Genomic DNA, 72,089 nt, shown 5'->3' on the forward strand with positions numbered 1-72,089 from the left:
ATATAACTATTTAAATCAAGGCACTGTTAGAAAAGACAACATAGTTCAGTACAGTCATGAACATAAATACTGCAGAATTTAGAGACCACTTAGTACTGTAAATTCAGTTAGCAACAAGACAGAGAAATTGCACTTAGATTTCAAAGAAAAATGTGACTACTCCACACTGTAAATCATCAACATTGACACTGTAATAACTGTATACTCCACACTGTAAATAGACAGAACATTTTTTTTCCACAACTTGAATCTGCAGATTATCACGAGGAGTGAAGCAATTTTGATTTACAAACATAGTTACTCCAACTACTTATCTGCGGTTGCCCAGATCATAATTGCATCATGCTTGCTTATCTGAGACTAATACAAAAAGAGAAGAGCAGTTTTAAACAGAGCAGAAGAAGTACTAGTGCAGGAACGAATGTAAGGTTCAGAAAATCCATCACAGGAGCAAGAAGAAGAACAACAGTTTTACTAGCTTGCATGAACAAGTGGAGCAAATTGCTCAGAGGTGCTGCTGGAGATGCTGTCGGGGCTACGGGCGCTGGACAAGAAGGAGGAAGGAGGAAGGAGGAGAGGTACCTGGGCGGGCGCGGCCGGTCGCCGGAGGGGTCGGGGTCGGGGTTGGGGTCGGGGTCGGCGGCGGCGGCGGCGTCGAAGGGATGGCTCGAGGGCGTCCGAGCTTGTCCGGGTCCTCGTAGTCGAAGAGGAAGACGGCGGCGGTCTCCTGGGCGCCTCGGTTGGTCGTGGGGAGGCCGGCGGCCACGTGCTTCGCGGGGCGGCGCGGGGGAGCTGCAGTGGTGGAGGGCGCGGGGGCGGCGGCGCGGGGGAGCTGCAGTGGTGGGGGCACGGGGACGCGGGGGCGACGGGGGTGGAGTCCGGCGGGGGTTGGGGCGGCGGCGTCGTGGGTCAGGTGAGCGCGCGGGTGGACTGGCGAGGGAGAGGGAGGAATTAGCTAAGGGGGGAAACTTACTAATGGCGCACCCCGAAGCGGTGCGCCATTAGAATGTTTTTTTACATAGCAATGGCGCACCGACGACGGGTGCGCCATTAGTAAAAAAAATTATGTAGCAATGGCGCACCAGCCATAGGTGCGCCATAAGTAATTTTTATTATTATTTTTTGTTGCATCTAATAATTTTTTAGAAAATGAATATGAATATGAAATAGTAACAATTTTTTACAAAAACAGTAATAATTTGTGACGGTGGAGCGGGCGGGGGAGGGTGCGGGGGGTCGTCGGCGGCGGTGGAGCGGGCCGGGGAGGGTGCGGTGGGTCGTCGGCGGCGGTGGAGCAGGGGAGCTAGGGTGCGGGGGGTCGTCGGCGGCGGTCGAGCGGGCCGGGGAGGGTGCGGGGGTCGTCTGCGGCGGTGGAGTGGGCCGGGGAGGGTGCGGCGGGTCGTCGGCGGCTGTGGAGCAGGGGAGCTAGGGTGCGGTGGGTCGTCGGCGGCGGTGGAGCGGGGGAGGGTGCGGGGGGTCGGCGGCGGCGGTGGAGCGGGCCGGGGAGGGTGCGGTGGGTCGGCGGCGGCGGTGGAGCGGGGGAGAGGGTGCGGTGGGTCGTCGGCGGCGTGGAGCAGGGAAGGATGCGGTGGGTCATCGGTGGCGGTGGAGCGGGGGAGGGTGCGGGGGTCGGCGGCGGCGCCCGGTGGAGCGGGGTAGAGGGTGCGGGGGGTGCTCGGCGGCGAGGGGGACCGGATCTGGCGAGGTGGGATAGCGATCGAGATGGAGGGGGATCGAGATCAAGTGTCGATGAAATATACACTAATGACGCACCGAGGAATAGTGCGCCATTACTAGTTTAAACTAGTAATGGCGCACTGTTCCTTGGTGCGCCATTAGTAGTTTTGCAAAAAAATAAAAAGTAAAAAAATATAGTAGTGGCGCACTATGTGGCTACTAGTAATGGCGCACTGTGCCCTGGTGCGCCATTAGTATGTTAGGAAAAATAAAAGTAAAAAAATTTTGTTACTAATGGCGCACCGTGTGTCTGGTGCGCCATTAGTGTCTTTCATACTAATGGCGCACCAGCACATGGTGCGCCACTGCTATATAGCAATGGCGCACCACATGTCTGGTGCGCCATTAGTGGCCATTCCATCTATAGCCCTTTTCCTAGTAGTGTGCTATGCTATGCTCGTAGACATGGATTGGGTTTGAGTGTATTCCATGACAGATGTGGGATTGTTAATTAATGGTTCAACTTAAGGTCGCTACTTAAATACACATCTGGGTGGATTGAGGCACCTGGGGTATCCAGAGATTGCCTGTTTTTTTTTGGAAATCCCGGGGTTCCGTGTGTGATTCTCCTATGGACCGCCACCCAGGCTCAAAGGGATCCTAAGATTATTCATGCTAGAAACTTCCGTGTGCAGCCACAAGCTATTATGGGCTCTAGCATAGTTGAGTATGTTGCATGACCTCTTCCAGTGGTAGGCTAGCAGATGTAGGGGGTGTAGGTTGGTACTGTCTACCCGAGGTTAGAGTTAATGCTTCTGAAAGACTGTGTCTCGGTCATCCGTTTCTCAAACACCATGTAGTGCGAGAATCCCAATGGAGGAGATCGAGTCTTGTGGGGAAAAATGCACAAACCTCTGCAGAGTGTACAAACTAATCATGGTTAGCCGTGTCCCCGGTTATGGACAATTTTGAGTCTCTGGTCTTTGGATATTCATATTGATCTCATCATGTTACTTTAATTAATCTTGTTGGGTTAATGATGATACTTAATTGGGATTGAGATGCTGTCAACCATCTCAATGTTTAACAACTACCATGATAGTCAAATAAAATTTATTCCTTTGCAGTAGGGAAAAATTGGCTTTTCGCAAAAACATTATAACCATAGAGCTCTTCCACAAGCCATATATGCATGTAGTGATAGCCTTTGTTCATCATTTCTCTATGGTATGAATTTGCCAGCATATTCCATGTGCTGACCCGTTTTCGGGCTACAACGTTTCATGTTGCAGGATATCTACGACGAGTAAGTGATACGTTAGGGTTATAATTTCTACACTCAACTTTGCCGTTGGTGTTGATGGGAATCCACAACCTTGTTACTTCCGCTATTTGGATTGAGGTAATAGTATTTACGTTACTTTATACATGTGATTTACCTCTGTTATAAATCCTCGAGTACTGTGCGTGTCAGTATACCGATCCAGGGATGACACTTAAGCGCAGAGACTTGATCCTTTCGGGTCGGGTCGCTACACCTCAACTGGGTGACCTAAGGTTTATCACTCCGTGGGAGGTGTAGGATGAAGATGGTCTCTCTCAAACAACCCTGCAACCAAATAACAAAGAGTCTCTTGTGTCCCCAACACACCCAATACAATGGTAAATTGTATGGGTGCACTAGTTCGGCGAAGAGATGGTGATACAAGTGCAATATGGATGGTAGAATCTGAAAATATAAACAGCAAGGTAGCAAGTGGTAAAAGTGAGCGTAAACGGTATTGAAATGCTAGGAAACAAGGCCTAGGGTTCATACTTTCACTAGTGCAAGTTCTCTCAACAATAATAACATTACTGGATCATATAGCTATCCCTCAACATGCAACAAAGAGTCACTCCAAAGTCACTAATAGCGGAGAACAAACGAAGAGATTATTGTAGGGTATGAAACCACCTCAAAGTTATTCTTTCTGATCGGTCTATTCAAGAGTCTGTAGTAAAATAACACAAAGCTATTCTTTCCGTTCGATCTATCATAGAGTTCGTACTAGAATAACACCTTAAGACACAAATCAACCAAAACCCTAATGTTACCTAGATACTCCAATGTCACCTCAAGTATCCGTGGGTATGATTATATGATATGCATCACACAATCTCAGATTCATCTATTCATCCAACACAAAGAACTTCAAAGAGTGCCCCAAAGTTTCTACCGGAGAGTCAAGACTAAAAAGTGTGCCAACCCCTATGCATAAGTTCACAAGGTCACTGAACCCGCAAGTTGATCACCAAAACATACATCAAGTGAATCACGTGAATATCCCATTGTCACCACAGATAAGCACATACAAGACATACATCAAGTGTTCTCAAATCCTTAAAGACTCAATCCAATAAGATAACTTCAAAGGGAAAACTCAATCCATTACAAGAGAGTAGAGGGGGAGAAACATCATAAGATCCAACAATAATAGCAAAGCTCGCGGTACATCAAGATCGTGCCAAATCAAGAACACGAGAGAGAGAGAGAGATCAAACACATAGCTACTAGTACATACCCTCAGCCCCGAGGGTGAACTAATCCCTCCTCGTCATGGAGAGCGTCGGGATGATGAAGATGGCCACCGGTGATGGACCCCCCCTCCGGCAGGGTGCCGAAACAGGGTCCCGATTGGTTTTCGGTGGCTACAGAGGCTTGCGGCGGCAGAACTCCCGATCTATTCTGCTCCCCGATGTTTTTAGGGTATATGGACATATATAGGCGAAAGAAGTCGGTCAAGGGAGCCACGAGGGGCCCACGAGGGTGGGGGCGCGCCTCCCTGCCTTGTGGCTTCCTCGAATCTTCCCTGACGTCTACTCCAAGTCTCCTGGATTGCTTCCGTTCCAAAAATAACTCTCCCAGAGGTTTCATTCCGTTTGATATTCCTTTTCTTCGAAACACTGAAATAGGCAAGAAAACAACAATTTGGGCTGGGCCTCCGGTTAATAGGTTAGTCCCAAAAAATAATATAAAAGTGTTTAGTAAATCCCATAAACATCCAAAACAGATAATATAATAGCATGAATATTTCATAAATTATAGATATGTTGGAGACGTATCAACCTTTCATGAGTTTACTAGAGAGAACCCTACTCTCATAGATTGCGACGTTTAACAATCAGACTCAAATAGGTGCGTTCTTCAAAAGATGTTCTGCAGGACGACATCTCTGCTTCAATGAGCCACTTAGAACACATTAAGATATACATCAACCTGCCATGAAGATTAGGAGAGTATTGCTAGAGGTATATATGATTACTATGATGTGGAACGAATAGAAGAATTTGTTGCTTTTATGGGTGCTTATGAAATTGAATCTATGATTAAAGAGTTTGAAGATTTTGATGATTCAGTTTATAGACCTGAAAATTTAGCTATCCTTAAATATTGTTATGAGAATTATGAATACAATTATGATATTAATGCACTTATTGAGAAAGTCTCCGCTGTCTAAGAAGAGACTAATATTTTGCAGGAATCTATGGAAGAAGAAGTTGATGAAACTGTGAGCTCATTGGATGAAAAATATGAGGAGGAGAGCGAAGAACAAAAGGAGGAAGAGCAGAAATATCACCCGTGCCCACCTTCTAATGAGAGTAACTCTTCAACTCATAAATTGTGTAATTCCCCTTCGTGCTTACCGAAGGATGATTGCTATGATGACTGTTATGATCCCTTTGATTCTTTTGAAATATCCCTTTTTGATGATGCTTGCTATGCTTGTGGCCAAGATGCCAATATAAATTATTCTTATGGAGATGAACTTGATATAGTTCCTTATGTTAAACATGAAATTGTTGCTATTGCACCCACGCATGATAGTCCTATTATCTTTTTGAATTCTCCCAACTACACTATATCGGAGAAGTTTGTGCTTATTAAGGATTATATTGATGGGTTGCGTTTTACTATCACACATGATGATTTTGATAGATATAATATGCATGTGCTTGCTGCTCCTACTTGCAATTATTATGAGAGAGGAACTACATCTCCGCCTCTTTACGTTTCCAACACGATAGAATTGCAAGAAACTGCTTATACTACGCATTGGCCTTTACTTTGCGTGCATGAATTGTTCTTTTATGACATGCCGATGCATAGGAAGAGAGTTAGACTACGTCATTACATGATATATGTTACTTTGTGCTCACTACTAAATTACAAATCATTGTTAATTAAAATTGGCTTTGATATACCTTGGGATCCGGGTGGATTCACTACTTGAGCACTATATGCCTAGCTTAATGGCTTTAAAGAAAGCGCTGCCAGGGAGACAACCCGGAAGTTTTAGAGAGTCATTTATTTATGTTGAGTGCTTTCATATAGTTTAAAAACAACAAAAATAAAGAGGGGAACCCAAAACTTTTTCAAAAAGAAAAGTGAAAGTGAGAGAGACGAGCATTGTGAAAGTGGGGGACGTCCTTGAACTTTGTTCATGCCCATGGGAACTTTGTGAATCTTAATTACAGAAACTTTTCAACAAAAATAATTATCCCCTTGTACAATTCCATTGTATTATAAAAATAATGTGCCAAGGTTTGCCTTTAGGATGTTTACAATGCTTGTTGGTTTGTACGGTGCAGGACAGAAACTTTGGCTGTAGTGCGCGATTTTACATTTTTTACTGGAATGTCAAATGGTTCTTATTCTTTTTTCACTGTCTTTCTATACAAATTTTGTATTTTTCCTAATTTTGGCAGAATTTTTCAAGTATCAGAAGTACGGTGAATGTTCAGATTGTTACAGACTGTTCTGTTTTAGACAGATTCTGTTTTTGATGCATAGTTTGCTTGTTTTGATGAAACTATCAATTTATATCAGTGGATTAAGCCATGGAAAAGTTATATTAAAGTAGACATAATGCAAAAACAAAATATTAATTGGTTTGCAACAGTACGTAGAGTAGTGATTTGCTTTATTGTACTAACGGATCTTACCGAGTTTTCTGTTGAAGTTTTGTGTGGATGAAGTGTTCGATGATCGAGAAGGTCTCGATATGAGGAAAAGGAGGAGAGGCAAGAGCTCAAGCTTGGGGATGCCCAAGGCACCCCAAGTAAATATTTAAGGAGACTCAAGCGTCTAAGCTTGGGGATGCCCCGGAAGGCATCCCCTCTTTCTTCAACAAGTATCGGTATGTTTTCGGATTCGTTTCGTTCATGCGATATGTGCAAGTCTTGGAGCGTCTTTTGCATTTAGTTTTCACTTTTCTTTTATGCACCATTCTGGTATGAGATAGTCCTTGGTTGATTTATAGAATGCTCTTTCCACCTCACTTATATCTTTTGAGTATGGCTTTATAGAATGCTTCATGTGCTTCACTTATATCATTTGAAGTTTGGATTGCCTGTTTCTCTTCACATAGACAACCGCCATTTGTAGAATGCTCTTTTGCTTCACTTATATTTGTTAGAGCGTGGGCATATCTTTTGTAGAAAGAATTAAACTCTCTTGCTTCACTTATATCTATTTAGAGAGATGACAGGAATTGGTCATTCACATGGTTAGTCATAAAATCCTACATAAACTTGTAGATCGCTAAATATGATATGTTTGATTCCTTGCAATAGTTTTGCGATATAAAGGTGGTGATATTAAAGTGTGCTAGTGGGTAGTTGTGGATTACTAGAAATACTTGTGTTGAGGTTTGTGATTCTCGTAGCATGCACGTATGGTGAACCGTTATGTAACGAAGTTGGAGCATGAGGTATTTATTGATTGTCTTCCCTTGTGCGGAGGTCGGGGGCACGCGATGGTTAACTCCTACCAACCTCCCCCCTAGGGGCATGCGTAGTAGTACTTTGCTTCGAGGGCTAATAAACTTTTGCAATAAGTATATGAGTTCTTTATGACTAATGTTGAGTCCATGGATTATACGCACTCTCACCCTTCCACCATTGCTAGCCTCTCTAGTACCGCGCAACTTTCGCCGGTGCATTACACCCACCATATACCTTCCTCAAAACAGCCACCATACCTACCTATTATGGCATTTCCATAGCCATTCCGAGATATATTGCCATGCAACTTCCATCATCATCATATACATGACTTGAGCATCATTGTCATATTGCTTTGCATGATCGTAAGATAGCTAGCATGATGTTTTCATGGCTTGTCCATTTTTTGACGTCGTTGCTACGCTAGATCATTGCACATCCCGGTACACCGCCAGAGGCATTCATATAGAGTCATATCTTTGTTCTAGCATCGAGTTGTAATATTGAGTTGTAAGTAAATAGAAGTGTGATGATCATCATTATTAGAGCATTGTCCCAAAAAAAGGAGAGGCCAAAGAAGCCTAAATAAAAAAAGGGGGGGCCAAAGAAGCCCGCAAAAAAAGAAGAAGAAAAAGAGGCAATGTTACTATCCTTTTACCACACTTGTGCTTCAAAGTAGCACCATGTTCTTCATATAGAGAGTGTCTTGAGTTATCACTTTCATATACTAGTGGGAATCTCCATTATAGAACTTGGCTTGTATATTCCGATGATGGGCTTCCTCAAATGCCCGAGGTCTTCATGAGCAAGCAAGTTGGATGCACACCCACTTAGTTTTCAGTTTGAGCTTTCATACACTTATAGCTCTAGTGCATCCGTTGCATGGCAATCCCTGCTCACTCACATTGATATCTATTGATGGGCATCACCATAGCCCGTTGATACGCCTAGTTGATGTGAGACTATCTTCCTCCTTTTTTGTCTTCTCCATAACCACCATATTCTATTCCACCTATAGTGCTATATCCATGGCTTGCGCTCATTTATTGCGTGAGGGTTGAAAAGGCTGAAGCGCGTTAAAAAGTATGAAACAATTGCTTGGCTGAAACCGGGGTTGTGCATGATCTGAATATTTTGTGTGATGAAGATGGAGCATAGCCAGACTATATGATTTTGTAGGGATAACTTTCTTTGGCCATGTTGTTTTGAAAAGACATGATTGCTTTATTAGTATGCTTGAAGTATTATTGTTTTTATGTCAAATGATAGACTATTGCTTTGAATCACTCGTGTCTTAATATTCATGCAATGGTTAGATACATGATCAAGGTTATGCTAGGTAGCATTCCACATCAAAAATTATCTTTTTTTATCATTTACCTACTCGAGGACGAGCAGGAATTAAGCTTGGGGATGCTGATACGTCTCCGTCGTATCTATAATTTTTGACTGTTCCATGCCAATATTATACAACTTTCATATACTTTTTGGCAACTTTTTATACTATTCTTGGGACTAACATATTGATCCAGTGCCCAGTGCCAGTTCCTGTTTGTTGCATGTTTTTGTTTCGTAGAATATCCATATCAAACGGAATCCAAACCGGATAAAAACGGACGGAGAGTATTTTTGGAATATTTGGAGAATTCCGGAAGAAAAATCCACGCGAGACGGTACCCGAGGGAGGCATGAGGTAGGGGGCGCGCCCCACCCCCTGGGCACGCCCCTGACCCTCGTGGGCCCCCCGTAAGGCGGTTGATGCCCTTCTTCGGCCGCAAGAAAGCTAATTTTTGGTAAAAAAATCACGGTGAAGGTTTCAGTCCAATCGGAGTTACGGATCTCCATATATATACGAAACGGTGAAAGGGCAGCCAGGAAAAAACGCAGAAACAGATAGAGACAGAGAGACAGATCCAATCTCGGAGGGGCTCACGCCCCTCCCAAGCCATGGAGGCCAAGAACCAGAGGGGAAACCCTTCCTCCATCTAGGGAGAAGGTCAAGGAAGAAGGAGGAGGGGGGCTCTCTCCCCCTGGCTTCCGGTGGCGCCGGAGTGCCACCGGGGCCATCATCATCACCGCCATCTTCATCAACAACTTCACCGCCATCATCACCAACTCTTCCCCCCTCTATGCAGCGGTGTAACCTCTCTCTTACCCGCTGTAATCTCTACTTAAACATGGTGCTCAACGCTATATGTTATTTCCCAATGATGTATGGCTATTTTATGATGTTTGAGTAGATCCGTTTTGTCCTAATGGCTATTTGATGATCAAGATTGGTTTGAGTTGCATGTTTTATTATTGGTGTTGTCCTATGGTGCTCTCCGTGTCGCGCCAGCGTGAGGGATCCCCGCTGTAGGGTGTTGCAATATGTTTATGATTTGCTTATGGTGGGTGGCGTGAGTGACAGAAGCACAGACCCGAGTAAGTAGGTTGTTTGCGTATGGGATAAAGGGGACGTGATACTTTAATGCTATGGTTGGGTTTTACCTTAATAATCTTTAGTAGTTGCGGATGCCTGCTAGAGTTCCAATCATAAGTGCATATGATCCAAGTAGAGAAAGTATGATAGCTTATGCCGCTCCCTCAAATGAAATTGCAATAGTGATTACCGGTCCAGTTATCGATTGCCTAGGGACAAATAACTTTCTCGTAACAAAAAGCTCTCTACTAAAATTAATTTAGTTGTGTCTTTATCTAAACAGCCCCTAGCTTTTATTTACGCGCTCTTTATTATCTTGCAGACCTATCCAAAACACCTACAAAGTACTTCTAGTTTCATACTTGTTCTAGGTAAAGTAAATGTTAAGCGTGCGTAGAGTTGTATCGGTGGTCGATAGAACTTGAGGGAATATTTATTCTACCTTTAGCTCCTCGTTGGGTTCGACACTCTTACTTATCGAAAACTGTTGCGATCCTCTATACTTGTGGGTTATCACCCACGGGTGTCGCTTTTCGGCACTGCCATGGCCTCCAGCTATGCCCCTCTTCGAGCTCAAGGCAAACCCTAGGGCCGATTTCTTTGGACATGATGGCAACGGTGTCTGGTCATCGTCTTCCTTCTTGAAGGTGTTGTCTTGTTGGGTTTGGCGATTTTGGACTTCTTGCTGATTTGACATGCTGCTTTTGGTTCGGGCGTGGGAAGTTTAGCTGTTTTGTATCCTCTGTTCGGCCAAAGCATCCCTTGTCTCTCTGCTCTAGGCACCATGTTACGCATTCCTGCAACTGTTTCACGCGTATGTCCCTCATTTTACTCATTCTATTTTCTTGTATCAATGAAAAAAGATACGCAATCTTTGCGTATTCGCAAAAAAGAGAGTCGACCACAACGTCCTAGTTGTTGGCCGGCCGGCCTGGCATCCAAGTGCCCGCCCGGTGGCAAGGGGCCCCGAAAATCCTACATCTTCGAAGAGCTTGGAAAACTTTTACGTAAACCTCCAATCTAAACTCTTCCCCCCCCCCCCCCCCGATTTTTTGGGGTGGGCCCGTCCGCCCCTTATCTCCAATCATACTTCTCCACCTGCCTCATTACGTTAATCCCGTACAATTATTTAAATAGCTCTAGCATTGCTCAAGGGGGGCCCGTGGTGAGCGTCTGGAACTCATCCTCTAGTCACGCCAACCACCGGCTGAGTAGCTTGTCCACGTGGTTGCTCGTCGGAGCTTTCGTTCAGTCGATATACCAAGATGATACAACTGTACCGAGCAAAATGTCTAGTCTCTACGTAGCACGATGCACACAACCAACACGCTCAACATACCAAAAAGGTAAAAAATTGATTTTACACCCCAAAAAAAAAGCTCGCCAGAGCTGATGTGGCATGTCAATGCGGACAATCACTACTAGCCACAAGAAGATTAACTAAGCAGGCCGCTTGTGTGTAAATAAATACTAGGGCAATATATTTATGGCTGTTGTTGATTGGTTTTAGATAGCTAACCGCTCATGCCCAGCAGTGATATATTATGGTTAGTTGACTTGTCGAGATCGATAGTGGAATCTTCACTTTGATATGATTGTATATTTCAATCGAATCGTGAATTGGTCGATGAAACCCAACTAACGGCAGCTAGCGAATAATCAAGGGGAACAATGGGTAGATAAAAGTAGGAGTACGTACGTTGGCTGATTATTAGAGCATCTGCATGCCAAAGCATCAAGTGCTCGACTTATTAAGACTAATTAACAAGATAAAACTGAAATTTTGTCTTCTTAGCATGCATGGGTTTGCCGCAGTTTATCATGTTTGTAACCATTGCATGAAGCACACATGAAGCACTTGATAGAAAATATTACGGCCAGGAAGGTTTTGTTCTATCATGATGGTGGTGCAATCTTCCGATAAGATCTCACCTATCTTGATAGAAAATACTAAAAACTAGTGGTATTATATTAATATATGACAGGCTACCAGCCTACCACCGGAATTGGTTGCTACAAGTTTGATGTACAAGGCTTGATTCTCAACTTAACTTGATCCTCGAGATTTCAAGAAAATGATAGAAAATCCACCGGAAAGAAGAATAAGAAGATATTAGGAGATTACAAACAAAATTATATTATCAGATCTCAACCATGCATGTTGTTGCATACCCAACCTGGCATGCTACAGATAGTACCAGCTCGTGTTGGATGTCCTGGTTGAGAAATCAAGAAAAGGAGAGAGAAGACGTTGCTGTCGAATTCAAGACTTTTTCTAGCTTATCACTGATCCAAGACATGTGAGCTTCTGTTCTGAGATCGAGATCGAGATTGAGATGGGAAGGCGGGGGTGAAGATGGAGATGGGGCATGTGCTTAGTCAAACCAGGTGGCATGCACATATTGCTTGCACGCATGGGCTTAATAGCAAGCAGTATGGCAGATGGCAGATGCAAGCAAGAAATAATTATCGAGGTGCATGGTAGCTAGATAGCACAAGAAATAATACCACTGCTTGCTATGAAGCTCACCCTTGTTGGAAATATGAGCAATTTACCAAATGATTTTATTAACAAAAATACTAGATAAAGCATGACTAATATAGTAGAGATAAAACAAGTCATGCGTTCTGACAGAGAGAAGGTAAATAGCATCTGTATATATGAACTGTAGCTTAGCATATCTATAGCAGACAGTAGAGCTAGTCGCATATATGAAGTAGAACCTAACATGTCTAGGGCAAGTACTATTACGAGAAACTGTGGCAGGACATCCAACAGAAAGAAGAACGCATACGGAACAGCAGCAGCACTGGACTTGGGGCGGTGTCCTCGCCAGTCATGTTGTCGAGGAGGTTGTCGACGTCGGGGAAGAAGTCGTCGGAGTCCGGGGCGTCCGTGACGAAGGAGTCAAGTCAGTAGTCGCGCACAGCGCTCCCCAAAAACCTTATCACCCTTCTCCCGTACAGAACTCAAAGAGGTGCGGTTTCGGAGGCCTACTGTCCCGACCTGCGGTGCACGCCGCAAGCCGGGATGGGGAAGAACGTAGCAGCAGCGCAGTGCTCAGGAACTTGTGGCGAGAGGAAGAAGAGGTTCTGGTGCGTCTCTCTGAGAGGAGCGAGGCTGCGCAGGGAGCTGAAGAGAACGAGCGAGACGAAATGAACAGGCAGCAGGCGAAGAGGTGCGCCGTTCGTATTCAATCTCGGCTCATTCCTACAACCCGCGGCGCGGCGCGGCGGGCGGCGAAGGAGGAGCGCGCGTGGATGTCCCTCTTGTTCTCATCCTCATACATGTGGAGAAAGAGCCTCCCTTATAAAGAGGTCCAACTCCCTCTAAACCAGCAATGTGGGACTAAACTTTAGTTCCACCTCTTGCCTTGCACGAATGGGCTGCGTGGGCCTCTAGGATTTATCAGGAATTTCTGAAACTGCTATTGGGCTAGGCCCAAAATAGACAAAATTCCAGCAATCCCCCACCAAATCCCAGAGGCACACAAAATTTGCCTTTGGTTCCAAAACACTGTTTTATTTACCGGTACTACGGTGGAGACTGTTAAGTAGAACTTCCACCTAGAACTCTATGCTACACTAGTAAGCAACTTGGACAGTGGACTGGGCCTTGAACTGCAAGTTTTCTGCGAATCTATCTTCACATAAAGCCTTGACCGATATGTGGCTACCGTGGGTCTTCCCCACGGGTGGAGCTTATGCGTCATACTCCGAGACCTTTGATGTCTACTACGCAACCTTCTCCTTGTAGACGTTGTTGGGCCTCCAAGTGCAGAGGTTTGTAGGACAGTAGCAAATTTCCCTCAACTGGGTGACCTAAGGTTTATCAATCCGTGGGAGGTGTAGGATGAAGATGGTCTCTCTCAAACAACCCTGCAACCAAATAACAAAGAGTCTCTTGTGTCCCCAACACACCCAATACAATGGTAAATTGTATAGGTGCACTAGTTCGGCGAAGAGATGGTGATACAAGTGCAATATGGATGGTAGATATAGGTTTTTGTAATCTGAAAATATAAAAACAGCAAGGTAGCAAGTGGTAAAAGGGAGCGTAAACGGTATTGAAATGCTAGGAAACAAGGTCTAGGGTTCATACTTTCACTAGTGCAAGTTCTCTCAACAATAATAACATAACTGGATCATATAACTATCCCGCAACATGCAACAAAGAGTCACTCCAAAGTCACTAATAGCGGAGAACAAACGAAGAGATTATTGTATGGTACGAAACCACCTCAAAGTTGTTCTTTCAGATCGATCTATTCAAGAGTCCATAGTAAAATAACACGAAGCTATTCTTTCCATTCGATCTATCATAGAGTTCGTACTAGAATAACACCTTAAGACACAAATCAACCAAAACCCTAATGTCACCTAGATACTCCAATGTCACCTCAAGTATCCGTGGGTATGATTATATGATATGCATCACACAATCTCATATTCATCTATTCAACCAACACAAAGAACTTCAAAGAGTGCCCCAAAGTTTCTACCGGAGAGTCAAGTCGAAAACGTGTGCCAACCCCTATGCATAAGTTCACAAGGTCACTGAACCCGCAAGTTGATCACCAAAACATACATCAAGTGAATCACGTGAATATCCCATTGTCACCACAGATAAGCACATGCAAGACATACATCAAGTGTTCTCAAATCCTTAAAGACTCAATCCAATAAGATAACTTCAAAGGGAAAACTCAATCCATTACAAGAGAGAAGAGGGGAGAAACATCATAAGATCCAACTATAATAGCAAAGCTCGCGGTACATCAAGATCGTGCCAAATCAAGAACACGAGAGAGAGAGAGAGAGGGATCAAACACATAGCTACTGGTACATACCCTCAGCCCCGAGGGTGAACTACTCCTTCCTCGTCATGGAGAGCATCGGGATGATGAAGATGGCCACCGGTGATGGATTCCCCCTCCGGCAGGGTGCCGAAACAGGGTCCCGATTGGTTTTCGATGGCTACAGAGGCTTGCGGCGGCGGAACTCCCGATCTATTCTGCTCCCCGGTGTTTTTAGGGTATATGGACATATATAGGCGAAAGAAGTCGGTCAGGGGAGCCATGAGGAGCCCACGAGGGTGGGGGCGCGCCCAGGGGGGTAGGGTGCGCCTCCCTGCCTCGTGGCTTCCTCGAAGCTTCCCTGATGTCTACTCCAAGTCTCCTAGATTGCTTCCGTTTCAAAAATAACTCTCCCGAAGGTTTCATTCCGTTTGGACTCCGTTCGATATTCCTTTTCTTCGAAACACTGAAATAGGCAAGAAAACAACAATTTGGGTTGGGCCTCCGGTTAATACGTTAGTCCCAAAAAATAATATAAAAGTGTTTAGTAAAGGCCATAAACTTCCAAAACAGATAATATAATAGCATGAATACTTCATAAATTATAGATACGTTGGAGACGTATCAGCATCCCCATGCTTAATTCCTGCTCGTCCTCGAGTAGGTAAATGATAAAAAGAAATAATTTATGAAGTGTGAATGCTAGAAGGTGCACAAGTTTGATCAATGATAATTTCAATCACCTTTTCTAGCATCATCATATGTCATACCAGTATATCATCTCATAAAACTTCTGATGATCAAGTAACAAGCTATTCACATGTTAAAGCATAGACCATAAACTTTCTTGAAAACTAGCAAACTATGTTCTCAGTCATCAAACAATTGCAATTCATCTTATTTTCAGGAAGAGTCTATGTAAGAGCTTTGATTTAGCAAATCCCACATACTCAACTATCATATAGTCTTCCATGATTGCTACCACTCAAAGCATATTTTTAGAACAAATAGCATCCATCGAACACAGAGAAAGATAGGGGCTTAATGTTTTGCCTCCCAACTTATTTATCATATAGATAATTGTCAACAATAATAATTCATCATCAAATATATTTGAATGGCCATATATGCTTAAATCTTCCATCACATGATGCTTGCCAACTAAATAGTAGGTTGGAATGAGAAGGAATACTACTGACTCTTGCATAAAAGTAAAAAATAGGTCCTTCGCAGAGGGAAGCAGGGATTTGCAGAGGTGCCAGAGCTCGAAGCTTTAAAACGGAGATGAAAATAATTTTGAGAGGTATGCTTTCATTGTCAACATAACGACCAAGAGTTCCCAATATCTTCCATACTACATACATTATAGGTGTTTCCCAAACAGAAAGGTAAAGTTTTTACTCCCCCTCCACCAACAATCACACTCCACGGCTTGTCTGAAATAACGGGTGTCGTCCAACTATCAACAATCCTGGGGGAGTTTTGTTTAAATTATTTGCGATTTTGTTTTTGATCTTTTGATCATAGGACTGGGCATCCCAGTTACCAGCCATTTTCTCGTGAATGATGAGCGGAGTCCACTCATCGTGAGAATAACCCACCTAGCATGGAAGATACTGACAGCCCCTAGTTGCTACATGAGCGATTCGGGCATACAAAACAGATTATTATTTGAAGGTTTAGAGTTTGGCACATGCAAATTTACTTGGAACGGCAGGTAAATACCGCATATAGGTAGATATGGTGGACACTCATGGAATAAACTTGGTTCAAGGAATTTGGATGCACAAGCAGTATTCCCGCTTAGTACAGAAATTTTGGGTAGCAATGGATTCTAAATAGCAAGCACCACAAGTTGGAGGATCTATAACAATATAACTTCTATACAAATATACCCAAGCATAACTCATTATGTTGTCTTCCTTGTCCAACTTCAACTAATTTGCTCAGGTTTGAAAATAATTAATGGGGATCACAATCATAGAAGATGTCCAAGATAGTATATTTGTATGTGAAATCTCTCTTCCTTCAATATTCTTTCATGAATTGTTCAAGTGACCAATACAATGTTTGCTAACTTTCAATAAATTTACCAACTCTAATTCTTATATGTGAAGTCATTACTCCCCATGGGATAAGCATACGAAACATATATAATTTCAGATTTATGATATTCAAAACTTTCAACCATTTACTCATAGGATATAAGTGAAGCACACGAGTAAATGACAAACTACTCCAAAAAGATATAAGTGAAGATCAATGAGTACTTAAATAATTATGTAGCTATGTGAAGACTCTCTCTCATTTAAGAATTTCAGATCTAATGTATTTTATTCAAGCAGCAAGCAAAGCAAAACAAAATGACATTGCAAGGATAGCACACATCATGTGAAGAAGCAAAAACTTTGGTTCAACCGATACTAACCGATAATTGTTGAGGAAGAAAGGTGGGATGCCTACCGGGGCATCCCCAAGCTTAGATGCTTGAGACTTCTTGAAATATTATCTTGGGATGCCTTGGGCATCCCCAAGCTTGAGCTTTTGTGTCTCCTTAATTCCTTTTATATCTCGGTTTCCCTAAATCTCAAATACTTCATCCACACAAAACTCAACAAGAACTCGTGAGATAAGTTAGTATAAACCAATGCAAAAACCTTATCATTTTCTACTGTAACAAATCACTAAAATTATTATTCAACACTGCACACTAAATGCCTCTGCGTATTTAATACTCCTATCCTCAAATAGAATCATTAAAACAAGCAAACATATGCAAACATAACAGCAATCTGCCAAAATAGTACAGTCTGTAAAGAATGCAAGAGTATCAATACTTCCCTAACTCCAAACATTATGAAATTCTACCACACTGTAGAAAATTTATCATAGCTTAATATGCAAAAAGTTTCAACATTTTATCATATTCTGACTTTTCTAGGGAATTTTTGCAACAGCAGTAAACTTTCTATTTTGAAACAGCAACATGTATACTTGCGAAATAGGCATGGTAAAGGCTATCCTTGACATTTTTATTGAAAATAGAGATGCAAAACATTAATCTAAATAACATAAAGCAAATTCTAACAAAAGAAAATGACACACCAAGCAAAATACATATCATGTGGTGAATAAAAATATAGCTCCAAGTAAAGTTACCGATGAACGAAGACGAAAGAGGGGATGCCATCCGGGGCATCCCCAAGCTTAGGCTCTGGGTTGTCCTTTAATATTACCTTGGGGTGCCATGGGCATCCCCAAGCTTAGGCTCTTGCCACTCCTTATTCCATAGTCCATCGAATCTTTACCCAAAACTTGAAAACTTCACAACACAAAACTCAACAGAAAATCTTATGAGCTCCGTTAGTATAAGAAATTAAATCACCACTTTTTGTACTGTTGTGAACTCATTATAAATTCATAATGGTGTAATATCTACTGTATTCCAACTTCTCTATGGTTCATACCCTCCGATACTACTCATAGATTCATCAAAATAAGCAAACAACACATGAAAACAGAATCTGTCAAAAACAGAACAGTCTGTAGCAATCTGTAACTTTCGAATACTTCTGGAACTCCAAAAAATCTACCAAATTAGGAAGTCCTAAGTAATTTTTTATTTATTCTTATACAAAAAGAATCAACTGAAAAGAACGTTCCTGTGATTTATGAAAACTAATCTTGTGCGCGCAAAAGTTTCTGTTTTTCAGCAAGATCAAATTAACTATCACCGTAGGTTATCCTAAAGGTCTTACTTGGCACTTTATTGAAACAAAAAGCTATAAAACATGATTACTACAGTAGCATAATCATGTGAACACACAAAAACAGTAAAGGTAAATATTGGGTTGTCTCCCAACAAGCGCTTTTCTTTATTGCCTTTTTAGCTAGGCATGATGATGACAATGATGCTCACATAAAAGATAAGAATTGAAACATAACAGGAGCATCATGAAGCATATGACTAGCACATTTAAGACTAACCCACTTCCTATGCATAGGGTTTTTGTGAGCAAACAATTTATGGAAACAAGAATCAACTAGCATAGGAAGGTAAAACAAGCATAGCTTCAAGATTTTCAACACATAGAGAGGAAACTTGATATTATTGCAATTCCTACAAGCATATGTTCCTCCATAATAATAATTTTCAGTAGCATCATGAATGAATTCAACAATATAACCAGCACATAAAGCATTTTTTTCATGATCTACTTGCATAGAAATTTTACTACTCTCCACATAAGCAAATTTATTCTCATCAATAGTAGTGGGAGCAAACTCAACAAAATAACTATCATGTGAAGCATAATTCAATTGAAAATTAAAATCATGATGACAAGTTTCATGGTTATCTTTATTCTTTATAGCATACGTGTCATCACAATAATCATCATAAATAGGAGGCATTCTTTCATCATAATAAATTTGCTCATCAAAACTTGGGGGCCTAAACATATCATCTTCATCAAACATAGCATCCCCAAGCTTGTGGCTTTGCATATCATTAGCATCATGGGTATTCAAAGAATTCATACTAACAACATTGCAATCATGCTCATCATTCAAAGATTTAGTGCCAAACATTTTAATGCATTCTTCCTCTAGCAATTGAGCACAATTATCGGAATCCTTATTCTCATGAAAGATATTAAAAAGATGAAGCATATGAGGCGCCCTCAATTCCAATTTTTTTTGTAGTTTTCTTTTAGATACTAAACTAGTGATAAAACAAGAAACTAAAAGATTTGATTGCAAGATCTAAACATATACCTTCAAGCACTCACCTCCCCGGCAACGGTGCCAGAAAAGAGCTTGATGTCTACTACGCAACCTTCTCCTTGTGTAGACGTTGTTGGGCCTCCAAGTGCAGAGGTTTGTAGGACAGTAGCAAATTTCCCTCAACTGGGTGACCTAAGGTTTATCAATCCGTGGGAGGTGTAGGATGAAGATGGTCTCTCTCAAACAACCCTGCAACTAAATAACAAAGAGACTCCTGTGTCCCCAACACACCCAATACAATGGTAAATTGTATAGGTGCACTAGTTCGGCGAAGAGATGGTGATACAAGTGCAATATGGATGGTAGATATAGGTTTTTGTAATCTGAAAATATAAACAGCAAGGTAGCAAGTGGTAAAAGTGAGCGTAAACGGTATTGAAATGCTAGGAAACAAGGCCTAGGGTTCATACTTTCACTAGTGCAAGTTCTCTCAACAATAATAACATAACTGGATCATATAGCTATCCCTCAACATGCAACAAAGAGTCACTCCAAAGTCACTGATAGCGGAGAACAAACGAAGAGATTATTGTAGGGTACGAAACCACCTCAAAGTTATTTTTCTGATCGGTCTATTCAAGAGTCTGTAGTAAAATAACACAAAGCTATTCTTTCCGTTCGATCTATCATAGAGTTCGTACTAGAATACCACCTTAAGACACAAATCAACCAAAACTCTAATGTTACCTAGATACTCCAATGTCACCTCATGTATCTGTGGGTATGATTATATGATATGCATCACACAATCTCAGATTCATCTATTCAACCAACACAAAGACCTTCAAAGAGTGCCCCAAAGTTTCTACCGGAGAGTCAAGACGAAAACGTGTGCCAACCCCTATGCATAAGTTCACAAGGTCACTGAACCCGCAAGTTGATCACCAAAACATACATCAAGTGAATCACGTGAATATCCCATTGTCACCACAGATAAGCACATACAAGACATACATCAAGTGTTCTCAAATCCTTAAAGACTCAATCCAATAAGATAACTTCAATGGGAAAAATCAATCCATTACAAGAGAGTAGAGGGGGAGAAACATCATAAGATCCAACAATAATAGCAAAGCTCGCGGTACATCAAGATCGTGCCAAATCAAGAACATGAGAGAGAGAGAGAGAGAGATCAAACACATAGCTACTGGTACATACCCTCAGCCCCGAGGGTGAACTACTCCCTCCTCATCATGGAGAGCGTTGGGATGATGAAGATGGCCACCGGTGATGGACCCCCCTCCGGCAGGGTGCCGGAACAGGGTCCCGATTGTATTTCGGTGGCTATAGAGGCTTGCGGCGGCGGAACTCCCGATCTATTCTGCTCCCCGATGTTTTTAGGGTATATGGACATATATAGGCAAAAGAAGCCGGTCAGGGGAGCCACGAGGGGCCCAAGAGGGTGGGGGGCGCGCCCAGGGGGTAGGGCGCGCCTCCCTGCCTCGTGGCTTCCTCAAAGCTTCCCTGACGTCTACTCCAAGTCTCCTGGATTGCTTCCGTTCCAAAAATAACTCTCTTGAAGGTTTCATTCCGTTTGATATTCCTTTTCTTCGAAACACTGAAATAGGCAAGAAAACAACAATTTGGGTTGGGCCTCCGGTTAATAGGTTAGTCCCAAAAAATAATATAAAAGTGTTTAGTAAAGCCCATAAACATCCAAAACAGATAATATAATAGCATGAATACTTCATAAATTATAGATATGTTGGAGACATATCAACCTTTCATGAGTTTAGTAGAGAGAACCCTACTCTCATAGATTGCGACGTTTAACAATCAGACTCATATAGGTGCATTCTTCAAAAGATGTTCTGCAGGACGACATCTCTGCTTCAATGAGCCACTTAGAACACATTAAGATATACATCAACCTGCCATGAAGATTAGGAGAGTATTGCATCTTCATGGAGTGGTATTAATAGTAAGGATACTCTCCTCTCAGTTGACCAACAGCTTGTCTTCCACATCTAATTCACGGGATCTCCGATCACATAGACTAGGTTACCACTGTGAACTCATATTGTAGGTCTCATGCCCATCTCCCTCGATGCATTATCTATCACATTACGTGATAGACCCTTAGTAAAAGGATCTGCCAGATTTTTAGACGTTTGGATATAATCCAATGCAATAACTCCAGAGTTTCTCATTTTTCTAACAGACTTTAACATTCTCTGAACGTGTCTTGATGACTTCATGTTATGCTTTGAGCTGCTCACTTTCGTGATCACAGTTTGATTGTCGCAGTTCATAAGGATACCCGGTACAGGTTTCTCAACAACCGGCAAGTCATTCAAGAGCCGGCGAATCCAATCTGCTTCGACCGTAGCTGTATCTAGTGCTGTGAGTTCTGCTTCCATTGTTGACCTCGTTAAGATGGTCGGCTTGCAAGACTTCCAAGAAACAGCGCCACCTCCATGAGTGAATACATAACCGCTCGTGGCCTTTATCTCATCAGCATCTGAGATCCAGTTTGAGTCACTATACCCTTCAAGGACCTTTGGGTGCCTGGTGTAGTGAATTCCATAATTCGCAGTGCCTTTCAAATAACGCAAAACTCTCTCTAGAGCTTTCCAATGCACATCTCCTGGTTTTGAGACAAACCGACTCAGTTTGCTAACAGCAAAAGAGATGTCAGGTCTTGTAGCACTGGCTAAGTACATAAGCGAGCCAATAATCTGAGAATATTTCAATTGATCTCTAGCAATTCTTCGATTCTTTCGAAGTAACACACTCGCATCATATGGTGTTGGAGAGGGCTTGCAGTCACGATAGCCAAAGCGACTCAAGATCTTTTCCACATAGCGAGATTGAAGCAATGTAATCCCACCATCATCGTCTCTCAACAACTTGATGTTCAGAACGACATCAGCCACTCCTAAATCCTTCATCTCAAAACAACGAGATAGGAAATCCTTGACCTCCTTAATAACATTCAGATTTGTTCCGAAAATTAGTATGTCATCAACATACAAGCAAAGGATAACTCCCTCGCCCCCACCATGGCAATAGTACACACATTTATCAGCTTTGTTTACAACAAAGCCTGCAGATGTTAAAGTTCTTTCAAACTTCTCATGCCACTGTTTGGGTGCTTGCTTGAGTCCATACAAAGACTTCAGCAACTTGCACACTTTTCCTTCTTGACCATCTAGTACAAGCCCATCTGGTTGTTCCATATAAATTTCCTCATCTAACTCTCCATTTAGGAAAGCAATCTTAACATCCATTTGATGAACGAGAATACCATGTGAGGCAGCTAGTGAAAGTAGAACTCGAATAGTGTTCAGTCGAGCCACAAGTGAGTAAGTATCAAAGAAGTCTTCACCTTCCTTTCGGGTATAACCCTTAGCCACGATCCGAGCCTTGTAATTTTCAATAGTACCGTCAGGCCTAAGCTTCTTCTTGAATACCCATTTGCATCCTATAGGTTTGCACCCATAAGGACGATCAGTTATCTCCCAAGTTTCATTCGCCAAGATGGAATCCATCTCGCTACGAATTGCTTCCTTCCAGTAGTCAGCATCTTCAGATGCATAGGCCTCTGAAATAGAACTGGGAGTGTCATCTATGAGATACACAAGAAAATCATCACCAAAAGACTTTGCAGTCCTCTGTCTCTTTCTCCTAGTAGGAACTTCATTGTTCTTCTCCACAGGATTTTCAAAGTGTTCCATCGAAATGACAGGTTCAATAATTGTAATTGGTTCCTGATTCGATGAACTAGGCATCTCCTGATTAGATGAGGTAGCCATATCCTTCATGGGAAAGATATCTTCAAAGAAAGTCGCATCATTCGACTCCATGATCGTACCGACATGCATGCCATGTACTTTAGATTTTACAACCAAGAATCTATAACCAATGCTATGAAAAGCATATCCCAGGAAAACACAATCCACGGTCTTTGGTCCAAGCTTGCGCTTCTTCGGAATTGGCACATTGACTTTCACCAAACAACCCCAGGTTCGTAGATAAGAGAGTTTTAATCTCTTCTTCTCCCATTCCTCGAATGGAGTTATCTCTTTATTCTTTGTGGGAACTCGGTTTAGGACATGACATGCAGTCAATATCGCCTCCCCCCACCATGCCTTGGAGAGACCCAATGTGTCTAACATGGCATTAACCAAATCTGTTAGAGTACCGTTCTTTCTTTCGGCCACCCCATTTGACTGAGGTGAATAGGGAGGCATCCTCTCATGGATTATACCATGTTCCGCACAAAAAGCATCAAATTTATTGGAAAAATACTCTCCACCACGGTCAGATCTAAGCCTCTTGATTTTCCGATCAAGTTGGTTTTCCACTTCAGCTTTATAGATCTTGAAAAAGTTCAAAGCCTAATCCTTAGATTTTAGAAGATACACACGGCAGTATCTTTTTTGAGTCGTCAATTAACGTCATGAAATATTTCTTTCCACCTTTTGTCAAAACACCATTCATTTCACATAGATCTGAATGTATGAGTTCTAGTGGTGCAAGATTTCTCGTTTCCGCAGTCACATGAGACTTACGGGGTTGCTTAGCTTGCACACAAACTTGACACTTAGATCCCTCGACAGTGGGGAAACTAGGGATTAAGTTCAACTTCGCTAGTCGTGACATGCAACCAAAGTTAACATGACAAAGATGTGAACGCCACACATTTGATTCACTATTGTTGCAAACATGATTAACAACTTTATTGCAAATGTCTGACAAGGATAAACGAAACAGGCCTCCTGACTCATAGCCTTTACCAACAAAGGTTCCATACATGGATATTACAAATTTATTCGACTCAAAGACAAGCTTATAGCCATCTCTACACAGAAGAGATCCGCTAACAAGATTTTTATTGACGGAGGGGACGTAATGCATGTTCTTCAGCCGCACGATCTTCCCCGAAGTAACTTCAGATCGACCGTGCCAACACCACGAACAGAAGGACTTGAACCGTTGCCCATCAGCACGGTTGAAGTCCCTGCGGTCTGATAAGACTAAAACATGGAAATATCACCGCATACATGCACATTAGCACCCGTGTCAATCAACCAATCAGGAGAATGACATACTGAAAGAATAGTGGGAAATATACCATACCCAGCATCCTTCATGTCAATGTCTCCAATGACAACATTAGCGGTCTTGCCGCCTTTCCCAGGATGACGCTTGTCATAGCGATTAGGACAACTAGGAGCCCAATGATCAGGATCCCCACACACATGACAAACACCTTTCTTCTTGTCATTCTTCTTCTTGAAGTTCGTGTGTTGCACAGCCTTGTTCTTCCCATCAAACTTTGCTTTACCATCAAACTTGCCCTTGTTCTTGAACTTGTGGGGCTGGAAGTTCTTCTTCTGTACCAGATTGGCACTAGATCCTCCCTCAATACCTCGAGCACGTGTGTCCTTTGCTCTCGCCTTTTCTTCCACATCAAGAGTGCCAATGAGATCCGGGACAGAAAACTCCTGTCTCTTATGCTTCAATAAGGTAGCAAAGTTCCTCCACAAAGGAGGAAGCTTAGTGATGATACCTCCGGCAACAAACTTGTCTGGTAGCATACAAACTGAAGTGCTCAAGTTCTCTAGCAAATGATTGTATCTCATGAGCTTGCTCAACCACGGAGGGCTCTTCAGTCATCATGTAATCATAGAATTGCTCCATGACGTACAGCTCAGTGCCAGCAGCATCCGAGACCCCAAACTTGGCCTCGAGTGCATCCCACATATCTTTTCCATTATCAATTGAAGCATAAGCATCAACTATGTTCTCACCAAGAACACTCAAGAGAGCATCCTTAAACAAATTATCTATTTTCTGAAAAGCTTGTGCCTGTTGAGCATCAAGCTCTCCTTCAGGTTTGCCAAGAGTGGCGTCATAGCAACTCATGGTTTGAAACCATAAGACTACTCTCACGCGCCACCTCTTATAGTGGATACCCTCAAACATAGGAGGTCTCATGGAAGCAGCAAAACCACTTGGTGTAAATTGCCTATAATAAGGTTTTTGGATTGTTGGAAATATGAGTAATTTACCAAATGATTTTACTAACAGAAATACTAGATAAAGCATGACTAATATAGTAGAGATAAAACAAGTCATGCGTTCTGACAGAGAGAAGGTAAATAGCATCTGCATATATGAACTGTAGCCTAGCATATCTATAGCAGACAGTAGAGCTAGTCGCATATATGAAGTAGAACCTAACATGTCTAGGGCAAGTACTAGTACGAGAAACTATGGCAGGACATCCAACAGAAAGAACACATACGGAACAGCAGCAACACTAGACTTGGGGTCGGTATCCTCGCCAGCCATGTTGTCGAGGAGGTTGTCGACGTCGGGGAAGAAGTCGTCGTCGGGGAAGTAGTCGTCGGAGTCCGGGGCATCCGTGACGAAGGAGTCAAGTCAGTAGTCGCGCACGGCGCTCCCCAAAAACCTTATCACCCTTCTCCCATACAGGACTCAAAGAGGTGCGGTTTCGGAGGCCTACTGTCCCGACCTGCGGTGCACGCCACAAGCCGGGATGGGAAAGAACGTAGCAGCAGCGCAGTGCTCAGGAACTTGTGGCGAGAGGAAGAAGAGGTTCTGGTGCGTCTCTCTGAGAGGAACGACCTCCGTTTTATAGGCGCAAGAGAAGGAGGCGAGAGGCTGCAGGCAGCGGGCGAAGAGGTGCGCCATTCGTATTCAATCTCCACTACAGCAAAAATGTTTCATCTTCCGCGTGACCTTTCGTATACCCGTCGTGCGTGGCAAAAATTTAGACATCGGCTCGGCTCATTCCTGCGCCACGCCACGCCGAGCCGTGGCGGGCGGCGGAGGGCCACGGCGGCGGAGGAGGAGCGCGCGTGGATGTCCCTCTTGTTCTCATCCTCATACATGTGGAGAAAGAGCCTCCCTTATAAAGAGGTCCAACTCCCTCTAAACTAGCAATGTGGGACTAAACTTTAGTTCCACCTCTTGCCTTGCACGAATGGGCTGCGTGGGCCTCTAGTATTTATTAGGAATTTCTGAAACTGCTATTGGGCTAGGCCCAAAATAGACAAAATTCCAGCAACCCTTGCCTAACCTACTATACTGTTTGAACAAGCACATGCCTCCTATCTCTCTCATGCGCGTGCCCAAACAGAACCTGACATAATGTTGGACATATATATACTCCATCCATGCCATAATATAAGAGCGTACATGTAAAAAACGCTTTTATATTATGGGATGGAGGTAGTATATTAGTATTTTTGGATGTACTAGTATTGTCTCTATATTACTGTTTGAATAGAAATGTTGGCTACGCTCTCTGCCTCTCTATATTTGTCATATAGGCCTGTGCACAGGTTATCTTCTCAAGCTAGAGAGAGTAGCCAACATATCGCCTTGCATAATGTTGGATATATTACTAGTATTTTTTGGCTACTTTCTGTCTCTCTACATTTGTCAGCAGAAATGCAGTTAATTGTCCCTTTCCACGCAGGCATAGAGAAACAGAGAGAGTAGCCAAAAAAAAAACTGCTTTGCATGCGGTGCTAGCAGAGCGTTTCTCGGTGTTTAGTACTCCCTCCATCCGGATATACTTCCGGACGGAGGGAGTAGATTAAAGGATGCACTACAATGAACACATAATGGATGGTTGTTAGGTGGAGGATAAGAAATGGGCGGTGGATCCTACAGTGCTACTAACTTTGTTTTGATTGGATTTTTTTAATAAAATGGCTGCATGCATCATTCTGATGCAGAGGCCGGGGGTTATCCTTCTTTTCCAAAAAAAGTACTTCCTGGGCACGCGATGATTGCGCTTCTATTAATATGCTACCACCGGAGTTAATTAGAGCATTTTTTGTGAACAACTTGATTTTCAACTCGTATGATCCTTGAGATTTCGAGAAAAAAAATAATAGAAGATCTTTCCAAAAGAAGAATAAGAAGATATTAGGAGATTACAAAATGATCTTTTCAGATCCAAGATCATAGCTCCACTATAGCTTTTGGAAAGCTCTCACGCTATATTTATGTACTCCCTTCGTTCCTTTATATAAGGTGTATTTGTATTTTGATAAAATTCAACAATGTAACGTGCATTTGTTCTAATTCCTCGTAATTCCGATCTTGGGCCTCCAGAAAAAGGAAATTATCTCTTCCCAGATTGGTTGTATCTCTCCTTGTAGAGAAAGAAAAGGAAACTATCTCTTTTCCGATTGTGTGTATCTCTTTCTTTCCTAGCCTAAATTATTTACTTGCTGCTAATCTACAAATTAGAGAAGGGTAATTTTGTCCTAACTAGTGCATAATTATGTGCCTTGGTCACCGTGCTGAAAATAATACACCTTAGATAAAGGAATAGAGCGAGTACTTTTTAACACATTATAAATTAAAAAAGCAACATCTTGTTGATTTTCACTGCTACCTCCGTCCAGATTTATTGGGCACCTTCATATTTTGGGCCAGACTTGGACCATCTATAGACTACTAAAATATTAATTATATACTATAAAAAATTATACTGTTGGGTTTGTATTTGAAAGAGCTTTCCGCCAATATGATTTTTGTGACATATAATTTATAGTTTGATAGTGAAAGTTTTAGGTCAAACTTTAGCCCAAAATAAGAGGGGGGCCTAGTAAAGCGGGACTGAGGGAGTATCAAGCTAAAGTTAGAGTCAGTTTTTCAATAAAGGACATTTCATTGAATCAGTATATCGAGGTGATACAATCACATCAAAAGAATGCATGGCCTCTGTATAGCATGATGCGCACAACATACAAGTCCAACGCAAGCAAAAATAAACATCATTTTACAGCAAACATAAATCAATTCGGCATATGGTGGTGTAGATCCTATCCGAAGGTTACCGCCATCCATGAAGGGAGAAAACCTCTTTCGTTGTATGCTCCAGTCGTGTAGACGCCACCATAAAAAAAGTCTCTTTCCTCCAGCCTCTGCAGGGTATACTAGGCATGGAGCCATCGCGTACATGCATGAATAACCTGCAAAGGAGATAAAACATATTTATTATTAAAAACCAACATCATTCCTGAAAAGCCACAAAGGCCAGCATATAAGGCAGCTGCCCCCACAAGAATGTTTGCATAAAACAGTTTATCAATACACAACAACCAATTGCCGAACATGTTGCGTGCACTACTGGAGGGATACAGATTTGAAGCTACTTGAACTATGGCCGATAAGGATGGCAATGGATCGGGTTTGTATCGGGTTGAACAATATCAAATCCATATCCATATCCATGAAGATAGTCTTTGCCCGCCCGTGAAATAATCCATGGGTGAAAAATTGTGTCCATGTCCAAACCCGATGGATATCCATACCCACTGGATATCCATTGGGTCCTCTCAAGATATAAAAATAAGACATAAGACAATGTTAACATAATATCTTCCATTCTTCACCTCGTGGCAAGCTAGACTTCACTAAAAACGTACACTAACAACCTAACATCATTTAGTACTTTTATAAAAGATGAGAATGACGAGTCATTTAACGAGGAGATAAAAATAAGGGAAGGGGCGCAAGAGTATGTCAGTGGGGATTGAATGTCAACTAATGAAAGTTACAGTGGGGATCGTGCAATTTCCTTTTGCATGCTTTACATAACAAAGTTTCAAATTGTAGTGGACATGTGACTATGGGGTAGGCATAGCAGATTTTTGCCCATTAATGCATACTATTGGGTCGGGTTCGGGTATATCCATGGGTACAAGATTATATCCATGCCCTACCCGCAAGCAATCGGGTCGGGTTTGGCCGCCGCCCATGGGCACAAAAGCATATCCAAACCCTATCCATTCGGATCGGATACCCATGGGTAAAATTGCCATCCTTAATGGTCGACATCGCCCGAGCAAACTTACACTCAAAAAACAAGTATTTAATAGACTCGTCTTGCTGGCAGAAGACACATGTCTTGCTACGTTGTCAGTTGCGTCGTTCGTGGCATATTATCTCTAGTTAAGATTACCCCTCTGTTCAGAAACCAGAGGAATATCTTCACTCTTAGAGGTATTTTGATCTTCCACAATCTTTTCTCATCAACCTGAACATCACTATGAGCCACTGCATGGTACAAGGACTTGACTGAAAATTTGCCGTTCTGATGGAGATTCTATCGAAACTTGTCTGGTTCGCTTGACAGCTGAATGTCCTCTAGACGAATGAGTAATTAATTCCATTTTGCCAGGTGAGGCATGAAAAGGTCCCTACGGAAAGAAATATCAGGGTTTTGTTGTCCCAAAACTTGTTTGATCATGACAAATCTATGTCTGACAATCCTGTACAAGCTACGTATTGCATCATAAGTGGGGTGGCGCCCAGCCAGGTATCTTCCAAGAATCAAATCTGAGAACCGTTCCTAACCGAGAAAGTGCCAAATTGGAAAATAATTCCTTGGCCTTCATCACACCATGCCAAAAATGTGAATCCTTGGGTTTTGCAATAAACTTGAGAAATGGCATTGGACCCCACGCACTTGTTACGAATAATTTCCTGCAACACTTCATTCTCAATGAGTAGTTTGTAAACCCATTTACTCAGAAGAGCGATATTTTTAATCTCAAGTCTTGAACTCCAAGGACCCCTTGACTTTTAGGTTGGCATAATACACTCCATCTGACCTGCCGATTGGGCCAAAAATTTCTAAATCACGTTGTAGGGCTCCAAATTGCCATTTGATGCATTCATATATATGATGCATTGATGCCCAAGCTTGGTTATTAAGTTAGGATGCTTGATCAGCGCTTGGTACTTTGATGCATGCACATGTGTATATCAAGCATAGGTTGTTGGTCAATCATGTATGCTTTGTTTTTCAACTTTTTCATGATTTAAAGAAAAACATTGAATGTGCCTAGCTTGGCTATAGCTCCTTAGTAACATTTCATTGCTTCTGGCTGAGCTGCCGCCGAATGACATAGCACTCTATTTAAAACTTTGGTCACGTCTGAACCCTATATGTTGTTACATACATACATACATACATAGCCAACATCCATGACATGGTACAGATAGTACCAGCTAGCTCAATGGTGTGAAGCTGGATGTCCTCGCTCGTAGAGAAATCAAAAAAAAGAGAGGAGACGTAGCCATCCATCGAATCGAAGACTTTTTTCAGCATATCGCTGATCCAAGATATGTGAGTCAGGTTGTGTTGTGATGGTGAGAGACAGCATACATGCATGTCATGTGTGGCACTGCTCGCAAGGATAGGCGCGCTTAATTGCAAGCAGTGTGACCGATGGGAGATCGATCCAGAGTATTATTAATTTTTTGTATATGATGGTAGACAGTTGGCAAGCAAGAAATACTAATTATGGAGAGAGAGAGAGAGAGAGAGAGAGAGAGAGAGAGAGAGATGTGGAAAAAAACTCGGCCCTGCCCGCGGGCCGGGGGGGACCCTAGTCTGCTCCGCCATCAGCCCTCCCCTCCCCTCGCCGCCGCCGGGCAAAGCCCGGTCGGCGTAGGCGGCGGCGGGGCTTTTCTCCCTTCCCGGTGGTCTGTCGCAACGCGGGATGCGGTGGATCTCCTGGAGCACAGCGCTGGCGTGGGACGCAGCGGCAGCAAGGCGGACGGCCGCGCTGACGGTGTGGGCGGGTGCTGGGTTTGCGGTTGCTGCACGGCTTGGCTGGGCGCGGGCGGTGCCCGGCTGTTCCTCTGTGGTGGTGGTGGTCGGCTGGGGGACGAGCTGGGCAGGGTGGGGCTCGTTGTGGCGTTGCCCTGCTCTAGCTCGTATGGATCTTGGTGGTGGCACCGGCCAACGACGCGGCTTTGGTGGCTCGAGCAGCAGTGGCGGCATCTTCCCTTCTCCTAGGTCCGAGCCGGTGAAGGTTGGGACCTAGGGTCTATGCTCGGGCGGGCCAGATCTGGGCCCGATGCGGATCGGAGCTTCCGGTCCGGGTAGGTGAGGATGGGCTTGGTCCGGGTGGCGGTCGGTGGCGGCGTCTTCCGGGCTCTCCGGTTGGCTATGGGGCTGCGCGGCTATTGCAGTTTGGTGGCGGTGCGATCCGGGTTGTGGACGTCTTTGGTGTGCGGCGTGGATCTGGTTAGTGGTGGTGGACGACTACTGGCGCATGGATACGAGAGGTTGAATCGGTCCACGTTGGTTTCGTTCACGTTGTGCTTTTCGTGTCTGATGCTTGTTTATGGCGTCGGTCCGAGCTCGACTCTTCGGGTGTTGCTGTGTCATCGAACGGATCGGCTTCGAAGACCATGGGCATAGCATCGTTCGAGCTTGCTCGGTGGTGGCCGTCGGCAGCCACTGGGTTGCATTCCCACGGTCCACCGGGACCAGCAGGTGAGGCAAGTGTGGGCGCCTCCTACTGTGGATGCGCTAACCCAGACCCGGTGGCTGATGCCGGGCTAGGAGTGAAAGGAGGTCCCTTTTACTCCTACTACCATGGTGGGGGGTCATGATGTGTATGACTGGTGGTGTCCGGGGCCATGGATGCCGGGACTATGGTCTTGGATGGCGGGCCTCGTGGTTGGCTTTCTAGCAGGCCCTGTGGTGGCGGTGTGGCGGTGGTGACTCTACTTCTTGGTCGTGTGGGCGGCATGGGGTGGAGTGATGGGAGGCTCGAGGCTGCTCTGGCAGTGCCTAGATCTGGTGTGGACGGGCTGGCCCTTGTAGAGGTGTTGATCGGCACTCCTCCTGGTGGCATTGGCAAGCTCTAGAGCGAAAGCTTCGCACTATTTGGCGCAGACGTCGGCGGCGCCTGTGCCTGCTGTTTGCTTCTTGGAGTTGTCGTCGAGGCTCTCGTTAGGTCAGGGCTCCGGGTGAAAACCTATGTTTGTTTGCTTGGACTCGGCAACGGCGACGCTGCGCGCCGTCACCTTCGGGGCGTTGTCGTGGAGCTCAGGAGTTGTCGGTCGGATCTCGGATAGGTGTTAGCTTGTTCTAGGTTAATATTGTATCTTTTGATCTGCTTTGTAAGAGGGCTTCCTCACCACACTGTATCGTTCGGCCTGTACTTTGTTATGTTGCTTTATTGATAAAGAGGGACGAAAGTCTGTTTTGAGAGAGAGATGTCTGCCAACAAACACGTACACACGTACACGTATTACCTAAAGTCCACCCGGCCGGATCAAACCTTTCAAACTTGAAGCATGCATGCAATCGGATCGTGATCGTGATCGTGATAGCCGGTGATCGATGGTCTGAGGCTGATCGATCGCGTGGAGAAATAAAGAAAAGATACTAGCTAGCTAGGGGAAGTGGGCACTTTGCTATCCAACCCAAGACTTACGTTTCTTTATTTCTCCACGCGATCGATGAGCCTCCAAACTATCAATAAGTAGTTTCGCGCGCTGACCCAAACTAGTTATCCATGAGGACAAGCAGCCAAGCTAGCCACTTGCAATCTGCGCGCGAGGATCATACATATCGTTTGCTCGCAGCCGGAAATGGCGGCAACGATGGCGGAGGGCGAGCCGCCGCCGTTCACCCATGAGGACAATCGCCGCTTCCTCCAGATGCTCCGCGACAAGAAGCAAATGTATATATGCGAGTGCAACGACGATTGATATGTGTTTATATGGAGGGATCGTGCTTAATTTGCTTTGTTTTGCAGGCTGGGAATCGGCAGCCCCAAGGTGGAGGTGCAGTTCCAGGACCTCACCGTGGAGACTTACGTGCGCATCGGCCGCCGGGAGCTGCCGACGCTGCCCAACTGCGTCGTCAACGCCGCCCAGGTACGCACTGCCCACCAACAGAGAGTCATGTTTGCTCTATATCTCAGGAGGAGGACGTTCGCCTAGGCCCTCAGTGATGTAACTGTCTATACTATTTCTGAGTAGAATTAATGACTTCAGAAACATCTTTCTAATCTCTTTATGTAGGAGTTGGCATCATATTCGCACATGTGCACACCAAGGAAAAGAGCGGTCAAAATTATAAATGCAGCAAGTGGAACAATTCGACCATCAAGGTAAGGATATGCATATATTTATTTTACTAGCTAGCTCAATAGTAAATATCAAGACACAGTTTTCCTCAAAACAATTTTTTCTAAGGAACATATATATCTTGGTAGATGATTCATTAGTTTACTGACCAAAGATACTTTGTAACCCTATCATAAATCAGGATGACACTTCTACTGGGAGCACCTGGTTCCGGGAAAACAACCTTTTTAAAAGCATTGGCAGGAAAGCTGGATTTGTCTTTGAAGGTACGTAGCAGATTAAGTTATATACACATGCAAACGAAACTTCCTACTTACAAGAAAAGCACTGGATAACAAAACAATTGTTCTTGATGTAACATCTCTTAATAGCGCAAAGGAAAGCTCATGTACAATGGAGATGAAGTGAATTCCTCAACACCACAACACATGCATGCTTACATTAGCCAGTATGATCTTCACCATGCTGAGATGACGGTCAGAGAGACGATTGATTTTGCATCCAATATGTTGGGAACCAACAATGAATTCGGTAAGGCGGCACCGCCTATTCATATTACTTGTCTCAAATAGCTCTAGATTCTATGTGCAGGAATGAGCTAATGTATAATAGAATCCATATGTAAACTATAACTTTAGAAGGACCCATGGTGATGCTCAAGGTGTCTTTTTCTGTGTGTTTGCTCAAGGTGTCTTTTTGTTTTTGCTGTGACATGAATACTAATTAATATAGTTCTCATATTTGGAATGGAAACCATAGAGATGATTGGAGAAGCAGCAAGAAGAAAACATGATGTTGTAAACGAAGTTGACAAAAATCTTGACTCATTTATTAAGGTGGTTGCTTTAATTGTTCCTCCGATCTGCTAAAACAAGATTCCATTTCCCTGGTCACTTACAATATGTTATATGCAGGCTACCACATTTGGAGAAGGAAGAAACCTTACAACAAACTACATTATCAAGGTATGTGCTATTGTAACTTCTCCATTTACTCTCATTTATCTTGACAACATAATCACAAATTCTTTGTAATGCAGATACTTGGTTTGTCTGAGTGTACAGATACCCTAGTGGGGGATGAGATGAGGAGAGGCATATCTGGAGGACAAAAGAAAAGATTAACAATCGGTTAAGATTCTATCCTTTCTATTGCATGTGATCCTCAATGTTTGAATTTATTGCCAACCTTACCCCAACCGCTCAATATTTTGGGTATCTGTTTAAATACATCCAAATGATTGAGGTACCATAGCTAAGAGTTCTATAGTTCAAGACTCGAGCCAAACCACTCATGTAAAATAGTTACGAGCTACACTGTTTCCATGCATAACCCATGTTGACCATATTTCCTCAATATATCAAGCTTATGGCTCATCAACCTTTGTTGTCACATATGAGGTTGCCATTTTGAAACAAACTTCCCATTTTCGTAGATAACTCAACTAAAATTTTACCATCTTGTCTATGCACTTAGGGTGTGTTTGGTTACCTGCATCATTTTTTGCCCATTTGCATACGTGTCCCAGTTGGGCCTGGCTGAGCAAATGCAAGTCAAAAACCAACATATGCACTTAGTTTGGTTGTCTGCATGTCATCTCCCTGCATCGTAACGATGCCGCTACGCACCGCTTGGTTGCTCGCATTGTATGTGCTCACACGGGTGCATGTTGTTTGGTTACATACGAGCATAGAGTTGTGCTCACCTTGTACCCTACTTGGTGAGCTTACCAATACTACTACACCTTACACACGATCACACCGAGCACACCAACGCCACAGCACTTCTGTGACGATGAACTGGACAAAGATGATGAAGTTCTTCAGCCCTAACGGTCGATCCACCTTCTTGCCAACCTCAGCCTTGCTGCATGAATGCTCTCGCACATACTTGGAGTAAGCATCTTCTGCCGAGTGCCTAGTCTTAAACCCTCCTCTGTGGTTGTTGTCGTTGTACCCTGAAACTTGTTTGTTGCAAGCTTCCCATGAACTGTAAACCCCTGAACCCTACCTTTGAACACCACATACCACTTCCCCTGGCAGTGCAAACGAGCAATAAGTTGAAGCAACAAGCATTGGAACACACAAACAGCAAGCAATGAAGAACTCTAGGAGCAGGCAATGGAGCAAAAGAGCATTAGTAAGCATGCATGATCATAGCAAGTTCAACCTAGCACTACTTTGGTGTCGTACTACCACCACATCCAAAAGAGGGTGTCATCCTACCACCGCAAGTTCGTGATCACCGTGAGGATCACCGTGAGGGGTTAGTATATACCACCTCACCAAAATATACACACCATAAGATTGTTTTCAAGCCCTAACTACACAAAATATACGTCGGCATCGTCGTCGTCGTCCTTGTTGCCGTCGCCATCGAGGATCATGCACGTCGTCGCCACCAACAGAAGTAGCACTAGCAGTAGTGCTTGCCTAGCCAGGTCCTCAGCCAGAGCACCCTATGGGCTGCTCCCATGGCAACAAACCCAACACCCTGAGCTTTGTTATCCAGCAGGTGGCTGAGAGCCACCATGAGAGCCTCTGGGCTGAAGCCAATCTGCTCCATGACGGTGTTGTATAGCTGAGGGTGGACGTCCACACTCTTGCTCTCCCTGATGGCGGTGGCCACCTCCTTCACTGCCTCAGTCATGCTGCTGAAGACGCTCAGCTCCTCCTCCATGAACTCACCCGCTTCCTCTTCCTATCGAGCACAGGAACATGCTCACCATCCTTCTCAGGAGCATCAACGTTGATGGGGTCTGACTCCTGGGTGTCTGGATACTCCGGCATCGGCGAGCCCAGCGGCTGACCAGAGCCCATGGCATGCTTGCCAGTTGCCAGCCCGAAGGAGAAGATCTGCTGCATCTGGTGGTAGTTCTGGATAGGGGTGTTGAGGAACTCTACGTCCTTGGAGTGAGCCTAAGAAGAAACAGGGCAGAGAAGTTAGTTAGTATGGCAACGGTTCATAGGCTTGAACTGCTGGTTTGTTAGAATGGCATGGTTTGTGAGTTAACCACGACGTGGCCTTGGTAGTACTCTGCCTCCAGAAGGATCGAGGAGGTGTCCTCATCCCATGAAGCACGGGTCTTTGAGCTTGGACGCGGTGATCCACCTCGCTCTCCACTTCCTCAGGTGGTTCTACACCTGAGTCGAGGTGACCTCTTGTCCACAGAAGTCGAACACCTGCTTTGCAACAAGGGTCAAGTGCACCTCCTTGAAGCTATGATCTCACACATCTTGTTAAGCACAAAAGTGGAGAGGAACGACTTCCATTTCATGTTGTTCCCCCTGCGATCCTTCTTCTCCTTTGCTGCTGCCTTTAGAGCAACAGCATTGGGTTGTGCCAGCACAAATGGAGGAACCGTAGGTGGCACCTCGAAAACCACTGAATCAAGAGGCATCTGTTCCAGAGGAGGCTGGGAGTCCTCGACGTAGGACGGCGGGAACTGGCTCTCGGACAGCACGATGGCCTAACTAAACTCTTGCGTGGTCATGTCCTACAAATGTAAGTGTCATCAACGCCACAAGACATTACAGATGGACAATATGAACTAGCAGTACAACATGGACAGATCGAACTAGCATTACATCATGGACAGATCAAACTAGCAGTAACACATGCACAAGCAGACCACAGCATAATGGAGCACTAATCATGGAGAACAGAGCACTAATCATGGACGCATAGATGATCTTGTTCAACACTTGCACACTAGCATACCACCGATTCATCCATGACCACTAACTACCAACACTTGCCCACATGGAAACAACCCCTAGCATGCTCCAAATCTATCACAACTAGCTACTACACCATCATAGTCAAACGGATCGGGCGACCTAACCTTAGCACACGGACAGATCTAGCTAGAACTAGAAAAGAGGAGGTGGTGATTGAACTTACAGAGGCCATCGGAATGGCCGCGGAGGAGGTGCCTGGCACGTCGGAGAGGAGGAGGAGTCGGCCCGCCGCCACAGTCAACCGGTCGCCGGAGTAGATGCGCCGCTTACCTCGTCGTCGAAGTGGATCCGCACCGGAGGGAAAGCTCGAGAGGGGGGAAATGGTGGCGGGAGTTTTGCCGCGGCGGTGACCCTCGATATATAGGGCGACCGAATCGGCGGGCGGTGACTCGAATTAGTCCCGCCGCCTTTTCAGAGATGCGCCATCGCTCCCGCCATCTCTCTCCCCTGCGCGGCGCGGCGAGGCATTCTCCTCCCCTGCATCGCTCGAGCCTGGCTCACTAGAAACGGCCGATTCGGCCGTTCCTAGCGGGCCGGGCTGAGGGGTCCTTTGAGGTTCGTGCTATGCGGGCCAAACAGTAAACATAGACATCCAAACATCCCATTTTCATCCCGCGCGGGCCTGGATGGGCCTAATGCAGGCTACCATAGGGTCCTCATTGTGTGAGATATTTATCAGTTAAATAAAAATGTATTAGTGCACCATGCATGTAAAGGTTATAGTGCAACATATCAAAATGACACCATAATTTTTGAACATATTCGATCAAAAGGACCATGAAGAGCAATATCAATACTGAAAACAAAGTACTAGTTGCATTAATATACTAATCGCCTTACAACCCATCTAGGTTATCTACGATTGTAAAAGAAGTTTTCTTCACCAATTCTGATGATGTTTTAATTTACTCTCTTATAATGAATCATCTTAATTAACACCACAAAGTGATATAATTCATCCCATGGTTTACATTTTAATTTGGTTTTATCTGGCATGATTATAATATGGAAGCATTTCTCCACAAACTCTCTATCCACCACCTCATGACACTCCATTCGTCTTTCTCCACCATGGAACACATTTGTGCACATTTGTGAAACAATAGTGATCTTCGGCAAGGATGGTCTTAGAAGAGCTATATTATGCCAACCATCTACATTCATGAAACCATCTGGTGTATTGCTAATTCAACTAAAGTGTTATCTGTTCGAGAAAATATGCATTATAAGTGTGGTACAAGTAGTATTTATAGTGAGCCTACGGAAATACTATAGAATTATATACAAGTTGAAATATAAATTATTCTCAAGGAACAGATATCCATAGAAAGGATGACATTTGATATTTATTCTACAACATCAGAGCAACCATGTGTGTTAGATTATAAGTACACATTGAACCCTAACTATAACACAAGGTCAAACTTAAACCACGAGTTGTAATAGAGATATATGAGAGTCAACCTTCATGGCCATTAGTCATTTTGGAGAATACGGTATTTTCAGTGATGCTTCCTCTGACGAGCAGTGTGATGAGGACAATTTTGGTTGATGTTTGCACATGAGGTAGATAATAACACGATTAGTCTAATGCAAAAATTTCAAAATATTTGGCAGAATAAAAACTACTAAAATGTGGAATGATATTATTAAAACTAGTCTATTCAGATTCATGATTATTATATATGTTTTTCAGTGGAAATGTAGCTAAATATTAGGGGGGTGATATTGTTTTCCACTAATTGCTTTGAGTTTTTTGGAACTTTGTTAACATATTCAAGCATTATACATAATTGCCACTAATATCTAGATTCTAGAATAACTTTATGACTCTTTGGAAACAAAACAACTCTCCTACGGTAGTCGTGTCCACGGACAACCACCTAACACTCACTTGTTTTCCGACCAAACCAGATGCATGAATATGGGACGGATGGGTGGCGACCCCCACCTTTGCATCATGTTTTTTATGCAGAAACATGCGTGCAATAATATTTGGCCCACTGTGTCTCTCCCCCTACACATTTCGTTTCTAAAATTTCTATTAGTCTGAAATTCCCTAAAGTAGAAGTTTCCAATAGTTTGATTTTCTTTTAGATTTTGAATTTTCCAAATGTTTGACCTTTTTTCTTAGAAGTTTGATCATTTTTTAAATGTTCCAAGAATGGAATAGAAGTGGAAGGGTACCAATCCAGGAACAAAATTTGCCAACAAATGAGATTAAGTGGGGGAGGGAAAGTCAAAAAATAGGAAGTGGGGATAATCCAAAAGTGAACACTAGCAAAATCCCTAGCGCGGGAGACCACCAAATAGTCGTGCCCTTTTCTGAACTTATGATTTTTTTACATTTTTATGAGAATATCTAATACTCCCTCCATCCCAAAATAAGTGTCTCATTGTACTAAAGTTGAGACACTTATTTTTGGAGGGAGGGAGTATGTCGTTAATCACATGATCTACCACATTAGACAACCTTCCAGACATATTTTACTTCCCCAACTACCTTTCAAACCATCTTAAGATTAAAATTGATCCTATCTTGAAATTTAGGGGCCTAGATATATGCTATTATAGCTGGACCTCCACCTTGGCTTTGTACCATGTCTTTATATAAAAAGGAATTTTGTAGACAAGTGAAAGGTGCTCACACAAATGGACTACATTCATATCTTATATTTTCTATTCAATGAAGTACATCTTTTTTACAGTACTTAATGAAGTACATGTTAATAATACAAACCGGCCCATTCTACAACAAATATGTCAGCTAATCAGCTAAGTAGAACCAAAAAATGTTGTATGGTGCCAAAATATTTATTTTCTAACTAATATCTTTCCCTCATTATATAACTAGTGTTATATTTCACAATGATCTCCTTAATGCAGGAGAAATGCTAGTTGGTCTAGCAAAATGCTTCTTTATGGATGATATTTCAACTGGTCTTGATAGCTCCACGACGTACGAGATCATAAAAGTTATACAACAAATGGCTCATTTACTAGATCTCACGGTGGTTATTTCCTTGCTTCAACCACCTCCTGAGACATTGGAATTATTTGACGACATAATTCTTTTATGTGAGGGTCAAATTGTATACCAGGGCCCTCGAGAAAATGCTACTGATTTCTTTGAGATTATGGGATTCAAATGCCCCGAAAGGAAGAATATAGCCGATTTCCTTCAAGAGGTACTATGTTAGTGTTGTATGAAAGAACTATTGAATAAACAATAGTGAGAACAATTTATTATCCTTACCAAATTACTATTTGGAATAACTTATGGGCAACTAGTACTTTAAAATCGTGAAATTTCAATCAGGGGAATTTATTTTGTAATGTGTACTTGCTCACAATAACATAGTAACGAATTAACAATGGTTGTTTTCCATTTTCCTAGGTGACCTCCATGATGGACCAAAAGCAATATTGGATTGGTGAACAACATAGGTATCACTACCATTCAATTGAAAAATTTGCGGAATCATTCCGTTCATCCTATCTCCCTCGACTTGTACAAGACAAACTTTTACTGCCAAATACTAATACAATAAAGGGCGAGGTGGTAAAAACTGGTTCAGGTCTCTCCAGATGGAATGTTTTCAAGGCATGTTTTTCAAGGGAAGTACTACTTCTGAAAAGAAACTCCCCAATACACATATTCACAACCATACAGATAACTATCCTTGCTTTGGTGATATCGACTATTTTCCTTCGAACAAATATGAACCACAAATCTATACTTGATGCCAACAAGTATGTTGGAGCTCTCTTTATTGCTGTTATGCTAGTAAATTTCAATGGCATGATTGAAATTGCAATGACAATCAAGAGACTTCCCACTTTCTACAAACAAAGAGAGTTACTAGCATTGCCAGGATGGGCACTCCTTACTCCAAATTTCCTTCTTAGTATCCCAATATCACTTATGCAGACAGGTCTTTGGACTAGCTTAACCTACTATTTGATTGGCTATGCACCTTCCTTTATCAGGTATCTCTCCTCTTGGTCAATTACATATATAACGATCATAGTAGTTCAAATGAATTTGAGTGGTAGAAAAAGGTTGCCTTAATTACTTCTTGCAGATTCATGAAGCACTTCTTGGTACTTTTTTCCATGCATCAAACATCAATGGGCATGTGTCGTTTGTTAGCAGCAGTGGCAAGGACGCTAGTAATGGCCAACGTTCTAGCAACCACAACCCTTATAGCAATCTTTATATTTGGAGGCATCGTCATTTCAAAAGGTTAGATCGGATTTAGCTTAGTCTAATGCAATACGTATATAAAAACTATAACATAGCACATGTTTTAGGACATGTTTGCAACTAAGACACTCAAAAAATTGTAAAATGAAACAGATGATCTCAAACAATGGTTACAGTGGGGATATTGGACATCACCATTCGCCTATGCGCAGAATGCAATCTCTTTAAATGAGTTCCTTGATGAAAGATGGGCTACAGTAAGCAATCATTTCAATTAACATTTCTGATAAGGTGCATCAAATATGTACTAGAACTGTAACTTGATGATGATGTTCTTGTTTCTTTACAGGAATTTCATTATGAAAATGCTAATACGATTGGTGAAGCTATCCTCAAGATCAGGGGTTTTCTCACGGAGTCGCACTGGTATTGGATTTGTGTCAGCGTTTTATTTGGATTCGCGCTCGTCTTCAATATACTCAGTATATTTGCACTGGAGTTCTTGAACTGTACGTACATCAAGATATATATCCAAAACACTATAAATGTTGAATCATAATTACAATTGGTATTCATTATGTTTTTTACCATTTTCTATTTGCAGCACCACATAAACGTGAAGTTCACACCAATGCCACGGATACAATGATGGAGTGTGCAACAACAAAAAATGGATCTCACGATGCATCAATTCCACAAGGTGTCCTTCCATTTCAGCCTCTTTCCTTTGCATTCGATGCTATCAACTATTCTGTCGATATGCCTAAGGTATGCTCGAGCACACAATATCTTACTAAATAGTAGCATCCATTCTGATCATGTTCACCAAAATAACACATATCTTACACTAGGAGATGATGAAGTATGGAGTAACAGAGAAAAAACTTCATCTACTACAAGATGTCAGCGGTGCTTTCAGGCCAGGAGTGCTAACAGCTCTGATGGGGATCACTGGTGCTGGAAAGACAACATTGCTCGATGTTTTGGCCGGAAGAAAAACCGGAGGGTATATTGAAGGTACTATCAAGGTAGCAGGATACCCAAAGAAGCAAGAGACATTTTCAAGGATCTCGGGCTATTGTGAACAAAGTGACATTCACTCCCCTAACCTCACTGTATACGAGTCACTTCAGTTTTCTGCAAGACTTCGCTTGCCTTCGGAAGTTACATCGCACCAAAGAGATGTATGTGCAATTATTAACATCATTTGAAGTTAATACACATGCAAATATCTCACAATACATATCTTTGCATTTTTTTAGATGTTTATACATGAAGTGATGCACCTAGTTGAGTTAACTAGATTGAAGAATGCAATGGTGGGTCTGCCAGGAGCAACTGGCCTGTCAGCTGAGCAACGAAAAAGGCTAACAATGGCCGTGGAGCTGGTAGCTAGTCCCTCCATCATATTTATGGATGAGCCAACCACTGGCTTGGATGCCCGTTCTGCAGCAATTGTCATGAGAGCTGTAAGAAAGACAGTGGACACGGGACGAACTATTGTATGCACAATTCATCAACCAAGCATTGAGATATTTGAATCATTTGATGAGGTAAGAGTAAGTCTAATTTGAAATACGTTGAGTTTTTTGTTAGGGAAAATAGGTCGAAATTATTCCTACAAAACAAGCAAGAAATAAAATTAATAGTCTTGTGGCGTCAAGTCAAAGACTGGAAAGAGCGGAAAATTATCAATACACATGATAATAATTCTTACTGACAGTCAAGTGTCTATATATATGATTTTTAAACATACATGTCTTAATTATTATGAATCAGTACCACTAAATTGCTTCCTATATGTTAATTGAATTTGACTAATTGCAGCTTCTACTTATGAAAAGAGGTGGTCGGATCATATATAGTGGTTCACTAGGCCCACATTCTTGCAACATGATAGATTATTTCGAGGTAAGAGTGCATAATTTTGAATGTATATTCACACGTTGGGAACAAAAAAATTATATGCTTTGTCACAGGCTATACCCTGTGTTCCTAGAATAAAAGAGGGACAAAACCCAGCAGCATGGATGTTGAATGTTAGTTCAAACACAACAGAATACGAGATTGGACTGGACTATGCAGAAATTTATCGACGCTCCTCTCTATACAAGTAAGTGATGTAATCATAATTCTATAACCCCTATAATATAAAATGGATTTTATAACCAAAAATATTGTTGTTATCTTGATTCTGTAGGGAGAACATGATTCTAGTTGACGAGCTTGGAAAACCAACACCCGGCATAGAGGATCTACATTTTCCTCCAATATACTGGCAGAACTTTAGCGCACAATGCATGGCTTGCTTGTGGAAACAAAGATGTGCATATTGGAAAAACCCGGAACATAATGTTGCTCGATTCCTAAACACGTTTGTTCAATCAACTATGTTTGGAGTTGTATTTTGGCAAACTGGATCAACAATGTAAGTAGGAATGACAACAGACCTAATGATTTTATTTCATGAAAATTTATCATGCCTCAACTATATCTTAACTTAGTTTCCTGTGTAATAGTAAACAGCAACAAGATATATTCAACATACTAGGACTCATATATGGAACATCACTATTTCTGGGCTTCAATAATTGCACTATGTTACAACCAGTTGTGGCCGTGGAGAGGGTTGTTCTCTATCGAGAAAAGGCGGCAGGCACATACTCCACCTTGGCCTATGCCATAGCTCAGGTAATGTTACTTTACCAACATATTCTAAAATGGAAAAAAAATCTAAACCTAGGAGGCTTGGCATATTTTTCTCAAATCCAACATTGGATTTCTATTTGTAGGTGGCAATTGAATTGCCTTACATGCTTGTCCAAGTGTTCATGTTTGCGGCAATCATTTACCCAATGATTGGATTCCAAATGACCATTGGCAAGTTCTTTGAGTTTATCCTTTACATGGTGCTAAGTTACATGTACTACACACTCTTCGGGATGATGACAGTAGCACTGACACCAAACGTGGAGATAGCTTCTGGATTAGTCTATCTTATCTTCCTCTTTTGGAATGTCTTCTCTGGCTTCGTCGTTGGAAGATTGGTATGGCTCCCTTCTCAGTCTACCACTTGTTACGCCCCCCCCCCCTCCCAAAATATTCTTCCCTGTAATTATAGAGCAAACATGAGAGAAAACCCAAATATTAGGCTCATGGAATTCCTAACTAACTGCTAAATAGATTGCATCATGATTTAGATTTGGGGTTTACATTTGACTATTTTTCAAAATAAACAATAAAGGAGGACAGATCATGCATGGTTAACCTGATGAACAATAAAAATGTGTATGCAGCTAATCCCGGTGTGGTGGAGGTGGGCGTATTGGGCAAATCCATCAGCATGGACGGTGTATGCGCTCATGTTCTCGCAGCTGGGCGATCGTACGGAGCTGATTCTTGTGCCCGGGCTGCCATACCAGACAGTGCGGGAGTTCCTGGAGAGCTACCTTGGCCTCGAGGATGTCTACATGAACCTTGTCACCTACCTGCATGTGGCCATTATCGCCTTGTTCACCATTGTCTTCTTTATCTCCTTGAAGTACCTCAATTTCCAGCGGAGATAGAACAAACAAAATGAATGGTGTCATCTGAATTACAAGTACACTAAGTGATAAACCACTTTACTGTATAAAGCTAAGAGAAGAGAAGTGCCCAATTAATTATAAATAAACACATGAGCACAATGATGTTGGTTCAAGAGGAAATGTTGAAGTAATCACCATATTTGAGTGAGAAGTTGTATATGTACTCTCTCCATTCTAAATAAATTGTAATTTTAGTATTGTCTTAAGTCAAACTTCTTTAAATGTTGACCAAGTATATACGAAAATATCATCTGTAACAACAAATTAGTTCCATTAGATTGATCATAAATATATATATATATATATATATATATATATATATATATATATATATATATATATATATATCTACTATGAATATTTGATGTTGAAGACATTGGCACATATTTTGTATATCCATAATGTATTAGATATTATCGCATTTTTTGTACATTTAATGTTGTAGATATTAGCATATTTGTATGGACTTGGTTAAATATAGAGAAGTTCGACTTGAGACAAAACTAGAACTTTATTTAATTTGAAGTGAAGCAAGTATTATTACTTATTTGCTGTGAAGGCGCATCCAGTAACTGAGTAACACCTAGCAATTGTGGATCATTTTGTCGCACTTGCCAGTCACACCATTCAATCAAGCACATAAGCACATTTTGCAGTCATTTTTTAAAACCCCATATGTGTTTATTACTCAAGAAATATTCCTACAATCAGAAAGAACCAACTCATCGCATGAGACAACATACCACCCACTAACACACTCATAGCTTTAGCACTGGATTGTTTTCCCGCTAACCCAACAGTCACAAAATTTGCCTCCCTCTTAATCATCGACAATTTGAAGTCATGTAAGAGTTGGATGACCCAATACACCCTTTATTGCGTGCGGGGGGGGGGGGGGGGTATTCCATGATTATAGAGTTATTCCTCCATACATGGGGGTCCTTGATGCAACCACACAGCCGTGGTGCAGTCCGTACAACTATAATTCGCCAAACAGTCGGCAGCTCTATTGATCCCTACTATGTTTCTGAGGAATAAATACCCTATCTACCACTAAAGTTTGGATTTTTGCAACAAGATGATCGTATGCCGAACGAATAAGACAATTCGCCAGTAATACAGGATAAGGCCTCCGTGGAGTCCGATTGGACAATGACGGGGAGGCTAGGGTGTTGTAACGCCAAAGCCACCCCCTACATGATTGCGTGGATTTCAACCTCCAGGGCGTCATTGCAGTTAAACACAAACTGATAAGCTGCAAAAATGACAGAACCATCATATTGCCGTAGAATCATACCTGCCGCCGCCGCCCCACTCTTCATCGAAATGGAACCATCCACAGACAAGGCAACATGATCCAAGAATGGTGGCCAAGGCCTATGAGGAGCATGAGACTTCTTCACCATAGGTGGGATGAAATCATCTACTGGCATCTTACCCTTGAGTATCTCGTTCGTACTGTATCTACTTACATTGCCAATGGACTTCATGTAGCTAGCAAGGTACTCAACCGTAACATGGACTGAAGGTACACTTTTTTCATGGATCAGATCATTACAAAGCTGCCATATACACCAATTCAGCATAATCACGTTGTCACGTTCAGCCTCGCAGCAGCTGAGTTAAAGATTAAGGATTGACTGATAAATGCACATGCATACATGTGCAGACACATCTTTTGTGCAATCTCGTACTCCCTCCGCTCCTAAATATAAGTCTTTTTAGAGATTCCAATATGAACTACATACGAAGCAAAATGAGTGAATATCATACACTCTGAAATATATCTATACAAATCTGTATGTATGTAGTTTGTATTGAAATCTCTAGAAAAACTTATATATTTAAGAAACGGAGGGAGTAGTATGCAAGAGGATCAGGATGGGCGCAGCCCACTTGAATGGCTTCTTAGCCTGGCTGGACGAGGAACGGATGCTCCAAATGCATGCGTCACCAAGCACGTGATGTATGTTATATATGTATGGATATGGATACGTAGCAGGCCACGTGCGTGTCACATGTACTCATAAGCAACCCATGGTTTATATTAATCCTCTGTAAATGTGGACATGTGGTCATGACAAATAAAGACGTAGGTAGTTCTTAAAAATGAGTAGGACTTGTGATTTTGATGATAAGATAATACTCCCTGCGTAAAGAATTATAAAATAGTGACCTAAACACTTTTATATTTTTATTTATTTTTGGGAAGAGAGTACTATATTGTACATTTGTACTGTGCACATTTTTTAATAGATGTCGCCTGCAAAAATATATGAGTGCATGCATGCATGTCCTCATCGACTCCTTAACATCGGCGAGGGGAACTATCATGGCACCCAAATTTGCAATTTGGTTAATTAAATTGATAATACTTGTTAAGCTCGATAACTGAACAAAGTGTTCTTTCTTTCTGCTCCCCGGCGAGGCCGAGGCCCCCTCACCTTGCGTCTGTCGCTCCAGGATCGGATGGGGCGGCCATTGGCCTCAGTCCGGTAGTGGTAGGGTTAGCAACAAAATTTAGGGCATGTCACCCATTGGTGGTGCCGAGATGATTTTGTTTTTTGTAAGGACATTTTTGTTTCGGTTTTCAAGGGCTCAAGTAGGAGCTCCTCTATAGCTAGCTTATGATGTTTCAGGTTTCCTACAGAATGAGGCAAGCACGCCGCAATTTTTTTTTTTTTTGAGGTACCGGCAGGAGCACTGCCTTTTTCTTACAGAAGGGATGGCGAAAAGACGCAATTTACAGAGGGGCGAGCGTTTTTAGGGAACATCATAGAAACCGCAAAAGACTGATCTAAAAACTAGTTTAGCCAATACCCGTGATTGGCAAGCTTCCAACAAATGCCAGGTCACGCTGATTAATTGCGTCTAGGGCTAGTGCCGCAGCTTCTAGGCCTAGTGCCACAAAATATATTGGGTATGAACATCTCGCTATGAAGTGGAATACACTGATCATAAGAGGGAAACTAATTTTCCAAAGTCATGAGTGACTCACCCGTCCCTAGTGGTTCGCTCCGGGTCGATCGCTCGTGGGTTCGTTCCAGTCAACCGTTCATTAAATATGAAAAACTCGTATAAAACGAAAAAGATTGTGAATTCAAAAATGTTCACGGATTTTGAAGAAAAGTTCAGGAATTTTTCAAAGTTGTGCAATTTTGAATAAAGTTCATTGAATTTCATTGGATTTGAAAAAAGTTCATCAGATTTGAAAAAAATTCATCGAATCTGAAAAAAGTTCATCAGATGTAAAAAAAAAAGTTCATCGAATTTGAAAAAATTTCATCGGATTTGAAAAAATGCACATCAATTTTGAAAAAAATTCATCGAATCTGAAAAAAGTTCATCCAAATTGAAAAGGAATTCATCGATTTTAAAGAAGGTTCACAAAATTTGAAAATATTTCATCAAATTTGGAAAAAAATTCATTGATTTAAAAGGAAAGTCCATTAGTTTTAAAAAATCATGAAATTTAAACTGGAAAAGAAAAAAGGCCAAAACAAAAAGGTTCACAATTTTCTTAAACGCATTAAAGACAACAAAAAAGGATAAGAAAAAACAAAAAGAAAAAGAAAAAACCGAACTGACGTAGACAATAAAAGGAAGGACTAAAGTAGCTTTACACAAGTGGGATCATGGTTGGGTGGTTAGAGCCTAGCACTCGCAACAAAGTGTTTTCGGGTTCAAACCCTGGATCAGGCATCTTTTGGACGTTTCTCTAAAAACAGAATGGGCCGGCCCGTTTATGGTGGTGGCTGCAGGCGCCGATTTGCAGAAACAGTAGTAACCGGATTCGCCCCTTCAGACTCCTCGTAGTATCGTCTAGCTATTAAGGAAAGCCCAACGTGGTGGCCCAAAACAACTAGCCCGGCATGATGAATGATGCACGAGGATTTATGCCCAACACATGGGGTGGTTCCAAAAGTATAACTAATTTTTCATTTGTATTTTATTTTATTGTTCTGTTGCAGCGCACCGTAGGAGTACTAGTCTCAAAGCCAACTGAGATCCATAGTTGGCTGAGTAGAATGCATTAGGATTCAGGGTCCAGTTACGGTCCAATAAGAAACAGTTAAGGTCTATATATATATATATATATATATATATATATATATATATATATATATATATATATATATGCGCAGAAACTCTGAGATGTTTGGAAATTTTTATGCAAATGCATTCATTATGTCATTGATATGTATCCATCATGTCCAAATACTTACCATTTGATCTCCGACCCATCATTATGTGATGCAGATCCATCGTTTCCATATATCCTCTGACATGGTTAACATATTAACTTGTTTAGTTAACAAGCTCATGTGTGTCTCCTTGATCTTGACTAGTGGCTGCTCCATGCCATGCATCCATGGCCTCGTACAACTCCTCCCAGGTCACCTGCGGTTGTGCGCGAGGGGATCCGGCCTGCCAGGGCGTGGTGCAGCCACATAGTGGTCTACTACGTCACGGCGTGATGCGTGGCTATGGCCCATGTCGGATCAGATCAGATCAGATCTAGGCGGTAGCGGCCGTCTCCTTCGCGTTCGAGATGGGGCGGCAATTGGATGGGGCTTGCTATACCGGTTGGGCAGCATGTGATCTGGCCCTGGACGAGGCTTCCTTGCCAGTTCTGGTGTGGCCATTTCCTTGGCACATTGGTGGCAAACACGAGGTATATGACAATGGTGGATCGGCGCAAGTGAGGCACATAGATGCTCGGTTTGCACACGGTGGCATCGGACATGAGGTCGTGGCAACGTCGCACATGAAGACGGGCCGTGGATGATCGGACCTACGAGGTTTCTCTGCAAGCTATGTCCATCTGTATGCTTGGCTTCATGTCCTCCTCTGTTGTCGGCTTGACTTCCGTGAAGACATGACTCTCAGTTGGCCTTTGTGGGATCTTGATGGCAATGATGGATTTTGACTGCAAATTGTGTCCAACCATTGTTGAAGACTTGGGGCTGTCAGATGGCCTCTCATGGGTTCTTGGCGGCGTCAATTACCTTACCTTGTTGATGTTGGCGGTTGTGCTCCGACCTGCTTCCCATATGTGTGGTATGCCCGGTTGCGTTTGTCCACGTCAGGGTTGTGAGGGTATATGGCCGTTGAGGAGTGACAATCTGGTTTGCAACAGTAACTTCTTCATTGAAAGTGGGAGGCGGCAGTACAGGGTGACATTGGTTTGGTGGTGCTATAAGAACAAGGATTTGAGTTCTGGAGTAAAAACTCTAGGACTGGTTGTATCTAGCAATGGTGGTGTTCTTACATCATGTGTCTGACCTGCCGCCTTCCTGAGTATTGCCTGAGTAGTGTTTGGTTGACGCCCCGCGTGGCAGGGAGCTAATCTGGCCTGAGATAGCAGATTAGTCCAGGCAAGTGATTAGCCGGACTCAGGCCTCCTATTTCTTGTGCCTGGACTGGACACGAGGCAACCGCTGCTGAAAACTAATGACTCTCATATATTATTTTATTTGACCTACATCCTATATGACTTGTACTAACTATTAGCCTTTTTTTGCGAATTACTAACAATTAGCCCCTATAGGCCAGGCACCAACCAAACACTCATGTCACAAGCTAGCCTGGCCAAGAAAAAATATTCCACATCTCAGGCTGTTGCCAGGCAACACTTTTTCTCAGGCATGCTACTCAGGGCACGAACCAAACATGCCCCAAGTCTTTGTCAAGGCCCCTAAAGAAGCACTATTGTTTCTCAAAGAAAAAACAGAAGCACGTACTATTGTAAAATTAACAACTTAATTGTGTCATTAGCATTTCTAGTGAGGTTATCAACCTCACTAGCTTTATTAATTGGTACAAATAATAAATAGAGAATTTGGTATCACGTATTTTGTATTGAGCCCCGCTTCAATACAACTCTCCTCACTAAATGTATAAAGGATAATATGGATTTTTAGCAAATCGTACTTACCTACATATGTACGAATGGTCACTCACCGAAACATATATGCCGTACGTGCCCATTAGCTTGCTTTTTTTCTCTTTTTAATTTTGGAAAAAAAATAGGTGCGTCAGGTGGGGTTCCAACTATCAACCTTCTAGTGTACCTAACCAGTTGGGAAAACAACCTTGTTGTGCCTATTTACTTTCTTTTTTTCTTCTTGTTGTGCGTCTTTTCGGTTTGGTTTCCTTCGGTTTTAGTCTTTTTTTCCATTTTTACGTCTTTTTCATTTTTTTAATTCGCTATTTTAAATTTGTGAACATTTTCATAAATTCGCAAACCTTTTTCAAAACCATGATTTTTTTGTCAAATCATTGAAACTTTTTCACATCCATGAACTATTATTCAAATCGATGATTTTTTTCAATTTCGCAAACTTTTTAATCAAATTCATGAACATTTTACTCAAACAATGAACATTTTTCAATTCTGTTAACTTTTTTTCCAAATTCGCAACTTGTTTCAGTTGAAAGAACTTAAAACGACGCCAGTCTTTGTATTCCATCTGATTAAATTTGCGAATTATTTTATATGAAATTTATAGAAATATAAAAACTGTTAGCGTTTTTCAAAATTCCTTCAAATGTGAACTTTTTTCTGGATCTATTAACAATTCTTGAAAACGGGAACATATTTTCAAGCTCTGAACTAAGTTTGATAACGTGAACATTTTTTAGAACTATGAACATTTTTTTGAATTTTTGAACATTGATTAATAAATATGAACAAAATTTGAAAATTCTGATTTTTTTAGAACATTGATTAATAAATAATAAAACATTCAAAATTGTGAACATCGTTTGACATGGAATATTTCAAAATTTTGAAGAAAATTTTGGAATTCTGAAATTATTGAATTTATGAAGAAAAAAAGGAAACGGTAAATAGAAAAAAAGGAAAAAGTCAAAGAAAAAGAAAAAGGAAAAGGAAAATAGGAGAGAAGATAAAAAGAAAAAGAACAAAACACGGTTCCCTCCTTTGCCACAAGCTATATATCGTCTTGCAAAACTAAACTATGAATTTTGAGTGCATGTTGTTTTTGGATGGAGACCTCCCTCCTTTGTCAGGCCAACAGGTAGCGTGCAGCGGCAGGACCTTGGGGCAGAAAAGAAAAGGTCGGTGACAAATGGCGCACACAAAGGCCGGGCGTCCGGCTGTAGATGCTCTAAGGCCTGCCTGATAGATAAATTCAGTCAGTCCCTTTCGAAATGCAAACTCTTTTTCCCCCACCTAACTGATTTTTATCTTCTTCTCAAAAAAAAACCTAACTGATTTTTATCTAGAAAATGAATTATCAGTGAAACTTACAACAAGATCGGTCATTGGGAAAACAAATAAGTGGCTTTCATTATTAACCAATGGCAATGGATGGCAGATCACAACAAACATAGCAACAAAAACCATTGCCACTCAACCATACATACATATTTTGGGTTACTAACATCTTATTGTCAATCAACACCATACAGGGCTCGATCATCACAACAAACAAACAAACAAACTACTTCTCCAAAGTGTCAGGTGGGAAATGCAGAGGGATTCACCGTCCTAGTTTGTCAAGAGGCGTAACAGCGTACATCATCCATATCAGTTTGACCAACAATCGCTTAAAACATCGTGATCCCACCTGATATGAACTATTCGTCTCAAATACACAAGGTGGTGTTGATATGAAAAAAAAATAGCATCGCGTTGCCCTTCCCTTCCCTCGCTCTTCCAGCACACGGCCGAAAAGGGTCTGAGCGTATGCATCCTCCTTCCTCCCTGGGATTCCTTCCTTTGTGATCCTTCGAAATCGATCCACCCTGAAAAGTGTGGGATAGAAAATCAAATGTAGCACCGCCAAACGGAATAAGCACTTCAAAGATATGCTAGGAAAGGTAGTAAAAAATAATAATAATGGTTTCTTTCAGAAACTCACTCAGTATTCTTACCTAATAACGACCATAGCCGGGGCTCCTGCCTCTTTCATAACGATCATACACAGGGCTTCGGCTCCTACCATAGGGTGCTCCATCGCGGCCATCATACCCAGAATTACGTGGACGGCGATCGTAATCTGGACTTCGGTACCTAGGGCTAGGGGACCGCACGTAGGGACGCCTGCCCTGGTCAGCTCTTTTTGGACTGCTATATCTGTCACCGCCTCGTCTGGGACTGCCATATCTGTCACCCCCTCGTCTCGGGCTGCCGTATCTGTCACCGCCTCGCCTGGGACTGCCATGTCTGTCATCTCTTTCATTGTCATCATCCCGGAAGGCGTATTCAACCGTCACTACCCTGTCCAATATCGTGCTGCACAGAAACAGGAAGGGATGACACCCAGCAATGAGAAATGTGACGTAAAAGTCTGCACGAGCAAAGCAAGATGCCGACAATATTACAGTTTACAGATACATTAGACTTGATGGGAAGAGCAGCCTAGAAGCTACTATCCCAAAAATAGTCACCATGTATGTTATGAATGATATAAGAGGGGGTTGCAGATAATATGAGACAATGAGAAAAGCTTCAGCAGCAAACGTACTTCGTCAAATTTCAATTCCTAGAAAAGTAGCTACAAATTTACAAGGGAAAATTGCAACTGCATATGGCATGACAGTGTAAATTCAGCAAACCAAAACTGAGGCCATCCACATGAAACTAGCTCAAGACCCAAAAAGGGGGGATTAATTCAAAAAAGAATAGCTGGTTACCAAATCTACTTGCCAAAGTGCATGAAGCAGAACTAGACGATGGCTCAGTGGAGCAGAGCAAGCATTCCTACGATATTGGAGAGTTAATGACTTGACGGTGCTTCAGTGGAGCAAGCACGCAGATAATATTTGAGGGCCTAAAAATTGCAGCCTACCTAACAGTTTTGCTTTCGTATTGATGTAAAAATAATTATAGTAAGAAGAAAGACCATCCAACTATCATAAAAATCAATGTCAGGTATTGCATCAGTCACATGATGTAGCAGAGAATTTGAGACCTCAGCACAGTGCGAAATAACCTAACTAGTCGGGGGGGAGGGAATCCAGTATGAAGATGTTATGGACCCCAAATGAAATGACGGAAGAATCAGTGCATTTTTAGTTTCCCACAAAAAAAAATCAGTGCATTTTTGGATGCAGTAGTAATAGCAGCAATGACATGCCTGCCCAGGGCTCTAGTGTAGAGCAAAGTGGATGCGGGGAAATGCACTTGGCAACAACTAATCAGTCATAGAAAATTTGCAGCATTGTTTGTTGATACTGGATGGAGGATGGGCAGTGGGAAGCGGATGATACATACCTCTTGTCGGTCTTGTTGACGGCTATGCTGGCGTCCTCCTGCGCCTCGTACTGCACGAAAGCAAAGTTCTTGCGGATACGAATGTTTGCAATCTTGCCGTAGGGCTCAAAATGCCTCTCGATGTCGACGACTTTGGTGCGGATGGGGTCAAAGTTGATAACAAAGAGCGTCCTGGTGGGCTTTGCATCTGCCCCTGTAGGCCTGTCGCGGTTCTTGGGCACCGGCTCCTCTTGCTGGAGGAATGAATGAATTTAGGTTACCCTTGACAGAGAGAGAGCGAGAGAGAGATAGAGAGAGAGAGACAGAGAGAGCAGGTTACCCTTGACCATTCGACAGAGAGCCTGCGGCTGGTATGGCCGAACTCGGCGTTGCTGAGGCGCCTTATTGCGTCCTCGGCGTCGCGCTCGTCTTGGAAGTAGACAAAGGCGTAGCCTGCAGTATGTTTCTTTTTTGAGCATTCATTCATTTATTTATTGCCTCCGTCCACATGAAACTCATTCTATCCAAATGTGGCGTTTGAGCATTCATTCATTCATTCATCCATTCATTCATCCATAGAGCAGAGCAGGGCAGAGCAGAGCAATTGAATACTGTCTAGGAGTATCTATCTATCATCTATTTGGGGGACACGAGCAGAGCAGAGCAGAGCAGGGGGGACACTAGACGAGGGAGGGAGGGAGGTCCAGATATAATCCACAGAACAGAACATGATAATAGCAGAGCATACAGGAGCAGAGCAGGATGAGAGCTGAGAGCTGAGTACCGGATTTCATGTCGATGCGGCGGATGGGCCCGTACTTTGAGAAGAGGCGCTCCAGGTCCGACTGCCGCGTCTCGTAGTCGAAGTTGCCGCAGAACACCGGCCTCATCCGAACCCCTCCCTGCTGTGCGGTGCGGTGCGGTGCGGCGGCGGCGGCGAGGGCGAGGGCGAGAGAAAGAGAGAGGAGGGGAGGTGGAAGTGGAACCCTAACTCTAGCAATCAACCAAAGCTACACACAAACAAACGTTGTGGGCTCTTCATGGGCCTAGCCGCTCGGTCCGGCCGCTGGGTTTCATGCATGCATCCACAATCATTGTAAGGTGTTTTCTCAAAAAACAAAAATCATTGTAAGGTGTCAATACAAAAACTCATCATTGTAAGGTGTTGCTTCTACCAATTAAAAAAAGACCAAATAAAAGATGCACCACGGAGGTGCCACAAAAAAAGTAAAAAGGAAAAATGAAGAAACAAAAGTGAGGATGAGAGAAGGAGCAATACCATTATTCTTTTTAGTATACACTTATATGCTTCAAAAGTAGCACCACTTCATGCATTGTTGAGTAGAAAATTTCATATGTTTCATACTAGTGGAGAACCTTTGGATGCAACCCCACTTATCCCATAGGAAGGCTTTCGCATATTCAGAGCTCTTTGTGCATCCTAGTTGCATGGTCATCCCTATACTCCATGTGTTAACATTGATCATAGGGCCTTCTCCATTGCCTAATGGTCAGTTGCGTTGATGAAATACTTTCTTTATTTTTTAATTCTCAAAACTGCAATCATTATTCTATTTTCCCTTTAAGTGTGAGGCACAGCTATGGAAATCTTATATCACTACTTCAAGTATATAAAAAGTACAAAAAGCACAAGGACACTACATATGTATAGTGCATCAACACAATGTATATTGTTTTTCACGTATTCTGTTGCTTGTTTTGATGTGTCGATTGCGATCAAACATGCCATTGGGATCTAGGATTGGACCCTATGATGAGGTGTGTCAGGAATTAGCACAATTAGCTAATTTCACTAGTTCAAGCATCACAAGTTCCCAATTTCTGTAAATGAATGCCTAGTTTTGGATATCCCGGCTGATATGTTAGTGAAAACCCAAGTGTAGGGGATCTTGTGTAGCCTTTTGTGATAAGTAAGAGTGTCGAACCCAACGAGGAGCTAAAGGTAGAATGAATAGTATCTTCATGTTCTATTGACCACCGATAAAACTCTACGCACACCAACCTTTGCTTTACCTAGAAACAGTAATAAACTACTTTGTAGGTGTAATGGGATAAGTTTGTAAGATAATAAAGAACGTGAAAAATAAAAGTTAGGTGTTGTTTTAATAAAAGAACAATTAAGTTAGTATAGTAAGTGTGTAAAAGTGATGATAGTATTTGCAAAATTGTCCTAGGCAATTGATAACAAGATCGGTAATCATTATTGCGAATTTATATGAGGGAGAGGCATGAGCTAACATACTTTCCGTACTTGGATTATATGCACTTATGATTGGAACTCTAGCAAGCATCCGCAAATACTAGAGATCATTAAGGTAAACCCGACCATAGACTTAAGTGTAAAGTACCCTTTATCCCATACGTAACAACTCGCTTATCTGTGTTTAGGTTTCCGTCACTCCCACAACCGACGATGCGCAAGTCATGAGCATATCACAACACCCTACAGCAGGAATCCCCCATGTGTGCGCGACACGGAAGGCACCATAGGACAGCACCAAAATAAAACATGCAACTCAAACCAATCAAGATCATTAATCAACCCATAGGACAAAAGGAATCTACTCAAACATCATAGGATGGCTACACAGCTTTGGATAATAATATATAGCATAAAGCATCATGTTCAAGGTAGGTGAAAGTGCAACTAATCCCTGGGTGGTTTTGGTAATTAATAACAACATATATGTCATTGATCTAATGCTCATTGCTAACAGATTTCAGAAAAGATCAATGGTTGGCATGTCAAGGACTAATGGATGTGGACGCCTCAATATGCTAAGGACAAAATTGGCATAGCTTCAAGGCTCTACATTTTTGGTTAAGTGATCCAAGGTCACGTTGTGTCCCTTAGGAAAGCCAATACTATTAAAAGGGGATGAGGTATTGATCATGAGGTTATTGCTCAAGTGCTTAGTGATATTGCTCCAAAAATCCTCAGCAACTTTCTCAAACACATATGTCCAAACCCTAATTCTTCATCTCAATCCCATTGATATCTTTTACTCCGGACTCACTGAGATGAACCCACACATTGCCACAGCCAAACCCTAGCAATTCAGTTTGACCAAAATGGATCTCAGTCACACCGAGATGGCCTTGCCAAGTTTCTCGAATGACATTGTTTCACTTTGGAATCACCGAGTTGAAACAATCAGAAATTCCAAAACGAGATTCTGCCCTAGCCATTGCACTTCGGTCCGACCGAGTTGTTCAACTTCGGTCCCATCGAAAAGCCCAACTTTCATATCTTTTACACAGATCTGTCTCACCGAGTTTATGTTCGATCTCATCAATTTGAGTCAAAAGTGTGTAATGGTTGGATTTTGGGTGAAGGCTATTTATACCACTCCACCCCCACCTACTCTCTAAGAGAGACATCAGAATGAAACACTACTTCCACCTACTCATGTGTTGAGATCAAGAGATTCCAATCCTACCATTTGAACCTTGATTTCCAGCCTCTTCAAGTTGCTTTCCACTCCAATCCTTCTCCTATCCGAGACAAATCTGTGAGAGAGAGATTGAGTGTTGAGGAGACTATCATTTGAAGCACAAGAGCAAGTAGTTCATCACCAACACAACATCTATTACCTTTTGGAGAGTGGTGTCTCCTAGACTGGTTAGGTGTCACTTGGGAGCCTCCAAAATCATGTGGAGTTGAAGCAAGGAGTTTGTAAGGGCAAGGAGATCGCCTACTTAGTGAAGATCTACCCGAGTGAGGCTAGTCCTTTGGGGAACGTAGCATGCAATTTCAAAAAAGTTCCTACGCTCATGCAAGATCTATCTAGGAGATGCATAGCAACGAGAGGGGGAGAGTGTGTCCATGTACCCTCGTAGACTGATAGTGGAAGCGTTTGACAACGCGGTTGATGTGGTCGAACTTCTTCTCGTTCCGACCGATCAAGCACCGAACGTACGGCACCTCCGAGTTATGCACACGTTCAGCTCGATGACGTCCCTCAAACTCTTGATCTAGCAAAGTGTCGAGAGAGAGTTTCGTCAGCATGACGGCGTAGTGACGGTGATGGTGAAGTGATCCGTGCAGGGCTTCGCCTAGGGACTACGTGAATATGACCGGAGGCGTAAACTGTGGAGGGGGTGCCCTACACGGCTAGGAATCAATGTTGTGTGTTCTAGCGGTGCCCCCCTCTCATATATATAGGTTGGAGGGGAGGAGAGGCAGCCAAGGGGGCGCCCCAAGTAGGAGGAATCCTACTTGGGCGCCTCCCAATTCGGCCTCCCCCCTTCCATATTCATCCGGAGGGGGAAGGAAGGAGGAGGGAGGAGAGAAGGAAGGGGGAGGCCGAATCCCTCCCCTTCCTTTCTCTCTTCCCCTCTTTCCTTCCTCCTTATTTTGGCCTACATGGGGCGCACCAGCCCCCTAGGGGCTGGTCTGTCCCCTTCTTGGCCCATTAGGCCCATGTAGTTGCCGGAGGGATGCCCGGAACCCCTTCCGATGACCCGATATGTACCCGGTACCCCCGGGAACACTGAAGGAAATATGCCCTAGAGGCAATAATAAAGTTATTATTTATTTCCTTATTTCATGATAAATTTTTATTATTCATGCTAGAATTGTATTAGCCGGAAACTTGATACATGTGTGAATACATAGACAAACATAGTGTCACTAGTATGGCTCTACTTGACTAGCTAGTTAATCAAAGATGGTTGAGTTTCCTAGCCATAGACATGAGTTGTCATTTGATTAACGGGATCACATCATTAGGAGAATGATATGATTGACTTGACCCATTCCATTAGCTTAGCACTTGATCGTTTAGTATGTTGCTATTGCTTTCTTCATGACTTATACATGTTCCTATGACTATGAGATTATGCAACTCCTGTTTACCAGAGGAACACTTTGTGTGCTACCCAACGTCACAACGTAATTGGGTGATTATAAAGGTGCTCTACAGGTGTCTCCGAAGGTACTTGTTGGGTTGGCGTATTTCGAGATTAGGATTTGTCACTCCGATTGTCGGAGAGGTATCTCTGGGCCCTCTTGTTAATGCACATCACTTAAGCCTTGCAAGCATTGCAACTAATGAGTTAGTTGTGGGATGATGTATTACGGAACGAGTAAAGAGACTTGCCGGTAACAAGATTGAACTAGGTATTGAGATACCGACGATCGAATCTCGGGCAAGTAACATACCGATGACAAAGGGAACAACGTATGTTGTTATGCGGTCTGACCGATAAAGATCTTCGTAGAATATGTGGGAGCCAATATGAGCATCCAGATTCCGCTATTGGTTATTGACCGGAGACGTGTCTCGGTCATGTCTACATTGTTCTCGAACCCGTAGGGTCCGCACGCTTAAAGTTCGATGACGGTTATATTATGAGTTTTTGTGTTTTGATGTACCGAAGGTAGTTCGGAGTCTCGGATGAGATCGGGGACATGACGAGGAGTCTCGAAATGGCCGAGACGTAAAGATCGATATATTGGATGACATATTCGGACTTCGGAAAGGTTCCGAGTGATTCGGGTATTTTTCGGAGTACCGGGGAGTTACGGGCATTCACTGGGAGAAGTATTGGGCCTTATTGGGCCTTACGGGAATAGAGGAGAGAGGCCAAAAGGAAGGAGGCGCACGCCCCCTCTGGTCCGAATTGGACAAGGGGTGCAGACCCCTTTTCCTTCTCCCTCTCCTCCTCTTTCCTTCTCTCCTACTCCGGAAAGGAAAGGGGAATCCTACTAGGACTTGGGAGTCCTAGTAGGACTCCCCACACTTGGCGCGCCCCCTCTAGGGCCGGCCTCTCCCTTGCTCCTTTATATACGAGGGCAGGGGGCACCCCATAGACACAACAATTGATCTCTTGATCTCTTAGCCGTGTGCGGTGCCCCCTCCACCATAATCCACCTCGATAATATCATAGCGGTGCTTAGGCGAAGCCCTGCGTCGGTAGAACATCATCATCATTACCACGCCGTCGTGCTGACGGAACTCTCCCTCAAAGCTCGGCTGGATCGGAGTTCGAGGGACCTCATCGAGCTGAACGTGTGCTGAACTCGGAGGTATCGTGCGTTCGGTACTTGATCGGTCGGATCATGAAGACGTACGACTACATCAACCGCATTGTGCTAACGCTTCCGCTTTCGGTCTACGAGGGTACGTGGACAACACTCTCCCCTCTCGTTGCTATGCATCACCATGATCCTGTGTGTGTGTAGGAATTTTTTTGAAATTACTACGTTCCCCAACAGTGGTATCAGAGCTAGGTTTTATGCGTAGATGTCATATGCACGAGTAGAACACAAGTGAGTTGTGGGCGATATAAGTCATACTGCTTACCAGCATGTCATACTTTGGTTCGGTGGTATTGTTGGATGAAGCGGCCCAGACTGACATTACGCGTACGCTTACACGAGACTGGTTCTACCAACGTGCTTTGCACACAGGTGGCTGGCAGGTGTCAGTTTCTCCAACTTTAGTTGAACCGAGTGTGGCTACGACCGGTCCTTGCGAAGGTTAAAATAGCACCAACTTGACAAACTATCATTGTGGTTTTGATGCGTAGGTGAGAACGGTTCTTGCTAAGCCCGTAGCAGCCACGTAAAACTTGCAACAACAAAGTAGAGGATGTCTAACTTGTTTTTGCAGGGCATGTTGTGATGTGATATGGTCAAGACATGATGCTAAATTTTATTGTATGAGATGATCATGTTTTGTAACCGAGTTATCGGCAACTGGCAGGAGCCATATGGTTGTCGCTTTATTGTATGCAATGCAATCGCCCTATAATGCTTTACTTTATCACTAAGCGGTAGCGATAGTCGTAGAAGCAGAAGATTGGTGAGACGACAACGATGCTACGATGGAGATCAAGGTGTCGCGCCGGTAACGATGGTGATCATGACGGTGCTTCGGAGATGGAGATCACAAGCACAAGATGATGATGGCCATATCATATCACTTATATTGATTGCATGTGATGTTTATCTTTTATGCATCTTATCTTGCTTTGATTGACGGTAGCATTATAAGATGATCCCTCACTAAATTATCAAGGTATAAGTGTTCTCCCTGAGTATGCACCGTTGCGAAAGTTCTTCGTGCTGAGACACCACGTGATGATCGGGTGTGATAGGCTCTACGTTCAAATACAACGGGTGCAAACAGTTGCACACGATACTCAGGTTAAGCTTGACGAGCCTAGCATATAACAGATATGGCCTCGGAACACGGAGACCGAAAGGTCGAGCGTGAATCATATAGTAGATATGATCAACATAGTGATGTTCACCGTTGAAACTACTCCATCTCACGTGATGATCGGACATGGTTTAGTTGATATGGATCACGTGATCACTTAGAGGATTAGAGGGATGTCTATCTAAGTGGGAGTTCTTAAGTAATATGATTAATTGAACTGAAATTTATCATGAACTTAGTCCTGATAGTATTTTGCAAATTATGTTGTAGATCAATAGCTCGCGTTGTTGCTTCCCTGTGTTTATTTTTGATATGTTCCTAGAGAAAAATTATGTTGAAAGATGTTAGTAGCAAAGATGCGGATTGGATCCGTGATCTGAGGATTATCCTCATTGCTGCACAGAAGAATTATGTCCTTGATGCACCGCTAGGTGACAGACCTATTGCAGGAGCAGATGCAGACGTTATGAACGTTTGGCTAGCTCAATATGATGACTACTTGATAGTTTAGTGCACCATGCTTAACGGCTTAGAATCGGGACTTCAAAGACATTTTGAACGTCATGGACCATATGAGATGTTCCAGGAGTTGAAGTTAATATTTCAAGCAAATACCCGAGTTGAGAGATATGAAGTCTCCAACAAGTTCTATAGCTAAAAGATGGAGGAGAATAGCTCAAGCAGTGAGCATGTGCTCAGATTGTCTGGGTACTACAATCGCTTGAATAAAGTGGGAGTTAATCTTCCAGATAAGATAGTGATTGACAGAATTCTCTAGTCACCATCACCAAGTTAGTAGAACTTCGTGATGAACTATAATATGCAAGGGATAACAGAGACAATTCCCAAGCTCTTCGTGATGCTGAAATCGACGAAGGTAGAAATCAAGAAAAACATCAAGTGTTGATGGTTGACGAGACCACTAGTTTCAAGAAAAGGGCAAAGGGAAGAAGGGGAACTTCAAGAAGAACGGCAAGCAAGTTGCTGCTCAAGTCAAGAAGCCCAAGTCTGGTCCTAAGCCTGAGACTAAGTGCTTCTACTGCAAAGGGACTGGTCACTGGAAGCGGAACTGCCCCAAGTATTTGGCGGATAAGAAGGATGGCAAAGTGAACAAAGGTATATTTGATATACAGATTATTGATGTGTATTTTACTAGTGTTCGTAGCAACCCCTCGGTATTTGATACTGGTTCAGTTACTAAGAGTAGTAACTCAAAACAGGAGTTGCGGAATGAACAGAGACTAGTTAAGGGTGAAGTGACGATGTGTGTTGGAAGTGGTTCCAAGATTGATATGATCATCATCGCACGCTCCCTACACTTTCGGGATTAGTGTTGAACCTAAATAAGTGTTATTTGGTGTTTGCATTGAGCATGAATATGATTTGATCATGTTTATTGCAATACAGTTATTCATTTAAGTTAGAGAATAATTGTTGTTCTATTTACATGAATAAAACCTTCAATGGTCATACACCCAATGAAAATGGTTTGTTGAATCTCGATCGTAGTGATACACATATTCATAATATTGAAGCCAAAAAATGCAAAGTTAATAATGATAGTGCAACTTATTTGTGGCACTGCCGTTTAGGTCATATTGGTGTAAAGCGCATGAAGAAACTCCATGCTGATGGGATTTTGGAATCTTTATAAATGAATCACTTGATGCTTGAGAACCATGCCTCTTGGGCAAGATGACTAAAACGCCGTTCTCCGGAACAATGGAGCAAGCAACAGATTTGTTGGAAATCATACATACTGATGTATGTGGTCCGATGAATATTGAGGCTCGTAGCGGGTATCATTATTTTCTGACCTTCACAGATGATTTGAGCAGATATGGGTATATCTACTTAATGAAACAGAAGTCTGAAACATTTGAAAAGTTCATATAATTTCAGAGTGAAGTGGAAAATCATCGTAACAAGAAAATAAAGTTTCTACGATCTGATCGTGGAGAAGAGTATTTGAGTTACAAGTTTGGTCTTCAGTTAAAACAATGTGAAATAGTTTCACTTCTCACGCCACCTGGAACACCACAGTGTAATGGTGTGTCCGAACATCGTAACCGTACTTTATTAGATATGGTGCAATCTATGATGTCTCTTACCGATTTACCACTATCGTTTTGGGGTTATGCATTAAAGACAGCTGCATCCATGTTAAAAAGGGCACCGTCTAAGTCCGTTGAGACGACACAATATGAACTGTGGTTTGGCAAGAAACCAAAGTTGTCGTTTCTTAAAGTTTGGGGTTGTGATGCTTATGTGAGAAAGCTTCAACCTGATAAGCTCGAACCCAAATCGGAGAAATGTGTCTTCATAGGATACCCAAAGGAGACTGTTGGGTACACCTTCTATCACAGATCCGAAGGCAAGATATTCGTTGCTAAGAATGGATCCTTTTTAGAGAAGGAGTTTCTCTCGAAAGAAGTGAGTGGGAGGAAAGTAGAACTTGATGAGGTAACTGTACCTGCTCCCTTATTGGAAAGTAGTTCATCACAGAAACCGGTTCCTGTGACACCTACACCAATTAATTAGGAAGCTAATGATGATGATCATGAAACTTCAGATCAAGGTACTACCGAACCTCGTAGGTCAACCAGAGAAAGATCCGCACCAGAGTGGTACGGTAATCCTGTTCTGGAGGTCATGTTACTTGACCATGACGAACCTATGAACTATGAGGAAGCGATGATGAGCCCAGATTCAGCAAAATGGCTTGAGGCCATGAAATCTGAGATGGGATCCATGTATGAGAACAAAGTATGGACTTTGATTGACTAGCCCAATGATCGGCGAGCCATTGAGATTAAATGGATCTTCAAGAGGAAGACGGCCGCTGATAGTAGTGTTACTATCTACAAAGCTAGAATTGTCGCAAAAAGGTTTTCGACAAGTTCAAGGTGTTGACTACGATGAGAGTTTCTCACTCGTATCTATGCTTAAGTCTGTCCGAATCATGTTAGCAATTGCCGCATTTTATGAAATCTGGCAAATGGATAAACAAAACTGCATTCCTTAATGGATTTATTTAAAGAGTTGTATATGATGCAACTAGAAGGTTTTGTCAATCCTAAAGGTGCTAACAAAATATGCAAGCTCCAGCAATCCATCTATGGACTGGTGCAAGCATCTCGGAGTTGGAATATACGCTTTGATAAGTTGATCAAAGGATATAGTTTCATACAGACTTGCGGTGAAGCCTGTATTTACAAGAAAGTGAGTGGGAGCACTACAACATTTCTGATAAGTATATGTGAATGACATATTGTTGATCGGAAATAATGTAGAATTATTCTGCAAAGCATAAAGGAGTGTTTGTGTAACATCCCAAATTTTCAATTTGGAATGTTATACATAGATCATCATTTGCATATCATGTTTTGTTGCATTTTGACAAATCCTCGATAAATCCTAAGCAACTCAAGGACCCTCGGAGAGAGTTGGGGATTTTCTCGAATTTTCTTATTTGATTTTTCAAACGAGGATTGGGATTTTTAATTATTTTTCTCTCTGGAAAAATATTTCAATATTAAATAAATGAGAGGAGAAAATATGACTTCTCCAAAACAATTGAAATACTGGAGGAAAAATGTTAAAAACATTATTTGGGATTTATTTGGATTTTATTTGCAATTTTTATTGCATTTAAAAATATGCATGTTTTCAAAATATTCATTTTGGAATTTAAAAATGTTCACCCTATTCTAGATTTTCTAACTAGACGGGGACAATTTATTTCATATTTTTCTGATTTTTATTTATTTTTCTACGCAATATTTTCCGCGGAACTTATTAAAAAAAACACACGCGCCGCGCCGGCTGGGCCGAGCCCAAGCCGACGGCCCGCCCCGTCGCCCCTCTCCTCTTCCCGCATGCCTCGCCGCCGCCGGAGTCCGCCGGGAGCACGGGAGCCGCCGCCGCCTCGGATGCCCCTTCCCCAAGCCTCCCTAGCCCCCCCTCCCATAAATAGCCCCCCTCCGTTTTCCTCACCACCGCCGCCGGAGGAGCCCCGCCGCCGCCGCCCGCATCTAGCCCCGCCGCCGCCCGCCGTTTGCCTCGTCGCCCGCCGCCGGGAGCGCCGGAGCCGCCGCCCCCTCGCCGCCGGAGCCCCTCCCCGAGCCCCGCACCCCTCGCCGCCGGAGCCCCTCGCCGAGCCCGCCGTCGAGGTACTGCCGCCGGCCGTCTCGTTGTTGACCGGTTTTCTGAAAAAAAACCTTTTGTTTAAAAAAAACGCTAGATCGGTTTTTTTCGGTTTTCTTATTTCGCGAGCGTTCACCGAACCGTTCGTTTTAACGAACGCGTTCGCGGTTTTTCTCTGTTAACGAACGTCTGTTATTTAACCGTTCGTCCGTTTTTCTTTTTCGTCGGATTTTCTCGTTATTTTCTCAGATTCGATTTCTGATCGAATCTTCGATTCTGTTTAACTTCTCGCTCGTTTATCGGAATCAGGCGATTCAAGCGCCTAGAGTTTCGTCTCGAAATTCTCTTTCCGTTTAACCTACTCAAACAAGTTTTTGTTACAGTAAAATTTGACCTAGATCCAGATTAGCAAACGAAGTTTCTTTCTTTCGCCGTTTGACTTTCGTTGCTTCTTTCGAGTTGATTCTTTTTGCAAACCGGAGTTCTTAAGTTGAACTTTCTGGTTGGATCTTTCATTCGAGTTTTACCTGTGCATTAGTTGAGTACTGATTGTATGCTTGTTTGTTTGCGATAGAGTACCCGGAGTGTGCCGCTTGTTACTTCGACTCGCTAGGTTTTGCGGATCATCAGCAAGGCAAGTAACACTTTGATCATACCCCGTTCATACCCAGTTTTATTGCATTAGATCTTTTTCCTCAAACACATTGCATGATTAGGATCTAAATAAATTGTGGGTATCTGGGAAGTAGTTGAGGTAGTACCTATTACCTGTTTTATTTTATCAAACCCTTGGGAGTTACTTCTACGTTGCTTTTATCAATGCCATGCTATGCGTAGACGTGGATTGGGTTTGAGAGATATTCATGACAGATGTGAGATGTTTAATAATGGTTCAACTTAAGGTGGCAACTAAAACTCACATCTGGGTGGATTGAGGCACCTGGAGAACCCAGTGTTGTCTGTATGTATAAGGTCCGCCACCCAGGCTCAAAGGGATCATAAGATTATTCATGCTAGAAACTTCCGTGTGCAGCCACAAGCTATTATGGGCTCTAGCATAGCTGAGTAGGTTACAGGATCTCTTGAAGAGGTGGACTAGCAGATGTAGGGGAAAGTAGGTGTACCGGTCCATCCAGAGTAGAGAGTGATTGTTTCTGAAAGACTGTGTCTCGGTCATCCGTTTCTCAAACATCATGCAGTGCGAGAATCAAGCGGAGGCGATCGAGTCTTGTGGGGAAAAGTGCACAAACCTCTGCAGAGTGTACAAACTGATCATGATTAGCCGTGTCCCCGGTTATGGACAACTTGAGTATCTAGTATCTGGATTATCATTTGAATCTCATCACCGTGATACTTATAATTAATTTTGTTGGGTTAATGATGATACTTAATTGGGATTGAGTTGGAGGTACCTTCTCAATGTTTCAACCACCATGATAGTTAAATAAAATTTATTCCTTTGCAGTAGGATAAAATTGGCTTTTCGCAAAACTGTAACCATAGAGCCTTTCCACCAGCCATATATGCATGTAGTATAGCATTATCATTGTTCATTGCTCTCTATGTGTTACTTTGCCAGCATATTCTATGTGCTGACCCGTTTTCGGGCTGCAACGTTTCATGTTGCAGACTTTTCAGACGACGAGTAAGGTGCCTTAGGTCGTGGTCTTATACTCAGTGATGCCGCTGGAGTTGATGGACTCACTTATCTTCCAAGTCTTCCGCTGTTATCGTTATTAGATGGCCTTAAGCCATGTTTATCATACTTAATCTCTTCGGAGATATTCGATGTAATAAGTGTGTGATTGCTACTCTGTTATAAATCCTCCATTTGTACTGTGCGTGTCAGCATTACTGATCCAGGGATGACACTGGTGCACAGCAGCACAGGCCATTTGAGGTCTGGTCGCTACAAAGTTGGTATCAGAGCACACGCTGACTATAGGACACGACCACTAAGCTTAAGCCCTAGAAAACTTCTCTCTTCTCATTTCTGACCCCTCTCCACTTTCTACTCTTTTAGGAATGGCGAATGCAAGGAGCAAGTTCATGCAACCAGATGAAGACACGCCGTTTGGACGACATTTGAAGGAAGTCACCAAGTACTTGAACATAGGAATACCAAGCGTCACCGGAACCTACAACGCCACATTACCTGAAGAGGAGAGCTGGAAGATTCAAGTTATCATTCCAGGAAGAACGTTTGCGCCAATTACGAACCCATGAGATTGGTTTTCGAAGCACCAACTTGGAGTTTAGGGAAGAGCATGGCCGCACACATCGCCATGGGACGCATTGGAGAAGTCTATCACCAGGAGCTTAAGGATACAATTTATCAGATTTGTGGACGTCGAGACGCGCAATGGGAGATGATCAAGACCAAGAAGGATGGATCAATTGCAGCTTTCATCCAGGAGCAGAACCAACATATTCGACGCCAGGAGAACCAGATATGCACAGACAAGGAAGAACTGAAGAAGGCATTCACGAAGATCAAGGAACTCCAAGAAGAACTCAAGACTACACGCGAAGATTACTTGGAGGAAATCAACGCACTAGTAGGGAAGATTGACGACCTGGAGAATAAGATTGGAGCATTCGTGGGAAATCCAGTGCCAAAAGCAGAAGTCGACGAATGCACTTGTCCGGATAACTACATCATCATCGACGACACCGACTCGGAACCAAGTGAAGACGAATGGATTGATGAAGCTGGAGCAGACATCATGGAGTCTTCAACGGATCAGAATTTTTAGTAGATCACCATATCAGTAGTAGTTTTCCCCCCATTTAGTAGTATAGCTCAAGCACTTTGTAACGCTAGTTAGATCGATTGTTTTGCCTTGTTTGGATTGATTGAGTGATATTGATTGAATTTGTCTCATGAGCATATGGGTAGTGTTTTCTCTCTAGACCTCATTCTATTCTTAATTCTCATCTTTTCTAAACCTATCAGATGCCTCCGAGACGCGACACCGGATTTGTTTTCCCGCCAGAGATCACCCAGTTGATTCAGCAACAGAATGCCCTGATGCAAGTGTTAGTTCAGAACCAAGGCAACAACAACAACAACCCACCGCCACCACCACCTGTTGATCACTTAGCCCGTTTCTTAAGGCTAAACCCGCCGGTGTTTTCCAGTAGCACCGAGCCGATTGTAGCAGATGATTGGCTCCGCAAAGTTGGAAGGGAGTTGACCACTGCAGGATGCACAGATGCGGAAAGAGTGCGTTTTGCCGCACATCAGCTTGATGGACCCGCAGCATCATGGTGGGAGAATTATACAGCCACGCACCCTATTGACACTGTCACATGGGACCAGTTTCAGCAAGCTTTCCGTACAGCTCATGTTTCAGCAGGAGCTATGGCTATGAAGAAGCGTGAGTTTCGCAACCTACGCCAAGGAGGACGCACCGTAGGCCAGTATGTGGAAGATTTCAGTAAGTTAGCACGTTATGCACCAGATGACGTTGCTACAGATGCTGCCAAGCAGGAGAAATTTCTGGAAGGATCTGAATGATGAGCTGAGTATGCAGTTGATGGTAGCAACCTTCAACAACTACCAGGAGCTGGTAGATAGAGCTCTCATGATTGAAGGGAAGCAACAGCAGATTGAAAACCGCAAGAGGAAGTATGGACAAGGGAAGTATAATTCCGGAGCTCAGCAGAAGCCACGTTTTACCCCGAAGCCGGGAGGACAGTTTCAGCATACCCATGGAGGAGGTAGTTCGCACAACCATAATGGCTCCAAGAGTGGTAATGGGAATGGAGGAGGAAACGGACAGAACCGCACCAACCCATCTACCCCAACCAAGAGAGATCTAAGTCACATTACTTGTTTCAAGTGCCAGAAGACGGGACATTATGCTACTGATTGTCCCGAAGCCCAAAATGGAAATGGCAATGGAAGCTCTGGGAAGAAGCCGAACCCGTTCAACAAAGGACATGTGAACCACATGAGCGTGGAGGAGGTTGAAGCTCAGCCTGATGCAGTAATAGGTAAGTTTTTGGTTAAGTCATTTACTGCAACCGTTCTTTTCGATACTGGTGCATCGCATTCATACATATCAAGGGGATTCGTAAACAAGTTTAAGATGTCCACCCAAGTCCTCAAAAGCCCCATGTTAGTAACCTCGCCAGGAGCAGAGTATATGGCCACCCAAGGATGTTTTCAGATACCGTTGGCCATTGGTAGGCATGTTTTCCCCTCAGACCTCATTGTTTTGGAATCGCAAGGTTTGGATGTGATTTTGGGAATGGATTGGCTATCGTTGTATGGAGGAAACATCGATTGTGCCAGCAAGACTATTTTGCTTACCACCCCAGAAGGAAAAAGGATCAAGTATGTATCCCGGCATATGCCGAAGAGGACTCAAGTGAATTCCTTATCAGGAGTTGTACAGGAGGAAGTACCAGTGGTGAAGGATTATCCGGATGTATTTCCAGAAGAGTTGCCAGGCATGCCACCAGATAGAGACATTGAGTTCTTGATTGAACTTTTGCCAGGCACAGGGCCAATATCTAAGAGACCGTACAGGATGCCCGCAAAGGATTTGGAGGAAATTAGGAAGCAGATCAAGGAGTTACTGGATAAAGGCTATATTCGCCCAAGTTCGTCACCTTGGGGATCACCAGTACTTCTAGTGGAGAAGAAAGATGGATCACTAAGGATGGTTGTTGATTACCGAGGATTGAATGAAGTGACCATCAAAAACAAGTACCCACTGCCGATGATCAATGATTTGTTTGACCGCTTGCAAGGAGCTAAAGTATTTTCCAAGATCGATCTACGATCAGGATACCATCAGTTAAAGATTCGAGAGCAGGATATACCTAAGACGGCATTTACCACCAGATATGGATTGTATGAGTATACCGTTATGTCATTTGGACTGACTAACGCACCGGCCTATTTCATGAACCTGATGAACAAAGTGTTTATGGAGTTTTTGGATAAGTTCGTCGTGGTGTTCATTGATGATATTTTAATCTTTTCCAAGGATGAAGAAGAGCATGAGGAGCATTTACGATTGGTACTTGAGAAGCTCAGAGAACATCAGTTATATGCCAAGTTCAGCAAATGTGAGTTTTGGTTGAAGGAAGTTGGATTCCTTGGACATGTTATTTCTGGAGAAGGAATAGCAGTAGACCCTGCCAAGGTTGACACAGTGACAAGTTGGGAATCACCCACGACAGTTGGAGAAATCCGGAGTTTTCTTGGACTTGCAGGATACTACCGGAGATTTATCGAGAATTTCTCAAGGATTGCTAAGCCCATGACTGAGCTATTGAAGAAGGACACCAAATTCAATTGGACTGAGGAATGTGAAGCTAGTTTCCAAGAGTTGAAGAAACGATTGGTTACATCACCAGTGTTGATTCTGCCAGATCAACGCAAGGACTATGAAGTTTATTGCGACGCTTCTCGTCGAGGACTTGGAGCAGTGCTTATGCAGGAAGGAAGAGTTGTTTCGTATGCTTCACGACAACTTAAACCCCATGAGAAGAATTATGCTACGCATGATTTGGAATTAGCAGCCGTGGTGCATGCATTGAAGACATGGAGACATTTTCTCATCGGAAACCATTGTGAGGTGTACACGGATCACAAGAGTTTGAAGTACATTTTCACGCAGAAGGAGTTAAACCTCAGACAGAGGAGATGGTTGGAGCTCATCAAAGACTATGATATGAGATTGCATTATCACCCCTGGAAAGGCTAACGTAGTAGCAGACGCGTTGAGCCGCAAGAGTCATGTCAACACCCTCATGACAGGAGAGTTACCTCAGGAGTTAGCCGAGGACCTACGTGAGCTATGTTTGGAGATAGTCCCTAGAGGCTATTTAGCGACATTGGAGATTCAGTCTACCTTGATGGAAAGGATCAGAGAAGCTCAGAAGACAGACAAGGAGATTGAAGAGATAAAGGAGAAGATGAGCAAAGGAAAAGCCAAGGGATTTCGTGAGGATGAGCACGATACCTTATGGTTTGAGGACCGTGTATATGTGCCAAATGATCCGGAGATCAGGAAGTTGATTTTGCAAGAAGCCCATGATTCACCATACTCGATTCACCCAGGGAATACCAAGATGTATTTGGATTTGAAGAATACTTTCTGGTGGACCGGAATGAAGAAGGATATTGCGGAGTTTGTAGCAGTTTGTGATGTATGTCAGAGAGTGAAGGCAGAGCATCAGAAGCCAGCAGGATTGCTACAACCATTGCCGATACCCGAATGGAAGTGGGATAAAATAGGCATGGATTTTATCACAGGATTACCCAGGACTCGTTCAGGCTATGACTCGATATGGGTTGTAGTCGACCGTTTGACGAAAGTGGCTCATTTCATTCCAGTAAAGACCACTTACACCAGTGCTAAGTTGGCAAAGATATACATGACCAGGATCGTATGTTTGCATGGAGTTCCGAGGACCATTGTATCAGATAGAGGAACCCAATTTATCTCGAAGTTTTGGAAGCAGCTACATGAAACATTGGGAACCAGGCTGGAATTTAGTACAGCATTTCACCCGCAGACAGATGGACAGACCGAGAGAGTCAACCAGATTTTGGAAGACATGTTGAGAGCATGTGCACTAGATTATGGATCTAGTTGGGACGACAATTTGCCATATGCGGAGTTTTTGTATAACAACAGTTAT

At 42.8% G+C, this 72,089-nt stretch overlaps 2 protein-coding genes across 5 annotated transcripts; one reads left to right on the forward strand and one right to left on the reverse strand.

The window, feature by feature from the left end:
- Positions 1–30,938: 30,938 nt before the first annotated feature.
- On the forward strand, positions 30,939–45,067 carry LOC123099278 (ABC transporter G family member 45). 4 transcript variants are annotated; one of them, XM_044521460.1, is made up of 22 exons: positions 30,939–32,924; positions 33,000–33,120; positions 33,268–33,356; positions 33,515–33,599; positions 33,705–33,864; positions 34,066–34,169; positions 34,248–34,298; positions 34,373–34,463; positions 39,960–40,261; positions 40,471–41,063; positions 41,159–41,319; positions 41,434–41,537; positions 41,630–41,789; positions 41,885–42,048; positions 42,132–42,464; positions 42,543–42,833; positions 43,108–43,191; positions 43,260–43,393; positions 43,481–43,708; positions 43,800–43,971; positions 44,073–44,327; positions 44,577–45,067. In XM_044521460.1, the coding sequence occupies exons 1-22, from the start codon at positions 32,833–32,835 to the stop codon at positions 44,844–44,846; spliced, it is 4,044 nt and encodes a 1,347-aa protein (XP_044377395.1). In that variant the 5' UTR covers positions 30,939–32,832; the 3' UTR covers positions 44,847–45,067. The 4 variants fall into 4 exon arrangements, with proteins under 4 accessions (XP_044377395.1, XP_044377396.1, XP_044377397.1 ...); XM_044521461.1 differs by having other exon boundaries at positions 34,093–34,172; XM_044521462.1 differs by having other exon boundaries at positions 30,945–32,924; positions 34,093–34,169.
- Positions 45,068–52,223: 7,156 nt separating this feature from the next.
- Positions 52,224–55,118, reverse strand: LOC123099280 (serine/arginine-rich splicing factor RS31). The gene is made up of 5 exons (XM_044521464.1): positions 54,875–55,118; positions 54,431–54,543; positions 54,112–54,344; positions 52,770–53,130; positions 52,224–52,640 (listed from the first exon to the last, which is right to left on the reverse strand). The coding sequence occupies exons 1-4, from the start codon at positions 54,978–54,980 to the stop codon at positions 52,770–52,772; spliced, it is 813 nt and encodes a 270-aa protein (XP_044377399.1). The 5' UTR covers positions 54,981–55,118; the 3' UTR covers positions 52,224–52,640.
- Positions 55,119–72,089: the final 16,971 nt, after the last annotated feature.

Source organism: Triticum aestivum, chromosome 4D, assembly GCF_018294505.1.
Source record: "Triticum aestivum cultivar Chinese Spring chromosome 4D, IWGSC CS RefSeq v2.1, whole genome shotgun sequence".
NCBI classification, from domain to species: Eukaryota; Viridiplantae; Streptophyta; class Magnoliopsida; order Poales; family Poaceae; genus Triticum; species Triticum aestivum.

Coding starts and splice junctions, on each gene's coding strand:
- LOC123099278 (XM_044521460.1), top strand. CDS start 32,833: ATGGCGGCAACGATGGCGGAGGGCGAGCCGCCGCCGTTCACCCATGAG. Junction 33,600..33,704: donor AGCTGGATTTGTCTTTGAAG/GTACGTAGCAGA, acceptor ATCTCTTAATAG/CGCAAAGGAAAGCTCATGTA. Junction 43,394..43,480: donor CGACGCTCCTCTCTATACAA/GTAAGTGATGTA, acceptor TTGATTCTGTAG/GGAGAACATGATTCTAGTTG.
- LOC123099280 (XM_044521464.1), bottom strand. CDS start 54,980: ATGAGGCCGGTGTTCTGCGGCAACTTCGACTACGAGACGCGGCAGTCG. Junction 54,544..54,874: donor CCGCATCGACATGAAATCCG/GTACTCAGCTCT, acceptor AACATACTGCAG/GCTACGCCTTTGTCTACTTC. Junction 53,131..54,111: donor GTCAACAAGACCGACAAGAG/GTATGTATCATC, acceptor GTTTCTGTGCAG/CACGATATTGGACAGGGTAG.